This window comes from Molossus molossus, unplaced genomic scaffold (assembly GCF_014108415.1).
Source record: "Molossus molossus isolate mMolMol1 unplaced genomic scaffold, mMolMol1.p scaffold_m16_p_5, whole genome shotgun sequence".
In the NCBI taxonomy this organism is placed as follows: Eukaryota; Metazoa; Chordata; class Mammalia; order Chiroptera; family Molossidae; genus Molossus; species Molossus molossus.
Window position 1 is genome coordinate 20665978 of NW_023425388.1, and position 72089 is coordinate 20738066.

General features: G+C 39.1%; 1 protein-coding gene across 2 annotated transcripts; it reads right to left on the minus strand.

The window, feature by feature from the left end:
• Nucleotides 1-270: 270 nt before the first annotated feature.
• On the minus strand, nt 271-18835 carry CHODL (chondrolectin). Of its 2 annotated transcripts, XM_036243277.1 has the most exons (7): nt 18747-18825; nt 10202-10511; nt 9814-9971; nt 6129-6215; nt 3700-3802; nt 2303-2381; nt 726-784 (listed from the first exon to the last, which is right to left on the minus strand). In XM_036243277.1, exons 1-7 carry the CDS (start codon nt 18823-18825, stop codon nt 782-784), a joined length of 819 nt encoding a protein of 272 aa, XP_036099170.1. In that variant the 3' UTR covers nt 726-781. The 2 variants fall into 2 exon arrangements, with proteins under 2 accessions (XP_036099169.1, XP_036099170.1); XM_036243276.1 differs by lacking the exon at nt 2303-2381 and having other exon boundaries at nt 271-784; nt 18747-18835.
• Between the last annotated feature and the right edge of the window lie 53254 nt (nt 18836-72089).

Sequence of the window (72089 nt, forward strand, 5' to 3'; positions counted from 1 at the left end):
TCTTGCACAATTGAAATTAGACAATTCTTGCCTCTAAGTAAAATATTTGAGTGGATTTATACCACAGTGAATGAAATAGCTTCTTACTTCCGAAGACATTTCCTACGCATTGTCTGATCCAAAGCAGAGAAACTGGAAGATGCATCATTTCTAGAAAGGAAACTTCTTTCTATGACAATATATTGATGTGTTTGTGAATTCAGTTGACCACAGTGATACATTTCTTTAATCAAAACAGCATGTGTTGAATGAAAACACCATAAAAATAAATATTAGAACCGGCCATTTTTATCAAACACCGACATAAAGGGAAAATATTTTTGCACACCATAAACTTCAATACAATTTACATTACGTTAACTAGATTACAACCTATGAAAGGTAAAAGAAGCGAAAACAGCTGCCCCCGACACACATACTTCCGACGTGTTGCTAGCAAGTCTGTCCGCACGGTCCGTTCCATTTACTTGAAGTTCGGGTGCATCCTTTAGCACAATAAGCATGTCTCACTCCATTGTTAGCACAGCATATTTTGTAAATGAAATAAACATAGAAAACTCATTTCAATATTTGCCTCAAGAGGGAGCTTACAGTTCATCCTACAGATCCTCTGAGATTTCAAGCCATTCCAAGCTAAGCTTCTGCTGCCATTCTTTATACAAAACCCTGTTTTCTTTTCTGGAGCCGGTCGATGAGTTTTTATACTTCCATGCCACTTTCTTTTCGCGTGCTTTTGGAAATCCACAGTGTGGACTGGTTCGGGCTAGTTTTTGTTCTTCCTTTACTGAAAAACATAAGAAGAAAAGAGCTCAATGTATGAGACTTCCTGTCCCACCGGGCATGTCTTGGTCCAAGCGGAGGGACGTAACTCAGAGCCTTATTACAAAAGGGTCCTTCTCTCACCAGCCTATTTTTTCATTCCTACGAAGAACTCTAGGTTATTCCAGTATGTGAATATGGTAAGCAGTTCATATGAAATAATGAAAAAATAAAATAAAATAGATGGTTCTCTGTTGGATCCTTCATAGTTCGGAATTCAGATACACACACACGCACAGATGTGTCTGACACAATGCCAACATTTTCATTGTTATCACCAGTAAGACTTCAGTCTATGCTTTTTGAAATATTGCTTTTTGAATACTCCTCCACTAGCATATGCTGTATGGAATACTAAATAATCAAAATAGAGCTTTTCTCCTAAGTATAAGGACCTTCCTATTCCCCTCCTCCCATCGGTTTTTCAGTCCTACAATTAAGTCACCTAATCCCTGGAAGTCTTGCTTCAGTCTCTGAAAACAGTGGAGATTCAGGTGCTGTGATTTATGGGTGTCTGAGTTTCCCCAGATCTGAGACTGAACGTCACTCTGCTCAGATGGAGAGTCCGGGTCCACATTTCCAGCCTGCACCTGGGGCAGTGCTGTCTTCAACTCTCCATAAATCGACCACTTCTGGGGCTCCGGGAAAAGGGTCTGTTCCTGAGTGTACCCGTCCTCCTCCACCAGACTACTGATGGAGCTCGATTCCTTTGGTGTAGTTTCCTGATCACGAACCCTCACCTGCATCACTAACCACTTCCTGTCCTGTGCATGTGTTGTGCACGCCCTTCCTCCCATAGATTCCCCGCCGATAGCACCTCTGCAGTCCCCGCACCTTTCACTCTGTCTACCCGACCTTGCGGAACCCCTTCAAAGAATAAAAGAAAAGCCCCGGCCGGGTGTGGCTCAGTGGGTTGAGTGTAGTCCACGGACTGAGAGGTCCTAGTTGGGTTCCCAGTTGGTACACCTGCTCAGGTTTCAGGCTCGATCCCTAGTAGGGGGCATGATGTAGGAGGCAGCAGATCAATATTTCTTTCATGGATATTTCTCTCTCTCTCTCTCTCTCTCTCTCTCTCTCTCTCTCTCTCTCTCTCTCAAAAATCAATAAAAACAAAGAATAAAATAAAAAAAACCTCCTCCTAAACAAACTTCAGCAATATACTTTTATACTACTACTTAATTGACTTCCATTTAACTGTGAATGTGTTACTAATAAGATAATATGTTCCCTTTATATGTTTCGGAGATTTGCATCCAAGTAAAATCAACACATCTTTAGCTATGAAGTCATCTAACATGAAAGGAAAATAAATCAAGCAAAGTTTATGAAAAACATGAAAATGTTTAATGATGAAAAAGGTGATTAAGTTATTAATGTAGTTTTTGCGTAGCATTAGTATTGCATTGAAGAGTTACTAGCAGTTAAGGAAACAAGAGTTATTATTTTGAACATGACATGGAATGATAGAAACCATCATGTGTACCAGATTGGAATTTAAACTTTCTGCAAGGCACTCAGCTGATAATGGAGTTGAGTCTTTGATGAAGTTTCTCCTTGCTTTCCTGGAAGAAAGGAAAAGGGGAGGATCTAAGAACGAATAAATTATGCACTAAAGCTAATTCCGGCATCTAGAGGTACTCTATTTTGGTTTATTTTCTCACTCTGAGAATTTCAAACAATGAAAACGCCACAGATCTTCAAGATGGCGAAACCTGCAAGACTTTTGAGTGAACAGAATCCCTGCAATAACGCACAGTATTTGGAAGAAGGAAAACTCAAGTATTGACACTTAGAAATATTTCCCTTAGGAATTAGAATGTCTACATAATATTTTTCAGGCAATTTTTTAAAGATGACTTGTTATTTACAGTTCCTCTTTAAGAGTTTGGCTGGGTTATGGGGGATATGTATCAAACCCTCCCTCTATGTCATTGCTTTCTTAGGAATTAAAGGAACTAAATATTTACTATGGCCTTTATTCTGTACAAAATATTAGAAAGCAATTCCAACCGTGTTTCACATATACATTGGAAAGCCAAGAGGACACAAAATGTGGTAGTATTTTCCAAGTTTTATTTATTGTTATTATTCAAAATGTCTTACTTAAATAACCAGCAAATCACAGGTTGGATGCTTTTTAAATTTTATATGAACTTGAACATTTACATCTATTTTACTTTTTTCTTTGGGACATTTGTTACTTAGTGGATTCTTTATGGTTTATTTCAGGAAAAGAAGCAGAAGAATTAACATCAAAAGAGAAAAATAAAGTATTTGCAGGTCATTTATGGGGGCATTTGATGGGGGCATTCTCCTGATCAATTTTTATTGGAAACATTCTGACAAAGATGTCTAGTCCGGCGATTTTCACCCTTTTTTATCTCATGGCATCCATAGACTAATGACTGAGCACCAAAGCACAAGGGTATGACTTGAAAATTTGAAAAGATACTACAAAGTACACCTACAAGAATCAAGTGTTGCATTCAACTTGAGGTCCAGATTGAAAGACTTAGCATTGATGCTTATACTTAGTAAACGAGGAACAGTATAGTTGCATACGTTGTAAGCTTACAAGCATTCAGATTTCAGATTTAGCACATATGCTAGTTATGAGACCCAGGGCAAATCATGTAACCCTTCCAAGCCACCATCTTCTCGACTGAAAAATAGAAACTGAAGTGTACCTACTTCATATGGCTTGTAAGGACTGAATGCGATAATGCACGAATCCTGTGAAAAGGTGTATCTTATTAGATTGTGTATAGTGAATTGGTACAGACATACAAAAACCAGAACTTTCTTAAGGAAATTTAAAATACATCACTTTAGGCTAATTTAAAACATTTCAAGGTGTCTCTACATGTATGAATTATTTACCTTTTATGCAGCATCTGGAAACAGCAGGTCCCAAAAGCAACCAGAATCAATAAGAGCAGTGGAATTGTTGGTATAACAACATAAATTAGATTGGGAATTATGCCTACAAAAGTAAAACAGTCTTAGTGTACAAAAGATAGATGAGGCAGAATTCCCACATCAAAGGTATATAAACATTTTCCAATAGTTTAAGGTAAAATAAAATTATTATCAATAAATAGAGTCTAAGCAAAGTTCTTCTCTAAAAACGAAATAATCTGATGACATGATATATTCATGTTTACTAAAATTCAAAAACAAAATCACATTGCACTGCTTGACATGCTCCTGTTCAATGTCCATGTTTCCAAAAGTACCAGATACGGGCTAGTGTGCATATGTATTAATAACCTCAGCTACCTCACTTCCCTAATCCTTCTTAGTTCTGACTTGGAGAACCAAGCTCTGATAATTAAAGAATAATAATCATTATTAAAATAACTGTTGATTTATCGGACATGTAATCATCCTACCCAATAAACTCAGTGCCATGATGATATGCAGGACTCCCTTGGATTGATCCAAAATATGTAAATATGAACTGATCATACAGTTATAACCCAGAGACTCAAGACTCCAGAGGCATGAAGACTTGATCTTAATTAAATTCTAAAATGAATCATTTTTTAATCCTGTTCCATTACACTTGATCATGTTGGCTATTCTTGGTAAAATAAAACACTAAAGTCTCAGACAGCATAAAATGTCTTTATTAAATATTTTTTCAATGTCATAGGGGAAAAATATTCCTAATGAAATTATTTACTGATTATCTTTAATTAGGTTTGGATCTTCTGAATGGTTTAAAATCAAGCATCTAAAAAATAAAGAGCACTAAGTTTTAACATCACATCCATACAAGAAAAACAAATGAAAAACTATGCATTTAGTTCATCAAAAGCAGACTTTATTATTAAACTAAATAATTCTGGCCAAAATGGACCAAACTTAGAGCAAACTATCAATTTAACTGCATAGCACTTCCATTATTAACATGAAAAGATGTATTAGCTGAGGTCTAGTGATGGGGTAATTTGATGATAATTTGCTATGTTTTCATCAACTTCTGAGCCTCCAGCAGGTGACTTCAAGATGTTTAAAAATTCATGAAATATTTTCTTTCCTTTTTAAAATACCATCACGATCCCTCATATATATTAATAAAGAAAAAGAGACAGTATTCCTTACTATTTTATGGATTTTGGATTGCCTGTGGAAAGATTTTTGAGATCTGGGGTCTTTGTCTCAATTCTCACAAAGCAGCTAAGATAAATCAACATTTCTACCCAACTGGCACAGGGTCATGCTAAAAAGATTTCTGACTAACGTGCAATTTGCATTGGGATGTCACTATTTCTTTGCAGACAGTGGTGTGTTAGAGGCACCTGGGTGGAGAGCTCCTTGTATACATTCTTCCCACGCTGCTCTTCAGTGACATCACTTTGGTAACTTGAAATCAGCCAGGGAGTATTTGCAGCACAGAAAACTGTGAAGCCTACAAATCAGGCCTTTTATTTTATACCCACCTCACCCTAGCCAGTCCTTAAACATTTACCAGCACACCACTGTTTGCAGGCCCTGCATGTGCAAATTTACATAGGAACGCCTACACATTGCTGGGGAGGTTCCTTGTAGATTCAGATTTTAGCAGGGATTACTTAGTTTAATACTATATACAATGGATCAGGAAAAAAACAAAATAGTTTCATTTATTTATTTATTTATTTATTTATTTTTATTTATTTATTTTTATCCTCACCTGAGGACATCCTTTGATATTTTGTTCAGATAGAGTGGGAGGGAGAGAGAGAGAGAAACATCGACGTGAAAGGGACACATTGAGTAGTTGCCACCCACACGATCCAACCAGGGCCAGGGACAAACTGCAAACGAGGTAAGTGCCCTTAGCGGGAACTGAACCCGGGTCTCTCCAGACCGCAGGCCAACTCTCTGACCGCTGAGCCAAACCGGCCAGGGCCAAAATAGTTTCTTGTATTTAAAAACTAGCTTAGGCCCAGTCAGTGTGGGTCAGTGGTTCAGCATTGACCCATAGCACCAAGAGGTCACCGGTTTGATTCCCGATCAGGGCACCTGCCCAGGTTGTGGGGCATGCAGGAGACAGCCAATCAAACTCTCTCATCAATGTTTCCATCTCTCTTTCCCTCTTCCTTCCTGTCTCTCTAAAATCAATAAAGAAATAAGGAATAAATAAAAACCAGCTTAGCATCATTTGTTCTAACTTAGTTCAAAAGTAAATTTCCATAGGCCCATATACAGTGTACCGCTTCACCAAGCAACAAGAAAAGTTGGGGCCAACTAGAAACAGAATTTAAATGTACAGTGTCTGTTCTTGCCAGAGGAGTTAAGTTAAAGACATAGGAATGAATTACCTGCTTCAGTAACAACCACATTTTGATGGGTGTCTCCTGGTTGGTTTGTAAAATACGTCTTTTCTCCGGGAGCTGTTGGATTCACCTCTGTAGATAATAAGTACAGATATCATAGGTAATGATAAATAAGAGAAATCCAAACATACATGAAAATAAGTTTATTATAAAACTATACAAACATTAGAGTTTTGACTTCTGAACAACTTACAGCTAAGAATTTTATTTTGAATTTAAATTTACATGAAATTATCTAACTAGAAAGTCCACATTTAATTATCTTTAAATCAAGCATCTACTTGGTGAATCCTTGCCACCCGTAACTACATTAGCAATCAACAGCATGTCTGGGCTAACACAGCCAGCTACAGGCAATGATGCCAAAGCAGGCACAAGCCGGGCAAAGACCAACAGGAACCAGTGACCATAGAATGTGAGCCACTGCCTGCAACTCAACGGCAAGCGAAGATGGTTCGGGTACTAATATCAGTGTGATACTTAGGTTTCTCCTCACTATAATAATCAGCAGAAGATTATATATGAATTGCATTTGGAATTGATGATTCAAATAATGGAAGAGAGAAATCAAATAATTTATATGCATATATGCACAACCAATCGGCATGGACACTAGGCTGGGGAAGGCAGGAGCGGGGTAGGAGGGAGAGGGAAGAAGAGAGTCATTGAGGAAAAAAGGGGGACATCTGTAATACTTTCAACAACAACAACAATAATAATAACATTCCAATCACATTTCTGCCCTATACCAATAATGCCATCCTTATATTTGCTTTCCAACAGGGTCTACCTCTTCAAAATGTACTAATAAACTAAGGCTTGTGAGTTGTTTCTTTTCCTGGTTTTATAAGATGAGATCTTCTCAACTGTCATGCCCTTAAAATAAGTTGAAATATCTTCCCATAACCTGGTACTGCTCTGTCACTTGGTGGGTTTTTTTTTCCAGGTCCTATTAGTTACATTAATATTTCAGTGAATGTAAATTAAATTAGTAAGAAAATGCCCTGTAATTTTGTTTTCATTTGTTCCAAAAATGTAATTTCCTGCTTATTGTTGTCAAGTGATGGAAAATAAAGAACATATACAGCGTCTTAACTTAGTTTCACAATAGCAAATCATTTTAATGTAATGTTCACTTCTCTAATTTGGCCATATAGTCTCTATTCAGTGGAATTTTAATCATATGCCATCTTATAATAATATTTATTGTTCTTGTATACATATTTCACCCTGACACTTTAATAGCCCTCTCTAGGTACAGTCTTACCCTACACTTATTCTTCTGCAGAACCTGGGCACTCTATGCCTATGCTCAACTGGTACTTGCTGAAGAAATAATACAGATATTATGTAATTTATCAACCTAGAATTGGTTATTTTAAACATAATTTTAAGTTAATGCAGCTGCTGACTAAGTAACAATGTTTTAGAAACATAATCTCATACATGCTATTTTTAATGTCTAAGAACAAGAGTATATAATGAACTTTTAATAAATGCAAAAATTAGATTCTAACATATCCCCATAAAAATGTGTTCGGGTAACATTGGTGGAGCTAAAGAACAGATATGCAACTCGCAGGACAATCACAAAAACGATGGCAAAGACAGCGAGCAAATTCAGAAGTAAATTTTTCATTTTCTGCTTAGCTAGGTTAATATTTTACCACTTTGGATATGATTAGTCATGCTTAGATGGTGTGTCAGAGCAGAAAGAAGACTAAGTTCAAACCACACAGTAGCTTGGGTCTGGTTGAAGAATCAAGTTCACAATAATTAGTGTTATGATTTGTAAATTTCAAACCATCCCACTGCTTAATCCTCCAACACTCTCACCACTAAAAAGCTAACCATTCAATACTAAGAAAAAGCACTGACTATAGCCAAGGAATTTAGTGAAACCAACATCCTTTATAAATAAAATAGTAAGCTTGAGGAAGGTTAACTAAATAGAAAATAGCTAAAGATGAAAATATTTAAAGTAAGGTAAAGAATACAATTTCTAAGTACATTAATAAAACCAACTGTAAAACTAGACATGTGATTCAAAAACGATAAATACACAATAAAATATTGTTCATAACATACAGATATTTGACAATTTAGGTAGTATATAGAAGATAAAGGAAAAAAATAATTTTATGTCTACAATGCTCTTCCATGAGTAATATAAACCTAGATGATCTAAAATGAAAAAAGTCAAGAAGATTCTGTGGTTTAGTGTCCTAAATAATGTAACTATGAAGGTAAAAATTAATAAAATGAAATAAACAAATGTATTTAGGGTCAAATTGTTCATCCGAAAGCTCAGAGAAAAAGACAATATTGTATTTAAAAGATTCTATAATATACTCTGTTTCATTTAATAGTTTCAAGTAAATATAGCTGCAAATTTATCAGAGAATTTCAACTTTCTATGTTTTAAGGAAAAATAACAATAAAAACAGAGAACCTAAGAGCGTAGTTAATTTGGCTTTGTAAAGGCTTCTGAAGGGGTAATGATGGATTTAGCAACCTCGAGATTGCTAAAGAATAAATTCACCAGGGATAGAAAATTGGCTAATATACTCAAGAGCAGGATAAACATGAGTGAAGAGTAAATCTAATCCAAATAATCCCTTGTGATTTACGGTTTTATGAGAAAAAGGAATCATGTAATTTCAAGAGAACAATGGAAATGGCAGTACTTGATTATAATTGCCTTCCATGCACACATGAGGTCAAGCAGGCAGAAGAGTTAAAATGACACTTCCAAACACTGAGAGACAAATAGCCACAATAAAACAAAACAAACAAGAAACCTCAAAGCCTAAATATCTAATTTGACTTTCTTAAAGTATTTTTTTAAATGAGCTTGCACAGTTGTGATTAATCTCTCTTTTGGTCAAATATCAATTCAGTTGAGCTGTCGTATTCCAAGTAATTCAAATTACTCTTTCCATAGGAAACCACACTGGTATAGCTCAGGTCAATGCAATCTTCTCATACGGAGACTTCAAGCAAAGCTGAATAAGGAGGCATATGTCAAAGAATGAGGATCACAGCAAGAACATGGCACATGCCCCTAGTTTTTCTCACCATGGATAGTTCACTGAACAATGACCAGTTTGGCATTCACTGAGGAGCACGTGCCAAGTAGTATGCCATGAAATAATAGGCTAATGTTCCAGGAGAAGGTTCCTTTGATCTCTTAAATTCCCCAGATAATCACCCAAAGAACTGTTGCTCAGGTGTGTAAATCCATCAGTGCTCTGGTAGTATACCTCCTTCACACACACTATACTACATATTTAAACTATTTTAAAATAAGTGTTTATTTTTCATTAAATCTATTTATAAAACCACAGTTTGGCCTTAATATCAGAAAATGATTCTTTTCTCTTAAAGACACCACTCCAGATGTTTCTAGATACTCTCTAGTTCTACTTCTAGTGACTGTAGTTTCTATTTCTAGGTACTGTTGTTTCTATAGTGTCTAGTTACCTTGGTCCTATTTCATTCATTGGCAGTTTGTTCTACAGCACGCAGTGTGCTTCAGGGTGACAAGTTGCAGAGTATTTTCATGTTCATAGCAGAAAAACAAAAAGTCAAGGTAGCAAAGCTTAAAGATAAAACTCAACATAAGCAGATATTCACAAAACCTGCTATATCAACTTACAGTCCACCCTACCTGGTTCATACTTGCAGATGTAATTGTGTTTCATGTTGCACCTGTCGTCATTCCACTGGTAAAGGTAGGGGCCTCCAAGGCCAGGATTGGCCGTAGGTTGATGATACATCACGACGCACTTTTCACTTCCACAGGAAGGTTCATCAGTGTACCAGTTTCTGCAAACACAGGGTGAGGAAAGAGCAGGCCCACAGTTGTTCACATGAAAAATAATACAATACTTAATGAACACTAGTACAAGAATAAACTGTGCTTCGCTTATTCACAGCGGGAAATCTACTCTTGCCCCACTCTGTATAGAGCAGCGAGAACACTCCTAAGAGGTTTCGCTTGCTCTGTTCTGCCATCCTCTTCCGGTAACAGAAATCCCCCTCAGGACCCCACTCACCGGTACTGGGAAGTGCTTCCATCGGACCACCGGTAGAGATCTGGGCAGGTACCGGATGCTTGCCCCTCTCCATTTCTCCAAAGGCCTATCCAGAAATCACCATCAGAAATCCCTGTGCCTGGTTTCGTCAGGTTCTGCAACATGCTTTCTATCAACTTCTGCTCTGCTTCGTTCTCCAGGCTGAGGAGGGCGCCCTCCTCGCTCTCGCAAGCCAGGCGGGCCTCCTGGAAGCTCACGCGGCTGGACAGTTCGTGGAAATAGGCCATTTTGTAGCAGGGGTGCTTGTAGTCAGCAAAACACACTTTTTGGCCTGAAAAAACAAACAAACAAACAAACAAAAAAAACAGATGAAGACAAAACCAAAAGTTTGATTTTTAAAAACCGTCAAAGGTGAATTTCACATACGCCTACATATTCAGCAGAATGGACTTTCCCGAGGACCACTGCACACAGGCAGGATCCTCTCGGGGCATAACGAGGCCGGAGCGCATAGGATTTGGCTACATCTACCAGCAATGGAATTTTTGGTTCACACCCTCCTCTTTTTACCAACAAACATGTGGGCCAAGATTGTAGAGATTCTCCCCAGTGGCCATGCTGTTTTGTTTTGTTTTTCATTATCTCTTTGGTACACCGCTGATCTCTGGTTGTCAACTTCAAATCTGCCACAAATCCCTGGTCATGCTCCTTATCCCCAAGCCGCTGTCCACGCCCTACACCACTTTCTTAGTCTTTGTCTGATTTCAGCTTAGCGTTAGCCTGGGAAAACAGACTATTTCACCATTTATGTAAAATTAAGTTAAATGACTTTATGAGAAAATGAAGGCACAGCTTCACTGCTTTCTTAGGATTCATCTGCATGAACATTATTCTTATTGCGATTGAAGGCTTTTTTTCACTATGTATTTGATGTTTTAGGCAATTCAGAAAAGTTGTCAGTGGTGGAGGGCTGGGGGTGGGGGATTGTGGTTAAACACTGGCTAAAAAATAAAGCATCCAAGCTTTGCTCTCTTAATTACAGGATATCAAACTGCAATGTTGGTATCATATCCACTCTCCGAGTCAGCAATTAATGACCCGCGATGACACCCAGAGGCAGGAAGGAGCAGGCATGGCGGAAGGCCATTAACCTCACAACAGTGCTTGAGTGACAAGCATTCAATAACTTGACACAAGCAGAGAACGGTCAACTAATAAAATGGCAGCCAGTTGTCCTCTGTCTCATTAACCATGATCTGGACCCAGAAGCAACACACTGAATAATATGAACAAATTAACAGACTGCCCCAGCTAATTGTTAATGAAAAATAACAGAGTAGTATGAGCATCCACAGGAAACTGGAATTAAAGAGACTTCAAATGGACAAATCAGTCTGAAACTTTCCTTGAGAGATGATGATGAAAGTCCCAATGATTGAGTCTAATATAATTATTATTTTTAAAAATTCTCCTAGTTTATTATTAGGTTTTGTGATGACTTCATTATTTTAAAATGCTGTTTCTGGTAATGTTCTAACAATGCTGTGAAGCCTAGTGATTTTTATGCCTATATTTTAAAATCAGGCTCTGTTTCCATTTTCATCTTCTACATCCTTTACATACTTCTAAGTTTCAAAATATCTATTAACTGCATTTCCTTGAGGTTTCAATTTGTTTGGTTTTTCTTTCTAAGAACTATGAGACTTGGATTTGATTCCAGCACTTTGAAAATATTAAACTTGTACAACTAGATTGTTTCACAAGATGTCAAAAAGCCAAATTAAAAAAAAAAAAGGGAGAGAGGTTATCCAGAAGTTTTAATAAATAAAATTATTTATGTAACAAATATGCATTCAGAAGATGCATAAGTATGATTGCTAAAAGTCTCTGCTCATTATCTTTTGTAAAATAAAAAAGTAAGTGCAACACAGATTTATTATTTATGGTGTGGATACAAAAGTGATGAGGCTAAACTTGTTATAAAATTAAGATAGAAATTCTAATTAAATGCATAAGAGCTTTTAGTGTCATGAGAAAATTTTAATACCACTATTAGGTATTAGCAAAGTAGATAAATGTTAGTCTCAGAGGAATAAAAAGAACAAGAGAAAATCCACAGACAGGGGTTATATCTAAAATAATTAACAACTAGTACTGCACAGGCAGGCCCTGGATGACAGCCAGCCTGACACTTGCTATGGCTGTGGATGATGGAGAGGTCCCGGGTCCTGGGCGAGGCGGTGGAGATTGTGGTGGCTGCATTCCCAGGGAACTCTCAGAGAATCAGGACAGTGGCCAACTACCAGCTACAGATAGACATTAACTCCAAAGTGTATTGATTGAATACCAGCTGTGTCCGCAGATTTTGAACTGAGAAGTCACTAGCAGTTCAGACCTGGCATGGCAGTTTTTAGGAAATTATGGAAACACTGCAGTTCTTTTAATGATACATGCATACATCATAGTCAGTTAAAGCTGACACTGGATTTCTTTACATCCAATTGCACTTCACTGATTTCCACCTTACTGGGCAAATTTAGTCCAAGTTGCAGCAAAAGAAAAAGCTATTGACCTGCTCACTGTCATTTCAGCTGATCACATTTGCTATAATCGAAGTGGAACTCCAGCAGCTGGGAAACAGATGCTGTCCTGATTCCCAGAAAAGCCCCATTAATACCGATCTGGAAGCAACTTTTCCCACTTCTGTGAGGGCTAATATTCCTAGAGAAGCATTATGATGAGCTCCCCTCTCATTCTGTGAGATCACAGGGAGCATTCCTGTTTAAATGTTATATTCAGATAAAATCTTCCATCCACCAATTTAAAACACAGGAATTCTAATCTTCCGTCTATGACATCTATTTCCATCCAACCCATCTACTCTCCCACCTACTATTCTACTACCCATAACATTCAGATAAATATTCAGGTCATTGTATACAGTTTCTGCTGCATGAAGGCTACCTTGATACTATCTAACAATAATTTACTAAATGTTGCCTAGCACCTGTGCTGAGAAATACCCTTTGACTATTGGCTTATTTACAAGAGAGAAAAAAGACCTTCCACCTAGGAGTCTACACCTATTGGTTACACACACACACACACACACACAACTACCTATGTACTCATGAACTTTTATTTAGAGATAATTCTCAGCATTGCCTATTAAAATAAACATTCCTATCACTATCAGAGCTAAGACTGCTCTATTTCCATGAACATATGACTTCGTCTTTTTTCTTAGTCATTAACATTCCTTTAGCGCTAAATATTGGCAGAGTTTTAAGTGCTTTTGGCAACAACGTAAAAGTGGGGCCAGACTCATAAGTGCATTGCAATTTCCTTATTTCTTCCTGAATAGAAAGGATCTAGGGTTTGGTTTTATTTTGTTTATATGTATTAACTTTCTGAAAGATGAGTCCTCAGTTTTTCAGGAAAATATAAAAATTTTCCTTAGACCTCACACTATAATCATATATTATCAATATTAAATAAGTACTGCACTTATAGCACATTACTCAATAAAATGTAGAAGACATTTTATGAATTTCCATTGTTCAATTATGACCTACCTGAGGCTGCAGAGAAAAAAGTTGTATGAAAGAGGATCTACATGATAAACCCAAAGCAGACTGCCTGGCCTGGAAACACTTTATGAATTTGTTTTTCATAATTCTTTCTTGCTCCCCTCAACATCACCCTGAAGAGCATGCTGGTGCTCCCCCAGACAGGCCTCTGAGGGATGCCAACACTTCTGAGCCAGAAAGGAAGGGAAAGATTTTGATCCTGTGTTCTGTCTGCTTCCAGTGTTCAATATTACGCCAACTTCTTAAGAATTTTCCTTTACAAAAAATAAGTTTTGTTACAGTAAACTTTATTTTTGCTACAGAGATTTTATAATGCAATGAACTGCATGGTGCACTATGAAGATGATGCTGTAATCCAGTTTCCCACATTGGTAAACGAAACCAAAACTGGAGGCTGGGTCACTCTACATGGTGGTGGCAGCCGCACCCACCTCCCCCGCTAGGAAATGCCACACGCTTCCTGACAAGGAGATGAGACTCACATTTGTTATAAATTCTAACCTTTAAAATCAAAATAACAAAGTAACCCAAGTAACTGGGTGATTTAAGATTTCAAGCATTCAATCCATCAGAAGTGGCTTGGAATCCCAGAGTTGGACTTGAACTGTGGGGACATACCTTAAACTTTCCTGGTCTCGGCTTTCTTACCTAAAACATGAGTGGTTATGAGTTTTGAAGAAATAATAGTAATAAAATAATAGTAGCCTGACATTTATCATCAATAGTTTAGTATGCAGGGCCTCAGTGTTAGCACAATCCATGCCTTTGAGTAAATGAGGAAACAATCTCTCCTGGTGATATACGCTGTTCGGCTAGAGAAAACATATAAAAAGTGTTTTCCTCCAGGTGGCCTTAGCTCCAGGCTCAGGGCTGGCCACGCCGAGTCCCCTCTCAGCTTCTTGGCAGGCACTCCTGGGCACAATATGACCTGTAGACTTGTGTCAAACCCTTGTAGCCCTCAACAACCCTGTGCTCCAGGTGCTCTCGTCCTATGTTTAAAACAGAAGAGAACAAAGAAAAGTCAAGTTGTTTTCCCAAATTCACACAGCTCCTAAGTGGTAGAATCAGGGTTCAGAACCGAACCGCCAGGCTCTCCAGTTCGTGCATCTACCCAGATTCCCGTGCAGCACCCTGATCTGTCTCAAATACAACACTTTTTCTAAGCTGAAAGATTCAATAAATAAAGGGGTTGATGAATAAATACATTATTCATGTTTTCTGTTATAATTATGAACATTGATTGATTATTGATTACTGGGTGACTAATAAATGCAAGGGGTTGGAACTTCAGAGTTTGTTTCTAAGTAGATTGTGGGTTCCCTATTACTGAACATTTAGCCACAGGATTGATATTGGAACATCAATCTCATATCTTCAGATGATATATGTCCTTCATGATTGTTTTATGGAGCCATTTGATTTTCCAGATAAAACAAACAAGGCCCAAATTGAGGACTTCTTCCTCAATTACAAGGCGGATAACTTGAATCAAGTTGTCAGGCCATGTTATATCACCAGTAATGTGTTAAAACAGTGAAACAGTCTCTCCTGCCTGTGTGTACATCTGGCTACCAAACACGAGGTGCCCAGCACAGAGTCGTTGGTGAGAACATCCTCGGGATTCCCACTTGCACCCCTTTATCGAACAATACTGACTCTCTTCTTTTGTTAATGGCACAGATGTTGCCATCTTCAGGAAAAAGAGTTATAGAAACAAAGCCATAAAATGCTGAAAAACAGCAGTTAGGGATTAATGGTTATGATAAATGTGTAGTTTATGAAATGTCTAGTAATAAGATTAATTTGTTCCTTTCTTGCCCAAGAGATACTTAAAGTAATTGCATCTTTGAAAACTGCACCGTCATCACTTTATGTTTTTTGATGATGTCATGGAATACTACCAGAGGCTGGGATATCAGTTTTTTGCATCTCCTTTGCTGTTCTGTTAATCTATAGGCTACTGAACACCACCACGATTTTGCAGTATTCTGTGGCATCTGTATGATAAAAAGAGAGGTCTCTAAATCATCCAGTCTCCTAAATGAAATTTTTGCCAATTTTAATAAGTTCAAATTAATACATATTAAAATGTTCTGCAGAAACTTGGAGCTACCATGAAACACAGTCAATGCCATTTTGCAGGAGAAACAGGTTGGGAATCACTGCTGGGTGCACTAAAAAAAGAGGGAGAGGTTAAAATAATACACATCTACGTGCTCTTCAAACACATCTTCCCATCTTAGGAACCTGAATTTTGAACTCTTCTTTTTCATATGTATCCATATGAAAAATCCATGGGCAAAATCCTCTTACCTTTGTCCGAAAGATTTCATTATCTGCCAGTCACTTGACAAAATTAAATGACTGCAGTCCCATAGGTAATCTCTACACATCTGTACTCAGCAACAAATCAGTACAGGTCTAAGACCCTAAAAGTAGTTTCCATCTTAGAATCATGAACTCACTAAACACGCTCTGATTGTTATCCTCATGGTTATATATTTGCATTGCATATTCATGCATCAAAATAAGCATGGCAACTAACCTATAAAAGACTTTGCTACTATTGCTAGCTAGTAATAAATCTTATAGGAAAGATGATGATGAAGTTGTTTGAAATGCTATTTCTTCCAAAAATATTTTCACTTCATTTATCTCAATTTTTATAATACTGGAAACTATCTCATAAGTGAATATTTTAAAGTACTAACATGACAATTTCTATAAAGGATTGTTTTATACATTCTTGCCATTTTTCTGGGGTGATTATTTTGGTATACTACATAGAAATTATAAATAATTTCTGATATTTAATTAATAGAAAATGTATTTTATACATTGTAAGTATGTTCCTTATAATGGTCCCAAGAAACCTGTTGCAGTCAACAGATACTTGGGAATTTTGGTAAATGGTCCCTAGTGGCATGAAAAAGTTGGTGCATCACTCGAAACTTAACATTGATCAGGCAGATTAGACCTACTACTTCCAAAATGTCCAGGTTTAAACTTCTCTGTGTTCATGCCATTATGGCTGAAATATATATATTTTAAAAAGATAATCTTCAAAGCATAAGATCTCAAATCAATTTATAATGCTTAAATGTCCATGTGAACTTGTATGGCCAAAGACAATTAAATCATTCATAAGAAAAATTTAATTGTTTTAATATCAAGTAAACATCATCATTTATGCTAAATCAAATAGATCATGTTCAGTTAATTAGAAATTTTCCAGATGTCACCTACAAGATGCCTATAAATAACAGGAGAACACAGCAAAAGGTTTGCAACAATTTGTGCAATAACAGAATGCAGAATAAACGTTCACCAACAATTTGTAAGTTCTATTTTTGCATTATATATCTCTTTTCCTCCCTTGCAAAGTTTAAGTCATAAAAATAAGAATATACTAAAAGGATACTATTCAATTCAAAGAAATGTTTCTACATGTTTAAAAAACACCTTGTGCTCAAAGCCTGATCTTTGATGTTTATTCATCTGCAAAAAAAAAATAATAATCTGATAAACACAAAAGCAGTCAGATATGTGATTCAGATGAGCCCAAATAGTAAACTTTTCCCTTCAAGTTAAATTAGGGGGTAAAGGAGCTAATGGTATGGCTTCTATAATAGCCTTATTTGACACAGTAAAGTTTTCATTTTATAAATATTAACAGTCTGATTCTCTTCCAAAATAAAAGAAAAAAAGTAAGCAGCATGCATTTCTAAATGACATTTCACAATGTAGTTCATTCCAGTGTCTCTAGAGTGCCAAAAAGTTAGTAGGGAGTGAAAGATAACTACACATTTAAGAATTGTATTCTGAAGATGTAGACCATCACATATTGCTGAGGGGGAGATCAGTAACAAGCTTAATATGCCAGTTTCTAAAAAGGTCTGGCTTCACTGCTGATTAAGCTGCTGTCATCTGTCATCTATCTCTACCTCTAGTGACACCTGTTATTAGATGCACATAATGTGAAAAGGAATTTGTGCTTTTTACATTAAAAACCGTCCTGCGCTTAAAACACATGTCCATATACATTAAAAAATATTCATTGCAACACTTTAATTAGCATCACAAGAGATTTCAATAAAAGAAGATACCTATGCTCAATTTTCAGCAAGGCCCTATTCATGCACCCCAGGCTTTTGAGAACCTTGTTTTCAAGAGACCTTCCCCAAAAGTAAGAAAGAGTGAATCAAATATAAATTGCTCAACAATAGGAGAGTGAACGGCGAAGGAAAAGAAAAATCAGAGCGAACTCTGGGAAGCTTGCCAATTCTGATCCATTTCCCTTGCACTGACTCCACCGACCAATTGGACACCTCCTGGGAGCACGAACCTGCAGTCGTCACGGAGAACACCTCAGCCCAACTCAAGAGGACTTCATTGGCAGAGAAGTCCCCAACTTGCAATGACGGGTGCCAAGGAAAGGCATTAGGCACCATGACCAGTGCCCTGGTCTTCGTCAGCCCTCCCAAGAACAAAGGAAGTGTGCCCAGGGGTCGGTGAGCGTCTCCGAAATCCCCCCAGTGAACACGCGTGGGGATTTATGTGGAGCCAGGCCAACAGGGGGTGGCATTCTGCAGTGGCCCTTCTGCCCCTGGGCTCCCTCTGTGCCCGCGGTACCCCACCCCTCTCGCAGGTGCCCAGCTTGCCCTGTGACCAACTCTCTTACAAAGAAAGTGGAAATAGGTTACTCCTGGAAAACGTATGCTGCTCAAGATAAAGCAGAGCTCGTCCCGCAGCTATTGAACCAGGCACTTCCGAACATTTTTAACTTTCTGCGTGTATTTTGAGGGGCATAGGAGAACGCAGAGCAGAACCCGTTTCCCACGCCTCCTCCCGGCCCCTATCCCGCACAGGTTTCCAACCCAGGGCGAGCCTCCAGCCCAGGACGGGCTGCCCGCACCGCCCCCGCCCGCGCCCCGCGATCCCCGGCCTCGCGTCCTCGCGGGCGGGCGCCCACTCACCACTGACCACGCGGCGGCAGAAGGCGCGGTGTCCGCACAGCAGAGCGGCGCCCAGCAGCAGCCAGACCACGCGGCTCATCGCGGCGCGGCGGCAGGGACTGTGCGCGCTGAAGGCGGCCTCTGCCGGCCACGCAGCCGGGCTCCAACCCCCGATCCTCTCTGCCTCCCCGCGGGCTCTACTCGCGTCGCCCGAGCCCAGCCGCCGGGTCCCCTGCAAGCATCGCCTGTGGCCGGACCTGCGCCGGGCGCGGGCGGGTGTCGCGCGGGTGTACTGGGCTAGAGCGCGCCAGCCGGGGGTGCGCGTTGACGGAGAGGGACCAGAAGTTAGGGGGTCCCTTGTCGGTTTCAGGTCTGTAACAGGAGCCTGGTTAGATCCCACGGGCCGCTTGGATCCTCTCCCGGGCTTCTCGCGAGTGAGGGACGGAGTCCGTGCGCCCTGGCGGCGGGTCTCAGGGCGGTGGCGGCGGCGGCAGCAGCAGCAGCAGCAGCTCTGCGCCGGAGATGCCGTCTTATATACCCACGTCCCGAGGCTCCCGCTCCTCGCTAGTCACAATCTTTAACTACTTCGTCTCTCCTGCCCTGTGGAGCATCCCGGCCCCTCCCCTAAAGACTGGAGCCACTTTGAAAACAGTCCACTCAGCAGCTCCACCTCCTCCGCTCCGCTCCTCCTGGTCTTTCTTTCCTTCGCTAACAGAGCCGAGGCTCATTTGTGTAAAATGTGACAGCTTTGCCATTAAACTCTGGCAAAAGTTGGACCCATTTGGTTTTCTCAAAGATTAATGTCCATGGGGATGCCAAGTCGTGGGGCCTTTCTTTTTTTTTTCCTTCCTTTTTTTTTTTTTTTTTTGTGCTAAATTGCTTGATCATATGTATTGCTAGATGCAGGGCACGAGCCACTATTTAAGATGGATTGGCGGAGTGGGAGCCAAAACCTGCGTAGTGAATTATATAATATGGCAGGTTTTCCCCCATCTAGGTTTTGCAAATAGATGACTTCCAAGCAGGTTGTTTGACTAAATTGCCACAGGAGTAAATTGTAAATTGAAAGATTTGAAGCACCGTTTTCCTGACTGGTTTTAATCTTAGTCTTTGCAGCCCCAGAGAAAACATCGAGGCAAAATAGATATTCTGAATACTTGGGAATTTCATGGATATAAATGTCTGTATTTCTTTGCAATAGTATATCAGTGACCTAGGGTTTGCTAGAAGCAAGACTCCTTCTGAAACCTACAAAGGCATTTTTCTGTAACCTTACGAGTCTTTACTAAAACAGTCCACCCAAGGGTGCCAGGGTTTCCTGGAGCGCCGGAAAGAAGTTCATGAGTCTCATCTATAGCACATGATAGGAACCTTGAGGACCCTTTCACAATGAACTTCCGGAAGTAGGATTGGTATTTGCCATTACGTTGCTGTAAGTGCCCCAGGGTTTGTTAAAATCTGTTGTTTTTAATGGGTAGTAAAGTTTCCTGTGACACCTCCCTGTCTATTTTTCATAAGCCACAGAACACCATAAACATGTGTTGGACTATTTTCTTGCAAAAGGTTAATCGTGCTACATTAAGGACAAGCTTTGCAGAATAAGAAAGTTTAGCATTTGTGAAGACCTTAGATATAACTAAGCCCACCCTACTCAAAAATGTAGAATTCCAAAAGAATTATAATGATGTCTATCCCTTCACCTCTGCTTGTATAACTACAAAAATACTAATCTGATATCAGGCGGCGGGCAGTTAACACATCTTGTAGAGGGCATGGATGTTTTCATTTCACTACTAGCTCAATATCCAAAAGAAACAAGCACTGCTGGGATTTTGCATGGACAATGGATAACTGATAAATCCTCAAGGCAGTGGAGAATTGCTCAGTCCTATGAATCTTTACAGAGTGTCACTGGTGTGTCTGTGGTCAGAGTTGCTCCAGGGGCTCACAGTCCAGGGGGAGAAAGAAACCGAATAATGACACGGTGTATAAACACTACAGTAAAAGGGTGAACGGGGTGGCATGGTTAGCTCAGAGGAACGAGGAATTCGGTATTTTTGCAGGACTTTCCTAGCTGCAGTCCAGGCTGAGGGTGATGATCCTCATTGGCCGGTGACCTGGGTTCCTTCTCCAAAGGCCTGCACAGCTAGGACTCTGAATGGGAGCTTCTTTCTCCTTCCCTGCTGTCCTACTCCTGGACATCGGTGTAGCCCAGAGCTATGGTGGACAGGTCCTTGTTTGGGAAGGAGTATCTGTGCATTACAACATAAGCACTGGGGGTAATTTCCTACATGGCCACAGATCCCCAAATGCCCCAAATGTCTCTAACACCTAAAAAGCCAGCAACTCCTTGAAGCCATTACTGAGCAGGGGAGCACCGTGGTTTTTGTCCTGCAGAAAATCCAAATTATAACTGTATATTCAATAAGACTGTACATATGTCCTAAAACATAGTTTCTTTAGGTTAGGATTCTGTCAGTTCAGGGTAGCCATACTGGTTTACTAGGGCTGCTCAGCAGTTATACAGAGAGCTGTTTGACTTACTAGGAAAACACATTTTTAAAGGCTCTTTTTAGAGATGATGTTTTTAAGGGGACTGCCTGATAAGACCAGGCTTTTTCTTTGTTTCTCCTTTACTAGAGAACATCTGGATAGATCATCACTAAATTCAGAGAGCACATTTTGGGTAATATTAAACACAGAATAGGAGTGGTACTAGATATCGTTTTGCAGAGCATGCTGAGAGTATCTCTCAAGTAATTTTTTAAATATAGTGTAGTAGGAGATATACAACAAAAAATTTCAACAAAGTTGCATTTAAAAGATGAAGTCATGGGGGGGGAGGGGTAAAAAGCAAATATTCATTTTTTTTTTTTATCAGATAACTTTTATTGTTTTTCCCCTGTGGATAAAGTATAATGTATCACAGAGACAAATGACTTTCTCATAGCAAACATAATTCAGTTCCACATTAATGGAACCAAAAGAGAAGTTTAACAACTGCTTTCAGATCAATCAGGAGTACGGGCTCCCTCAAGAGCAACCTCAGGGTACTGTGAGGAAAGCTTGCCCATGCATGGAGCGGGACTTACAGACCCCGAAACCAAGTGTGAACGAACCACGTGACTGGCCATCAGGAACGAGGTCCATAACAAGATTCTGTGCCCAGTTAAAACAAAGAATCCAAATAAGAACTTCCCACTGATTAGGATAAAGCGCTCAAGATTGGTTCAACAACGTAAAATGCATCCCGTCAGTTCCCCAAAGGGACCGGCGATCTCAGTAAGAATGATCCCAAGGAACTCTCTGGCACGAATCCATTGCAGAGTCTCCAGAGGCTCTGAAACATCAACTGAGCAACCTTTGGCATCCAAAGTTTTGAAAAGTGACATTACTGTGGAATCTGTATTTCCCAAATATTCCAATCACTCCCTCCGTCTCCCCATTCCCTTTCGAATGCCTGCAATTCCCAGGGAGCATCTGTTTCACAAGAGCAGCGATACGTCTCCAGGACAGACAGTCGGAATGCCAGGCATTGGTTTGCAACCAGTGGCGTCTCACTTGCGCCACTAGACAGTGGCTTAGCCTCGGTCACAGCAGCGTTCGCTCATGGGTTCCAGGGCAAGGAGTAGCAGATGTGGTTGTCTTAGTCAGCTAGGCTGCTGTGACAAAGTTCTAGAAACTGGGTGCCTTATAAACAACAGACATTGATTTCTCAGAGTTCTGGAGGCTGGAAGTCTGAGATCAAGGTGGCAGAATAGCTCAGGTATAGTGAGGGCACTCTTCTGCGTTGCAACTGCTGACTTCGGGTTATATTCTCACATGATGGAAAGAGGGTGAGTGAGCTCTCTGGGATCCCTTTTATGAGGGCAACAGTCTCATTCATGAGGGCTCCAATCTCATGACCTAATTACCTCCCCAAGGCCCCACCTCCTAAAACCATCACGTTAGGGATAGGATGCCAACATATGAATTTGAGGGCATACGAACATTAAGCCCATGGCAATGGTCTGCAAAGAGGATTTGTTACAGTGTTTGAAATTATTACAACTTTATATTAATATGTGAAATGTTCATGGGATCCAATATTAATGAATTTATTTATTCATTTATACTTTATTTAATGATGGTTAATGATTCTCCAAAGCACTATCAATAATATTGCCAGGTAATAATACAATAATTTGAAAGTGAAAAAAGAAAACCATGACTGTAGAACCACTTTGGTGGTAGACAAAAACTGTTTGTTTTGTTTCTTCTGGAAAAGGTTGCCTGTCCCTTCCCGGAGGACAGCACTGAATTCAAGGGTTTTCTTCCAGTTCTCCAGAACCCCTGGGCACCTGTGCAAGCGTGTACTTGAGCAGTGGGCCAAATTTCCCCAAGATTCGCCTAGTCTTTTCAAAGCATGTCTGTGTTAGAGAACACATGATACCTCATTCAATAGCCAGTTCTGCCCTGGTGTGGCTCCGCTGATTCAAGGGTCTAAGGGGTGGTGCCTGCAAGAGGCAACCAATCGGTGTCCCTCTCTCACATTGATGCTCCTCCCCCCCAAGTCATTAAACATCATCCTCCTGTGAGAATTAAAAAAAAAAAAAAAAACCTTCTGCTCTTCTTCAAATTCCCAGAAGTCTGTCATTATAGGAGAGCCAAGGGATTGCACCGTTCATAATGCCCTGGGAAATTTGACGAAGAACCATACACACTACAAAAACATACTTTCCTGTCGTTTAAATTTTACATTTAGAAACACTTGAGTCTGTTACATGCTCTGAACATTCAGGGGATAAGTTAAAAATACTTAAGGAACTCAATTACCAGAGATATATCTTAGATCTGAAGAGTCACATGAATTTGTGTGAATGTCTAACTCAGGAAATTAAAATTTCCTTTTAGTGCTTACTTATTAATTTAAAGCAATGTAATCAGGTACTTTTGTAATTTTAGCATAATCTGTTACTTTTTAATCTAATGTTGCTTAGTTACTACATCTGGTCTTAATATACATTAATATAACAAAACAAAAGTGAGATAATTAAACCAAAAAAGGCATCAGCTGAAGTTCTACTTGCTTGAAGTGTCCGGCCTGAATTCTGTAGGTACGGAACTGACGCACTCCTCACTGAGTGCTAGGAGAAAAAGAATATAACTTGGCCAGGAGAAACACAAATCTAAATGTTCGGTTAATATAATCTTGGGAAATTTTCTACACTTTTTCGGTTTTCACTTTTAGAATAGAAAAAGATGTGTTGTATTTGTAAATTAACAATATTAAGTCTGTGTCATACACCTCATAACCATTTTCTCCGTTTCTCTTTAATCTTGTGGATGGTGTCTTTTGATATGAAGAAGTTTAAGTGTTTTATACAATAAAAAATTCAATCTTCAAAAGAAAGTATGAGTTGCCAAAGTTCTGTGATTGCTAACTGGATGGCATTCTTCCCCAGGAAAAGTTAGTTACTTCATGAGTTTTTCAATCCTAATCTTTGTGTACATTAAGAATTATCCCCAGCCTGCTCAGCTGGTGTGGCTCAGTGGCTGAGCATCGACCCATGCACCAAGAGGTCGCCGGTTTGATTCTCAGTCAGGGCACATGCCCAGGTTGTGGGCCTGATCTCCAGTGGGGGCATGCAGGAGGCGGCCAGTCAATGTTCTCTCTCATTGATGTTTCCATCTCTCTCTCTCTCCCTTCCTCTGTTTCTAAAAAAAATCAATAATAATAAAAAAATATATCCCCAGCCAGAATACGTGATACGTTATCTGCACATATGTAATAATTTTCCAAATGTACAGAAATGCCAAGTTTAACTTTTAAATGTCACTAATAAAATGGTTTTTTCCCATATGTTATTGATCAATAGTTACTGAAGGAACAACTGTTATTATGTGGTGTCCTGGAAACATATTTATATTAAAAATAAGGCTTCGTACTCAAGTAAGTTGGAAATCACTAGTTTAGATTATTTCTTTTGTTAGTTTGTTTTTTTGTTTTGTTTTGTTTTTTAATCCTCAGCTGAGGATATTTTTCCATTTATCCTCAGATAGAGTGGAGGAGAGAGAGAGAAAGAGAGGGAAAGAGAGAGAGAAACATCTATGTGAGAGGGACACATCCACTGGTTGCCTCCCACATGACCATGACCAGGGCTGGGGATCAAACCGCAACCGAGATACGTGCCCTTGAGCGGAATGGAACCCATGACTCTCTGGTCCTCAGGCTGATGCTCTAACCGCTGAGCCACACCAGCCAGGGCTAGTCTAGATTATTTCTGAAGTTCTTTTTAGCTTTATAATTCTATTCTTCCGAGGTTAGGAAAATCTAACACTATTTTCCTTCCTTTCTTCCTCCATCCCTCTTCCCCTCCTTTTCTCCTTCCCTCACTCCTTCCCTTTCCTTCGCTCTCTCTCTCTTTCCATAAAAAAGAGGTTGATTGATCACGAATGAGTATACTCTATTATTTGATTTAAACATTAATCTGAAAATAGGAGTCCTGGAAAAACTTCTACAGTTCTTTGCATAACAGATGGACATTCTGCAGATGCTACATAAACAGAAAATTCAAACAAAGCAAAATAAAACTGGGTGCCAAGGTGAGAGAAAGAAAGTTCAATTAAGAGACCACGAAGCTATACATGAATATTTGATGAACCCAGACTTTTCTCTATCAAAGTGCCCCACTTTACTAAAAAGGAAATTGTACCACGAAGAGCAATAGCTAAAGACCTACAAAAAATAACACAGGCCTTTATGATTTTCACAAATACTCAGTGTTTCTCCAAGTATATCAAGTGGCTAGAAAACAGTACTGCCAAAGCAGCCAAAGAGCAATAAACTGGGTGAGGCGGGATGACATACAAAGTTAGAGGGAATTTGGGGGGAAACACAGTATTGAGACCAAAATGAATCAGTTGAAATACCCTTCTGCAGGTGTGTCGTTGCTTCCTAACCTGTCCGTGCTGTTTCTTGGGGCAAAGGGCTCATGTGTGCAATGCAGTGCAGTGGAATGGACATTGTGGGAATGATATCCCACCTGTCAGATAACTCACAGATGTCAGCATCCATAAAAGTCTCTTTGTCCTGTAGGCTGCGTTTTTAAAAAAATAAAAGTTAACCTTTACCTATAATATTCTGGTTTCCAAAAATACTCCTACAAAATAAACCTGAACAGAAAGAGAGAAATACCAAAAGTAAGTACATTTCTTCTTCTTCTTCTTTTTTTTTTTATCTTCACTTGTGGACATTTTTTGTTCAGATAGAGTGGGAGAAAGAGAGAGAGAGAGAAATATCAACGTGAAAGGTACACATCGAGTGGCTGCCACTCACACGACCCAACCAGGGCTGGGGACAAACTGCAACCAAGATAAGTGCCCTTAGCAGAAACTGAACCCAGGTGTCTCTGGACCACAGGCCGACATCCTAACTGCTGAGCCAAATTGGCCAGGGTGTCTTTTTTTTTTTAATCCTCATCCGAGGACTTTTTTTTTTTTTTTTTTTTTTTGCATTTATCTTCAGACAGAGCAGGAGGGAAAGAGGAGGGGAAGAGAGAGAGAGAAACATTGATCGGGGCTGGGGACAAACTGCAACCGAGGTATGTGCCCTTATAGGAACCAAACCCAGGACTCTCTAGTCCATGGGCCGACATTCTAACTGCTGAGCCAAATGGGCCAGGATAAAAGTAAGTACATATCTATTATCAAATTCCTTATACCAATAATAAATAAACAAATTAAAAATCTTACATAAGGCATTGATGCCATTATTTCTCTCCAAAGAGTGGACACAAGGATTCATAAAGTAGATTTAATTTTCAAGAGCTTCCAAGACATTATTAAAGAGGCAAGAAATCATTGTGAATGTATTAGCTAATTACCTCCTATCTTCTAATGCATAGGGGTAATTTAATCTAAGACTAAAAAATCAAGAATAATGATTTATTATCAACGTTTAGATTTTTACAATATTTATGAAGTGAAATAACATAAAAAAATATAAAGTTCTTAATACAAAAATGGAATAATTATTGTGAATTCAGGTTCATCTCCACTGGGGCTCATTAGCATGTAACTCTAATGATTCGGAAAAAAAATGATTTAGAATAAAATGGAGGTGAGCCTCAATATTTTAATCCCCTAATCATTCCCCCACCCATCTGCATCAACCCACCCTATTCACCTTACTCCATATAGCTTATTCTAACATGTTGAGGGCCACTAGGACCTTGGGATCTTCACCCAGACTCTACATTGTTTTCTCTAAACCAAGCTGATAGTTCAGGGTACTAAGATGCTTGTTATGAAGATCAGAAAAGAAGAAGAGACACTGATTATCCTAGATCTACAGAAAGACCTTCCCTAACCACATAATTCAAATCAATCCTTGCTTATTACTCCCCCATTTTGTTTCTGTGACTGCATCTGTTATTCATTCAACTAACATTTTCTGAGCACTTATTCTGCTAAAAATGTGTCCTTGTTTACTTGTTTAATGTTTGTCTCTCCTCGCTAGATTGTAAATTCTGAGTTGGCTTTATTCCCCACAATAATATATTTATCAAATAAATACATAAAAGAATGAAGGAATCTGTGAATTAAGTCGTTTACTTCCACCAGCAGCTAACTTTTGAAACTTCTCCCTTGTCCTTTTCTGTTCTCAAGAATGGGGGTGGGGGGTGGAGAGGGACCTCGCATAACTGCATCAGCACAGGAAGAACAGTCCCCTCTCCTTCACACTTCCTCACTCCCATGGCAGAGAAGTGAGCCTCGGCAATTCTAAACACCCCTCCAAAACCTCACCTCTCTGTTGCCAAAGGGTATCAGGCTGGCAAAGGAGGAGGTTTTCCAGTGCGACCCACGTCACCCCACTTATATTTTGCAAAAATTATGGAGTCACCCTCACATTATAGCTGTAGATATTTGTGTGTGTGTGTGTGTGTGTGTGTGTGTGTGTGTGAACATGAATCTAAAATTCAGACTTACATCCCTAAATAATAAATGATAGAGTCTAAATTCTGTTTTCCTACCTCCACACACCTATGTCCCCCATAAGAAACATCTCCCATGAATGTAGTGAGAACGCATTTCTATTGTCTGGCAAAGTCCTAATTTGCCCAGAATGGGCATACCTGTTCACACCTTGATATGTTCCATGTGATCAACTATCACCTCCTTCATGAAGTTTATTTCTTCTTATTATTTATTTATTTTTTTAAATCCTCACCTGAGGATATTTTTTCATTTATCTTCAGATAGAGTGGGAGGGAGAGAGAGGGGAGATAGGGAGAGAGAGAAACATCAACGTGAGAGGGACACATTGACTGGTTGCCTCCCACATGACCCCAACCAGGATCAGGGATGAACCGTAACCGAGGTACCTACCATTGGCTGGAATTGAACCCGAGACTCGTTGGTCTACGGGCTGATGCTCTAACTGCTGAGCCAAATCGGCCAGGCTGAAGTTTATTTTTTAATTGCCAGAAAAAATATTTCCTCCTCTTATTTATTTTTTAATATCACATTATAGTTCTTCTTCAGTAGTTATAAATTATCCTGCGTACCAATGCCTCACGTTAGGAATTCAATTAAATGCTGACTTCAAAGAAAGTAAGTGGTTGTTGGTAACCATTTATGTAACATCTGAGATAAAGATAATATAATTTAAAGGAGACAAGAAACGATATATCCTCATCTTTAATCCCCCAAAATGTTCATCTTTCCATTCTCACAAAGACTACAAATATTGTACCTTTCTGAATTCTAATGTAACTACATTTTTATTGAAGATATCTGAAAAATAAGTAAAAATGTGCCATTTATGTTCATATGGTTATATGACACTCATGTGAAAAGTTATTCAGATTTAAAATATTTTTCTAATTTGTTATCAAATTGCTCCAAACTTTCTGAGTTTCACAATTGCAATTTCTAGTGAGGTGTTGAGGTGAAACCTACAATAAATAGAAAACACCTCAGTCAAGTGGCCATGATGATCATACCTCCTTCCATAGAAACCATAGAGATGTTCTGTGGCATCCTTAGGATTCATAAAACTCACTGAAAAACATAACTTCAACCAACAAATAGCCAAAATAGCCTGAGCTAAGTACCAAAATGTTCAGAATCTACCAAAAGCAATCAAATCTCAAATAGATGAAAAAGGCTTTTGAAATTCAGATAAAATGGAGGAAAGGTAATTCATTTTATTTAATAAGCAACAAAGGATGCAAATGTAACAGCAATTCTAAATGTATATGATTGGGGGGTGGAGGATCATTTTTTAACATAATGAAAAATTTAAATTCCTTCCTGAATTTATAAAAATTAAAAAGGACTACCACCTAGCTAAATATGAACTATTTGTCTTTTCTGTCTCACCTTTAATGTTCTAGTTTCCAATTGCTGTTTGAGGTTGTCATAGCAACAAAATGCTATTTTCAATAAGTTTTGGTAGGAAACCTGTTTAGGAAACCTAATTTATTATAAGTGGAATATATTCAGTTGGTTACATGTATGACAGATTTTTCAATTTTTTAAAAAAAGTGTTTGATCATATTATTCCTACTGACTACTACTCCATAACTGTTTTATGGCATAAAGTAACTCTTAGAGTTCATAGACAATAACAGGAATAACTTCAAGACAGATATGACTAAAGGCAATTCAAACACTTACCTGCTCCAATACATCCAATTATCCTATACACCATTAACACATTGCTTTACCTGAAACATAGATTTCTCGTATGTTCATTATTTTAATTTCTTAATTTGCTTCCAGTGTTGATATAAATATACTTGTAGGAAAAAACAATACAAAAATTAGCAGAAAAATGTCCACATTATTGCCACCACAAAACCTCCTATTAAAAAAAAAGCACAGGCTGTTACACATTCTACTACTCAAAAATTTTCCATTTATTCTTTCTGGCTGATAGAATAAATTTAGAATTCTTTTGTCCTGCAGTCAGAGCCCTCCAAAATTTCACCCGCTATGACTTTTCAGATTCATTTGTACCTCCTAGTCTCACAAATCAGCCAGCTCACCCAGCCAGGTGACCTGCAGTCTTTCTTCATGTTTTCCGACTTCTGTGCATGTCTAAAAATTCCTTTACCTTTCCTTTCTGGTCTCTTTTGCTCTCCCCGTCCTACACATTGGCTCTTCTGTCCTCAGAAAAAGCTATCTCAGACCTCTCTCTTCTCTTCCCCAAATGGATCAAACTTACTCATTTAGTCCTTGAATAAAATCTACCTCGTAGAATCTTTCATACTATCAATTCTCACAAATTGCCGCTTGACATGCACATATTTTACCAACTCAACTAGAAGGTAAGCTTATTCACAATCAGAACCATGTCTGGTATGTGTTTTTCCAACCCAACACCAATACTGTCTATGTTCTTTAATAAAAGAGACTCAAGAGTGGAAGTCATGATCCAGACCCATCCAGCCTTCCAGAGACACACACTGATGACTCCCTTTGAACCCATACGTTATCAAACACATGGGAACATCTGGGGGCATTAAAGATGAAGCGATGTACTTACTGTTCCCTGTCACCTCCTTAAATTGTATGATCTTTATCCCAGACGTTGCATAAATGGTTACAAACAACCACTTACTTCATAAGTTACCCATCGAAAGAAACCTTAGTATACACCCAAACTGCACATATGAAAGCTGGGAAAAGGAGTCAAGAGGACAGGAATCAATGCCAGGAACAGGGGTTGCTTTTCTGCTTAACCACCAGCCATGCCATCTGGAGGTGTCATGACAAGACAAGGAATAAACTCTTCGATACTTGTGGTTCCATTTCCTACACGCCTAAGCAAGTCACCGTCTACAGGTAGAGTCTCCAGGCATCTGGCAAAGCCCACTTCCCACCACAGGGCAACTCTGACGATAATTACAGAGGACACATTTGTTTTCACACAAAATAGCTATTTATTGTCTTTAAAGTTTAAAAAGTCAGGTGTGATCTGCTTTCTTGCACTTACATGAATGCACACAATTAACCAAGAGCCACGGGCATGGCAAATTTCTTTCTTTTTTAATCCTCACCTGAGGACATTTTTCCATTTATCTGCAGATAGAGTGGGAGGGAGAGAGGGAGAAACATCAATGTGAGAGGGACACAGAGACTGGTTGCCTCCCACATGAACCGACCAGGCCTGGGACAAACTGCAACCGAGGTACGTGCCCTTGGCCGGAATCAAACCCGCGACTCTTTGGTCCTCAGGCTGACGCTCTACTGCTGAGCCAAACCGGCCAGGGGGCAAATGTCTTTATTCCATCATTTTAAAAAGTTCAGCTCTATTGATTCTTTGTGTGAATAATACAATTTGGAATATCATTCCTCAATATACTGCCGAAGAGCTAAAATATCGTGCATTCTGCATTATGTGTTTTTTGAAAGTTGTGGTCGGAATATAGACAGACTTTTATTGGCTTAAACTTTTAAACCTTGATAGATTTATTGCTTTAAGTCACAGTGTGAAGTAATAAATAATACAATTTTGAATACAAAATCTTTTCATTGGCACCTCAGAGGAGCAGAAAAGAGAATGCATAAAACCTTACCAGAAGTAGTCCAACCATTATGAATTCAGGCCAAATTATCTAATGAAAAAACGATCCGAAGTTTTTGACTTGGTGTTTTAGTAAAATATTAGCAGGGCTGTTAAAGCTAAACTCAGGTCTTCACGCTGCATAATCTCACTGAGACTCTGAGATTGATTTGGTGCTCGCTGCCTCAGGACAATAATAACGATGTCAGCTTCTAGTTACTGGGTGCCAGGCACTGTTCTGTAAGGTTTCTGTATGTTAACTCATTTCAGCTTCACAAAAGTCCTATGACAGTTTTATCTCCATTTTTTATTTTTTAATATTTTTAGATGGTGAATATTGGTTTCATTTTCAGTTGAATTGTTTTTAATTAAATTCATTGGGCTGACATTGGTTAATAAAATTATGTAGATTTCAAGTGTACAATCCTAGAATACATCATCTGTATATTGTATTGTGTATTCAACACCCAAAGTCAAATCTTCCTCCATCACAATATATTTGACCCCCTTTACCCTTTACTATTCCCCCACTCCCCTGACTCCCTGGTAACCACCATACTGATAATCTGTGTCTGTAAGGCTTTTTTGATCTTGTTTGTTCCTTTTGTTGCTCCCTGTTTTATAGTCCACCTACGAGTGAAATCATATGGCTCTTGACTTTTTCATTTTATTTCATTTTTATTATTTATTTATTTATTTCTTATCCTCACCCGAGGACATTTTTCAATTTATCTTCAGATAGAGCAGGAGGGAGAGAGGGAGAGAGGGAGGGAGAGAGAAACATCGATGTGAGAGAGACATATAGAGTGGCTGCCACCCACACAACCCCAACTGGGACCGGGGACAAACTGCAACCAAGGTACGTGCCCTTAGCGGGAACTGAACCCGGGACTCTTTGGTCTGTGGGTTGACACTCTAAGCGCTAAGCCAAACCGGCCAGGGCTGCTCTTGAGTTTTTCTGTCTTATTTCACTTAACATGATATTCTCAAGATCCATCCATGTTGTCGCAAATGGCAGGATTTCACATTTTCTTACGACAGCATAGTATTCCATTGTATTATGTGATATTTCTTTATCCAATCACCCATCAAAGGGCAGTCGGTTGTTTTCACGTCTTGACCACTGTGAATAATGCTGCAACAAATACAGGGGCACATATATCTTTACAGATACATATTTTTTAATTTTCAATTATCCGTACTTTAAAGATCAGGAAACTGAGGCACAAGGATGCTAAGTAACTTGTCCAAGGTCACACATGGTTACAGAGGACAGCTGTTATTGTAACCCAGGCCATCAGGCCCTAGAATCTGTGCTCCTAACACTTCACACCACCTCTCAAGCAAACAGCCTCCTGCACGACAGAAGTGGACAGACTGCAGCCTCCACTCACCGGTTTCCCTTGACATTGTTCTCCCCACTCCACACACTAATCTTCCGCCGATCACGCAGCCATTCACCAACTCTAACCAACGCTACGTCAGTGTTTCCCAAAGGTTACTGAAACAGTTTTAGATGAAATACAGATCTTAAATATATATTTTTTAATCCTCACCCGAGTACATTTTTGCATTTATCTTCAGATAGAGTGGGAGGAAGAGAGGGAAGACGAGAGAGAGAAAGAAACATCGACGTGAGAGAGACACATTGAGTGGCTGCCACCCACATGACCCCACTAGGGCCAAGGACAAACTGCAACTATGTACGTACCCTTAGCAGGAACCGAACCCGGGACTCTCTGGTCTGTGGGCTGAAGCTCTAACCACTGAGCAAAACTGGCCAGGGCAGATCTTAAAAATTTTAATAGTTATATATTTACTTTGATGTGCATGAAGAAATGAACTAAATAAGCACATCAAAAATGTGATCTTATCGATATTACTACTAGAACAAGGCTGACTAAAATAGGAAATAGTTTAGGTAAGTTTAAATAAAAACTTAAGTGTATGTGTAACAGGACTGGTGGTAAACAAAAACTGGGGAAGAAGATTTGAAGTTTGCTAAACATTAACCTCAGCAGTGCTTTTCTCTGAGTTAAATTTCCTGGTAGACCACCCCTGGAATGTCTCAGCTCGGACAGAGTGATTCTAGCCATGAAACAGCGTAGGTAGACTTCCCTGCCATTTTCTCGTATGAAACTACCAGCTGTCTGCTGTCACAATAACACCGGGTCACCAGGGCAAGCCATAGCCATTATGCAGCTGAGCTTTTCCAATCAGAAGTCCATGTAGAGCTCTGTGGAGCTCCTGTCTTCCGAACCCCTAGTCAGGACTTCCGTCATGGCCCGAGGGGCAACCAGGTAAACGTGAGTAATCGATGGAAAGGAACAGGCAGTCACTGCTGACCAGTGCACTCTTCTGAGTAACGCTGAGATGAAGCATCATTGTCCCTCCTTTGCAGATAAGGAAACCACAGCCCCCAAAGTGAGCAGGGTGTGAGGCCAGGGTCTATGATTCTGGAGTTGAAGGACTTCTCCTATACTTTGCAGCAGAGACTTAAGAAGAGAAGCTATACATAGAGGATGAAGTGGAGCAGAAAAGGACCTTGAAAAGATATTATTTAAAATGCTCCGTTTAATAGATTAAAAACTAAAGTAAGACTGGGCCACATGGTCATGTCCCCAGAGCTACCACCTGGATGTTCAAATGGCCAGTTCAGTGCTCTTTCTAGCACCTTTTTTAGAGAAGTTTGGGCATTCACTAGAAGGGATAGCCAGGAAAGACCTTTAAATTAAGTCAAATGGAAGGAAGCATGGCTGTGCCAAGTCATAAAATCAGCACACGCCCAAAGGCCATGGAAATAATTTCTGCTGAATAGGTTATAAAATAAATAGGCTACTGCAAGCCACTGTCCAAACACTGTCATGTCGTGATGTGGGAACCAAAACTAGAGTGCGTTAGTGGGCTGGCAGGCACGGAGGCTGACAATTACCTTGTCAGATCTTTACTAGAAGCACTACTACTTGATTGTAATACTGATTAGAACTTTTTTTTTTTTTTTTAATTTAAAAGCTGAGTCAAGTTGTTTCTTCAAAGACAAAGTACAACAGAGATATTCTCCCCAGCAAATTACAATATCGCTAATCAAAGGGCCATTTTTGTCTTTGTATTCCCCAAGGTGTCTTGTTCACAGTTGGGGCTATATAAATGTTTGTTGAATTGAATCAAAGTCATTATAAAGGCTGAAAACACCTGTGCAGGAATAAATGAAGATCCTCTAAGGTAAGTGAAAGAAAAATCATAAAATAAAAAGGCATTTGTATTTCTAGCAGTTTGTTTTTATGTTCTTTTATAGCCATCTTTGGGGAAAATCATTATCATAAAAATAAGTTTTATCAATAATGACACAATTTATGCCAAAATTATTATAACTCTGCTTATTCAATAAATCAGAGACACGCATTTTACACTCTTGATTGGTATTTTAATGCATAATGCTGTTTTTAAGAAGCTTGTTAACCCACCTTACAAGTTCAGACAATCTTCTTTAAACAAGCTTTTTATTTTAAAAATCATACCAGAGATAAGTTTTCTGTTATGTTAACATCTTTGCATTTACAAGTATTTTTACCCACTTTGTCTTTAAATATTTTATAATAAATTATAAAGTCATATTACATGGAATCAATGAACATTACAGATAATGAGATCCAAGTAATCATAAGCCTAAATACGTGCAATTCTGGTTAGTTGTTATTTCCTCTTCCTTTTTCTAGTAATCACAGAAATGTAAAGCCATTTAATTGAAAAGGTCACAACGTCACAAGAAACTAATAATGATAATTTTGTAATCCTGAAATGCATGATTGCCTCATTGAAAATAATCTTTTCAACATAATAAAAGAATAATGATCTGCGCCCTACATTTTGAGTGGTTTATACTGTATGGTTCCAATTCTTCATAGTGCTTTTCTCTATAAGGAATTTTCTAGGAAAGGAAATTTTGTGTGGAACTAGAATGGTGAGGACTCTGAATAGCTTCAAGAAAACTATCCACGGGAACAAAGAAGGATATTTTAATGGTAATGGTTTCCTCTTCAGGTAACTTCAGACACTTTTCCACCCTGAATTCCACAAGAACATTTTATTTTTTATTTTTTTCATCCTCACCTGAGGACATTTTTCCATATTTTGTTCAGATAGAGTGGGAGGGGAGAGAGAGCGAGAGAAACATCGACGTGAAAGGGACACATCGAGTAGTTGCCACCCGCACAACCCAACCAGGGCCGGGGACAAACTGCAACCGAGGTACATGCGCTTAGCGGGAACCGAACCCGGGTCTCTCTGGACCGCAGGCCGACGCTCTAGCCGCTGAGCCAAACCGGCCAGGGCCACAAGAACATTTTATTTGTCTACAACCACTTAATCATTCGAGGTTGATTGTATTGTGTTCACAAAGATTTACTCTCCCCTCAAAACTTTTATGGGAGAAGTAAAATTTCCCACTTCACTGATTATGATTTTGGCCACATGACTTACTTTTGCCAACAGAATATGAGAAAAGGTGACATAGGTCTCATCCAAGCAAAAACGTAAAATGATCATGGGTGCTTTGTCTTGTCCTCTTGCACTTTTGATCTCTCCACAAAGAAAGAGAGTTACCCAGGTGGCAATTGCTTCTTTAGCCTGGGTTGCAGGACAACAGATATGTGGCACCAACCCAATCCCCAGTGACAGGCTAGAGAAGAACCCCCACCGCTGACCACAGGACCATTTGCGGGCATCAATTGTGTGTTGTTGTGAGCTACAGACATGCTTCGATCTACCGTTATGGAACACTGGTACAGCAAAAGCAAAATAATACAGAAATAGATACCAAGAGTGGGTAGTTGCCTAAAGGAACACGTAAAATGTATGGCATCGGCTTTGGGGCCAGATGTGAGTAACCAGGAAACTCTGCATATTTGGAGATTATCCTGTCCCACTCCACCACTGAATGTTGGTTGGGGAAGAGGGACAGATATGACATAGAGGCTATTACAAGATTTTGAACTTCAAGACTGACACCCTAAAAGCATAAAACTTTGAGGGGAGGAAGGAGTCTTCATTGGCATAGGGTAAATATATGTTGTGGGTATAAGAAAGGAAAAATAATGTTTGCTATCTAAAGAACAAATTATTGAGTGGATTGTATACCACAAATATTCTCCCCAACCCCACCAGTGAAGAAGTATATGTTTCCACCCTATTGATGTTTGGGTTGATTATGTGGTTTGCCTGACCAAAGGAATATGATGGGATATGACATATATCCTATTCTGAAAGAGGCTTTAAACATGTTTATGTGTTGTGGTTTGGCTTCTTTTCTATTCCTTTCTGCCATGACAAGAATATGCCCTGGTTCTCTTGTGTTCATTCAGCTTGTATCTCAGAGTGACAGATATATTGAACACACCTGAATGCACCCAAATCCCATAGAAGAGATGCCTCAGCCATCTTGCAGACCTGTAAGTAAAGAATAAATGCTTCTTGATGTAAGCTATTGAAGTATTGAGGTTGTTTTCTATGCAATCCTATCATAGAAAAAAATCCCACTAATATGCAAATCCACAATAAGATGTGTCAAATCATCAATCTATACTCATGAGAAAGCAAACGTTACGTATCACCTGATTTCACTTGATCTTGACTTCTCCCTACGTTCTCCCATTGTCATATATTTATATTTGTAATGTATATAGTTTTACTTGTAGTTCAGCTCTATCATATTACAAAGACATTTTTTCTTGGTGTCTGTTGTTTTAACTATACTTCCCTTGGAAACCCAAGGGGTTTCAGGAGATTCACAGAGAAATTGTTGAGCTCCACAAGGTCAACCTTGCTATTCCCCCAAATATATTTTATAGACATTTAATCTGAAAGGATTTGTCTTTGTAAGGTAAATTGGGAAGGTGTTGCTAAAACCTGTGCTTTCACCTCTACTTTATTGGGTGAGCTAAAACACAAAACAAAACCTTTGTGATTGCATCTAGACGTGTCCTCGTTTTTTAATTACCCTATATATGTTTTACCTCATTATATCAATATATTTAATTGAAATAAAGCATCTTCTATTTGACAATAATCCTAAATCTCATTGACAAAGCTAAAGAAAAAAAAAATTTCAACTCCACTAATTTAAACAAAAGAAAGAAGTCAGGGTAGATATTAGGGATTTAGGATTTAAGAGTCCTACCTGCTCACAGAATTAACAAGAGGATGAGATTGGCTCATAAGCACCTTTCCATGCCAGAGTAGACACCAGGGAACTGCAGACTCAGCTGGGATGCTTGGATTATGTGTGTGACAACCCCCCAAGGAACTGCCAGCCAGATGCCCACAGTGCAGCCAGCGTTCCTTGTGCAGCACAGGCACGAAACTAATGATGCATCCACGATGCAGCCACAGAGATAAACCATCTGTTGGTTTATTTGTCCACCATGTTGTCACTGTAGATGTGCATTAAGGAAAAAACGTGGCATGGAAAGCAATGTCCACGGGGAGGTTTGGGGTATGTAGGCACACACCAATGACTATATACATGCGTACATTTGAAACTCACGGTGCTATCTTGTATGTATGTGACCTCAACTGCTTGAAAAATTAAACTATTTTCAGTTAGGAAGTCATCAAATTAGCTTACTACTGTGAAATGTTGATATGGGATAGAAGACTTGGGGAAAGTCAACCGGATTAATAACAACAGTTTTTTTAAAAAAATAGTGAACAAAAGTCACTACCATACTGAATACCTAAGTTTGTTTCTTTCAAATGAAAAAATGCAACACAAAAATTAATGTGCTCCAACAAGAGTCAACTTATTATTCTGAGTGGTTAAATAATAGCAACAACCAAAATAGTGACTTCAACACAAAGTCTTGGTGTTCTAGAAGCCCTGGTGGTCTAGGAAGTTGGAACTTGGAAATATATTATCTGCATTTACAACAACGATATTTTCATTCAGATGTTATCATTCACTGATTCATGCTTTGCAGACATATCTACCCAGCAAAGTATGATGGAGACTTGTAAATTCTCCAGTTAGTCCATACCATAGGCAAGTAATAATAACATTTGATGGGTCATTAAAATTTAGAAAATGCTTTTATACAATTTCATATTTGATTCTACTAACCATCCAGTGTTTTAGATACTACCATCTGTGTTTAACCATAAGATATGTAAAAACAGCTAACCTAAGAGTATTTTAGAAGCTTGTAATATAAAAGGGTTGAATTTTTCTGGGACGGTAACCATAATTTATTTTTATATCTTTATCTATCTATATATCTGTCTCTGTCTCTTTAAAAAATAATAATAAAAAAGTTTTGCTGCTTTAAAATAAACTTTACACAACTACTTTAAATGTCTGAATTTAGGTAGTTGTTTTATTATAAATGACAGGAAACCTGAGACACTCCAGAGGACTATAATAAAAAATCGATTCATATAAAAAATAAAAGGTATTATAGCAACGCTACCATGGTTATTGCTAAGAAACAAGAAGACTATGTCTTATTTAGTATATAAAATGCAAAACATTTCCTGTCATTCCCAATACATTTCATATAACTTAAAATATTGAGTCCACCCCTTGTAACTCTGGGAAAAATATGCAGTTCATCCTCCCAAGCATGAAGGGGAGACTGTGAAAATGATGTACCTTAGTTTTCCCCAAAGTTGGCAGCCCTGACAGTCATTAGAAAGATGTACCTTATTTTTAAATTAAAAATTTTGGGGTGACATTGGTTAATCAAACTATATAGGTTTCAAGTGTACAATGCTATGATGCATCATTTGTATGTTGCATCATGTGTTCACCACCCAAAGTCAGATCTTCCTCTGTCACCATATACTTGACCTCCTGTACCCTTTAGGCAGCAAGTTTACCTGTGGCTGCCATCCCTTATCTCTTTAGGATCCTCCTACCTCTCCTCTCTTCCTGCCTTCTCTCCTGAATGTGTTGGATTCCCTTGCTAACCCCTCCAGGTAGAATGTATTGTCTGAGTTTTATTTGAGTCTTGAGGATAAGTGTCCCCAAAATCTAAAGAATTAATATCTTAGGAGAATTATTATGCTTGTATCTCATTTACTTAATTTTGAGGAGCAATCTCTATCTTTCATTAATTTGAAATCATAAAGGTAATTACTATGAAGTCTTCTTGTTCCAATTTTGTTCCCAATTTTCCTGGTTCCCACCCATCCTACTGAAAATGTTACTTGTATTAGTCTCTGGTATTCGTTCTGATACATTTTAAACATATATAAGAAAATTAAGTACAGGTTTCCTCACTCTGCAAACATAGAGCATTCCTATGAAACCTTTTCTAAACTGAAATGGCCTGAAGCAACTACCAATCATTTAAAAGCAAAAGTGCTCTTCAGATTTCTTTTGGTTAGCAAAACAGGTATTGATGTAGGTCTTTTGTAAAAGTCAAATGGCATAATGAGCACTCTCCAAAGTGAGGGATATTTGTATATAGTCTCCTTGCTTTCTCACCACTTTCCATTCAAATAATGGAATAACATACACGGTGTTTTTTATCAAAATATATTTGGAAGATTTTGCATTAACCTAATGAAATTCTTCTTTTAAATTGCTAAAATATAATTTGAAGTCAGAGAATGCAATGCCTCCGGCTTTGTTCTTTTTTCTCAGTATTGCTTTGGCTATTTGGCATCTTTTGTGGTTCCATACAAATCTGATTTGTTTGTTGTTGTTCTATTTCTTTTAAAAATGCCATTGGGCCCTGGCCGGTTTGGCTCAGCGGTTGGAGCGTCGGCCTGCGGTCCTGAGAGACCCGGGTTCGGTTCCCGCTAAGGGCGCGTACCTAGGTTGCGGTTTGTCCCCGGCCCTGGTCAGTCGTGCGGGTGGCGGCCACTCGATGTGTTCCTTTCACGTCGATGTTTCTCTCTCTCTCTCTGTTCCTCTCTCTCCCTCCCACTCTACCTGAACAAAAAAAATGGGAAAATGTCCTTGGGTGAGGATAAAAAAAAAAAAAAAAAAATGCCATTGGGATTTTGACCGGGACTGCATTAAATCTGTATATTGCTTTGGGTAATATGGCCATTTTAACTATTGATTCTTCCAATCCATGAACATGAAACATTTTTCCATTTCTTTATGTCTTCTTTGATTTCTTTTAATGTCTTATAGTTTTCAGTGTACGGGTCCTTCACATCCTTTGTTAAGTATATTACTAGATATTTTATGCTTCTGTTGCAATAGCAAAAAGAATTGATTCTTTTTCCATTTCTTCTTCTGAAATTTCATTGTTAGAGTATAGGATCACAATGGATTTCTGTACATTAATTTTGTATCCTGTATTGCTTATTGTTTATAATAGTTTTTGGTGGAGTGTTTTCTATATAAAAATAATGTCTACAAGAAAGTGACAATTTCACCTCTTCATTCCCAATTTGGATGTCTTTTATTTCTTTCTCTTGCCTGATTGTTCTGGCTGGACTCCAGCACTGTATTAAGTAACAGTGGCGAGAGTGGGCATTCTTGCCTTGTTCCTGATCTTAGAGGAAAAGCTATCAGTCTTTCACCATTGATTATGATATTAGCTGAGTGTTTGCAGAAAAACAGACACACAGACCAATGGAATAGAATTGAGAGCCCAGAAATAGACCCTTGTGTATTTGGGCAAATACTTTCTAATGAAGGAGCCAAAAACGTGCAATGAAGAAAAGAGTCTTCAATAAATGGTGCTGGGAATACTGGAAGGCCACATGGAAAGAATGAAACTAGACTGCTGTTTGTCACAAAGCACAAAAATTAACTCAAATTGGATCAATGGCCTAACTATAAAACCTGAAACAATAAATTACATAGAAGAAAACAGGTACTAAACTATGGACCTAGGTCTCAGAGAAAATGTTATGAATTTGACCTCAAAGGCAAAATAACCTCAAAATGGATAAAAGACTTAAATGTGACCCGTGAATCCATAAAAATTCTAGAAGAAAATGTAGGCAACAAAATTTCGGACATCATACGGAGCAGAATTTTCACTGATACATCACCTAAGGCAACAGAAATAAAGGAGAAAATGAACACATGGGACTACATCAAACTAAAAAGCTTCTGCACAGCAAAAGAAACAATCATCAAAATGGAAAGGCAACCCACTGTATGGGAGAACATCATTGCCAATGATGTATCAGATAAGGGGTTAATTTCCAATATATACAGAGTGCTCATACAACTCCACAAAAGGAAGACAAAGAACCCAATTAAAAAATGGGCAGAGGAGCTGAATAGACACCTCTGCAAACAGGACATACAAATGGCCAAGAGACATATGAAGAAATGCTCAACATCACTAATCATCAGAGAGATGCAAATTAAAACAACAATGAGGTATCACCTCACACCTGTCAGAATGGCCGCCATCAACAAATCATCAAACAACAAGTGTTGGCGAGGGTGTGGAGAAAAGGGGACTCTAATACACTGCTGGTGGGAATGCAGACTGGTGCAGCTGCTATGGAAAACAATATGGTGCTACCTCAAAAAATTAAAAATTGAACTTCCATTTGACCCAGTGATCCCACTGCTGGGAATATACGCTAAGAAGCCTGAAACACCAATCAGGAAGAATATATGTACCCCCATGTTCATAGCAGCACTATTTACAATAGCTAAGATCTGGAAACAGCCCAAGTGTCCACCAGTAGACGAATGGATAAAAAAGCAGTGGTACATATACACAATGGAGTACTATGCAGCAGTAAGAAAGAAAGATCTCTTATCCTTTGAGACGACATGGAGGGACCTGGAAAGTATTATCCTAAGTGAAAGAAGCCAAGCAGAAAAAGACAGATACCACATGATCTCACTTATATACGGAATATAATGAACATAACAGTCTGAGGAATACAGTAGACCCAGACACATGGAGGCAAGAGATGTAAAAGCAAAAATAAATAAATGGGACTAGATCAAACTAAAAGGTTTCTGCACAGCAAATGAAACCATCAACAAAACAAAACGGCAACCAACTGAATGGGAGAAGATATTTGCAAACATACCTCTAGTAAGGGGTTAATATCAAATTACATAAAGTATTCATACAACTCAACACCAAAAAAGCAAACAAACAAAAAATCCAACTAAAAAATGGGCAGAAGTCCTAAGTAGACACTTCTCACAAGGAGACATACAAATGGCCAGCAGCTACATTAAAAGAGTCTCAACTTCATTAGTTATTAGGAAATTGCAAATCAAATCTACAGTGAGATACCAGGTCACACCTGTTAGAAGCGCTATTACGAACAGGACAAGTGTTGGAAAGGATGGGGAGAAAAAGGAATCCTCATTCACTGCTGGTGGGAATGTAAACTGGTACCGTGATTATGAAAAACTCAGCAGTACTCAACCTTCCTAATGCCGCGACCCTTTAATACACTTCCTCATGTTGTGGTGAACCCCAACCATAAAATTATTTTCATTGCTACTTCAAAACTGTAACTTTGCTACTGTTATGTTTTAGATGACCCCTGTGAAAGGGCCATTCGACCCCCAAAGGGGTCGCAACCCACAGGTTGAGAACCGCTGGTATAAAGGTTTCTCAAAAAATTAGGAATAAAGTTTCCATGTGACCCAGTGACCCCTCTTCTGGGTATCTGCCCAAATAGTTTGAACAGATTTATTTGTAAAGATATATGCACCCTTATGTTCAATGCAACATTACTCACAGTGCCAAGATATGGAAACAACCAAAGTGCCCTTCAGTAGATAGAAGATTGGATAAAGAAGATGTGGTACATGTATACAATGGAATACTACTCAGCCATAAGAAAAGATAAAGTATTTCCTTTGCAATATCATGAATACATCTTATGAACATCATGCTAAAATAAGTTACATGGGAAAAATCAAGAACCATGTGATTTTACTCCTGTGTGGGATATAAAAATGAAAGCAGCAAATGAACAAGGCAAATACAAAAATCCATAGACACAGTCAACAGTATGGTTGTTTCCAGAGGGAAAGGGGTGTGGTGGGGAGTAGTAAAGGGTAAAGGGGGTCAAATGCATCTGATGATGGGGGGTGGGCACACAATGCAATACACAGATAAGGTATTATAGGACTGTACAATTGAAACCTATCTAATTTTATTGACCAGTGTCACCCCAATAAATTAATTTTTAAAATGTAATTGCTAAAATATATTTCATTTATACTAACAATATAAGAAGGCCCACATGTCTCTAAAAGTACTTTAAATATTAAATAGGATAATAATCCCTAATCAAATTGCGTAATCAGTTTACCAGATTTTTTTCCGCTGGTGGGCAATTAAGAATGATTACATTTTAAGTGAACATATATGTGTCTCATTCAAATTAAATATATCACCTCTTAATAACTGCATACTCAGGATTATTACATGACTAACAACTATTTTATGTGATATACAAGTCATAAAAATGAGTATTGGTGTGGGTGTGCACAATTTTCCATTCTAGCAGAAAAGCAGACTATAATGTAAAGAACACCAGACTGCACTTCTAGCCAAGCCTTTTTCAATGCAAAATTTATGAAGTATAACATACATATAGGAAAATGCACAAATCATAAATTTCCAGTCTGTTCATTTTCACAAAGTGACCACACCTGTAAAACATGGTAAAGAACAGAGTATTTGCCAGCACCCCTGAGGTAGCCCTAATGAAAAACACAGGCAGAGGTATTCTAGTAACTGAAAACAGAAGAATTAGCACTTTTCTGAGAAGGTGAAGAAAAGGAAAACTTTCAGATTTCTGAAAAATTTAACTCCGATGCTTCGTTCTATCTGTACCCTCCAGCTTTCTCAGCCATCACACCAAGTGCTATAGAAACCGTTCAAGTTTGAAATGACAGGATCATGCAGGTTTGAAGAGAGGAGCACATTCAAGACAGGCACAAAAGTCCAAGTTCTCAGACCCAGGAGAATGTAATAAACTCTATATTCATTTGTGTCCAGAATTTGAATCTCAGAGATTAGATCCAAAAAGGAGGGCCAGAAGGTGGCCGGGCTTCTAGTGCCCATGAACCCTCAACAGCTTTCGAACACCCAGGCCATAGCAACAGAGAGGAGAACTGACCATTACTGAACGTTGTGCTGTTATAGAAACCGTTCTGAGCATTTCACACAATGATCTCATTTAACCTTCACATCAACTCTGTGAGGGAAGTATAATTGTCATCCTCATCTTAAGGACAAGCATAGTAAGGCCGAGAGGGCTAGTGTGACCAAGACCATTTGGGAAGGGTCATCTAGCTTAGCGGAGTGGCAGGCAGGATGTAAGGCCAGTCTGAGTCCAGCAGAGCAATGCCTCGGAATGAGTCTCTGAAAGAAGCCTGAGGAATCCATGACTCGGTCAGCTTGGCAGGAAGCAGTGGAGCATAGGAGACACCTCATTCAAGTTGGCACAATTCATAATAACGCTCCAGACGCAGGAGCTCAGGGAACTGGAGCCCGACCCAGGATCCAGAGCTTCATGAAGATTTAGCACAGTCTTGGGCTCCTCCTCGGCTATTGCACTGTGATCCCCTCCATGTAGTAGGGCTGATAGTTTAGACAGTCTCCAAAATTGAGGTGATTTTCCTCCAGCAACTGGCATTCTCTCAATCAATCTCCAACACTGGCTTCTTGCTAACAATAGGCTTTTTTTATTTTTGTGGCCTTTGCCATTGAGGAATTATTCTAACAGGGCTCAGAGATATATTCTTTCCCACCTTCTTGAATTATTATATGAATAATCATATACATACATAAACATAAACATGTATGTCATATTTCAATATTTTTAGACAACAAGAGTTTGTTTTATGATTACAGAATCTGATATGAGTAGCGTAGACTTTATTTTCCTGTTATGCCACGTGGCATTGGTGGTTCCCTTGGGAAACTGACAGAGAAGGAAGAGGGAGACGCACACCTACGGAGAACTACCCCAGCCCATGAGTCCTACCTGCGGAGGAAGCGAAGAAACACAGGGGCTCTGGTGTATTTGGTGAACCCTATCTGCCCAACCCAAGCAGGTTACTCTTTAGAAGTCAGAGACATTCCTGTTACTGTTGCCAGTCCTGGAGAAATCATCTTAGCATCCTGGTTGTTTAATTGTGAGTCTCAAATTCCATTGGCCATTTCTCTGGGACACCTCCAAGTACTTATATAAATCATATGTCTGATGGGGAATGCCGTGATACTCCAGTGTGGACATGACCCTCTTTTATGTTTTCTTCCTCTGCATAAATCACTTTCTCCCTCATTATTTTTACCTTCTCTCATCTCAGTAAATTCCAGTATCACTTAAATATATAGTAATATGCTCAGTAATATCATATGTTTCTCACATTGCTGTTATTGTCAAACTGAACATGACCCTCTTTTTAAAAAACATGTTTTAATTTAATTTTGTAGTGCAAGAAAAAAAAATCCTTATGGTATTCTCCTGGTGCCAATGACAGCACTTTATATGTTGCAGCTAGAACAGACTGAAAACGGACTGACTGAGCTATTCCAACCTACAGCTTTGGTTTTAAATTTACACGACTTTTCCTGGTTACCACTGTGCAATTTCTAAGCACTTTCTTCACTTAGGTGATTATATACCTTCTAATTGTTGGTTCTTTTTATTTTTATTTTTTTAACACTTTGGTATTTAATTCCTCTTCAAATAAAGTGTCAATTTCATATCACCAATACAGAATTTTAATGGCAGTGAGTCTCTTCACATCCCCATATTTAAAGTGCTCTTAGAAGTTTTATCTTGCTTAATTATATTTAAATGCATTATTTGACTCCATTTCCAAAGCTCAATAACATTTAAAATATCTTTTTAATTGCTTAAATGGAGTTTAATAATAATTTCACCCAGATGAAAATACTTTGTCCTCCCCATGCAGAAAGACCAATCTAGGTGAGACTTCAAGTGATGCTTGAGAGCAGATGTAGACTAGAAACAGTGAGTTTGTCAGATGCGTGTTGCTTCAGAATTTTTCTCTTTCAGATGGTTCCCAGGGAGCCTTATGGAGCTCTGTTTCCTCTTGGTACAGTGGATTCCTGGTAAACTAGTCTTGGGTCCCAGGATTCCAGGACCAATCAAATCCTTGAGTATAACCTATAGGATAAAATCTAAACCATGTGGCAAATTCAAGAATTAAACTGGCCTTTGAATCATAGATGACTTGGGGCCTCATGAACTGAATATGCTAAAACACTTATACACTACACACACACACACACACACACACACACACACACAGTTATATTCATCAACTCACACTAGCTTAAGGCAAAAGAGACTATAGTAGCCCAATGAACTCAATTTGAGCTTGGCTAGATGAAGGTATTCAAAAGATCTCAAGCCCTGGCCGGTTTGGCTCAGCGGTAAGAGCGTTGGCCTGCGGTCCGGAGAGACCCGGGTTCGGTTCCCGCTAAGGGCATGTCCTTCGGTTGCAGTTTGTCCCCGGCCCTGGTTGGTCGTGCGGGTGGCAGCCACTCGATGTGTCCCTTCACGTCGATGTTTCTCTCTCTCTCCCTTCCTCTCTCTCCCTCCTGCTCTATCTGTACAAAAAATGGAAAAATATCCTCAGGTGAGGATAAAAAAAAATAAATAAATAAAAGATCTCAAGACCGTGCTACTGTATATATCTCTCTGCTCTGCTTGGTCTCACATTTAGACATTTCTCTCTACAGGCACCAAATGCTTGCAGTCCTGACTGTTCCTGAAATCATACTGATGAAGATCAAGTGCATTATCTCCTAAGGTGGGAGTTGGTGGGTAGAAGGATTAGCCCCACCGACACTGAGCAAGATTATTATGGAATGATAGGAGTTTCCCAATGAAGGTAACTCAAAGAAAAAATAATTTTTCCCATATGGGTGGAAATTAAATGATATGAGCCTGAACTTCCTCTTCCCTACATGAATTACCTAGAGTGAGCCTAAGTCTAGCGAGAATAATGAGGCAAGATGCCTCCTGGTCATGGACAGCAACCTCAGAACACAGCACTCTCCTTGCCAAAATCACATTTAATTTTCTTAGGCTTATTGTGGTTGTTTTATCATGACTATCTTTGCTTTCATTATCTTGTTTATTATCATTTTAACTTGCCACCTTTTTCCTTTTGAATTCTACTTTTTTCCTCTTACCGTACATATGTTTCTAATTTTACATTCTTGTTATTTTCATACTATTTTTTGAAGTACCATTCAAACAATGCAGTTATAGCAGAGCAGATGTGAGGTTGGTCTATGCAGTAAATCAGAGATATTAGGTGGCTGTCTCATGTGTGGTACTGGCCAGAGTTCAAATGCTGTCTGTGCTCAGCTGGCCCTGCAGAGATTTCTCTAGCAACTAATGACGCCTGGAAGAGTACTTGGCAAACTACATAGTCAATAAATATGTATTGAGTCCGTGACTGTCATTCCTGTTTTTTTCCTTTTATGACTTACTTAATTATAAAATTAATCTACAAAATCATTGATATTAGATATCTCCCCAATTTACAAATGAAGAACTGGGGGCAAAGGCAGGCTAAGTAACCTATCTGAGAACAATATGGGATTCAGTGGGTCAGACTTAGAATTTGTGTAAATAATCATGTAACTTGATTGCACAGACATTAATTGATGCTTACTATATGCAAACCACTTTGTGGGGTGCTAGGGAGATGGATTATTAAAATGTCATTTATTTCTGCCCTGGCTGATTTGGCTCAACAGTTGGAGCATCGGCCTGAGAACCAAAGGGTTGTGGGTTGGATTCCAGGTCAAGGGCACATACCTGAGTTTTAGGTTCGATCCCCAGCCCCAGTCAGGGTCGTGCGGGAGACAACCAGTTGATGTGTCTCTATCACATAAATCTTTCTCTCCCTCCCTTCCTCTCTTCCACTCTCTCTTAAAAAAGAAATCAATGGTAAAATATCTTCTGGTTAGGATTAACAACAACAACGAAAAGACATCACTTATTTCTATTCATCCTAAGAATACAATTTAATTGGAAAACTACCCAAACAAACTGAACGATAGCATGAAAGAAGTACTGCTAAGAGATAAAGAAACAGAAATTTCAGAGGCAGGAGTGCTTCGTTCTCACCGACAGACCTGGTAAAGCTTTAAAATGAGGTGACTTTTAACATTCCCTCAGTGGATAAATAAGACTTTATGAGGCAAAGAAGGGAAAATCCTGGGCTAATGTATCAATACAAGTAATAATTAAAACCAGTGGATGTGTAAGGAAATTGGATATGCAGAGATAACAAGTGATGTTAAAGTTGGCATTGTAAATTTATTAGATTCCATAGATTGAAAGAAATAACAATTTCAGTGGTCATAGACTCACTGACGTTTTTGAGGAGAGATCTGCCATCACTCCCCATATATCTTAGAATTCTTAGCTTGAATCGTCCGCAGTGGAGAAGAAACACTAGCTGATTCAGTTACCAAGAGTCTGTCTCTTCTCTCAACTTTCTCCATCCAGTTCACTGTTCACAGTGGTGAGACTACTGCCCTGCCTAAAACCTGACAGTTGATGAATAAATTCATTTTGACTTGACCCATTTCCCATTGGCTGGGCTCAGCCCTTGTTCCAGTGCCTTGGTTTTATACACAAAAATCCCTGTACTGGCACAGTGCTCATTGAAATCTTAATGGTTTATGCTGGGTGGCTTTTAAGATACACACCTACAATTAGGTCCGATGCCCCTGGGCTCTTAGAATCCGGTCTTGTTTACCCCACTTCTGTTAAAGTTTATACTTAATCTCAGCTGGGCTCCATTCACACCCAAGCCTAGCCTGGCATTTTCCTTCCTTCTATCTTCCTACTAATTTCCTCTACCTCTAGGTTCAGCCCACCAAATGACCAGAACCATGATAAGATACCCAAATCCTGTTGGCTACAGTAACAGAGAAGTGTTCTTTGTGTTCCAACACAGACAAAAGGGAGCACTGGAAATTAACAATATTCTGTTGTTTGGTTGGTAAATACTAAATAAGACAAAATGATCAGTCACTTGGGGAGATGTTGTTTGGATCTGAGGTCAGAAGAGATTGTCTTCCAACTTCTTTGAAACCACAGGCATTTTGATTGTGCTAATGGCCATTTCATAAACATGTAGACTGAACCGGTACAAGGCTTACAGATATTAATGGTTGAAAATATCCAAATAGCCTTCCATGCAGCAAGGCTGGCTAAATATGAGAGTGTCTCAAAAGATGACTTTCAGTCAGCTCCTGATTCACAAGTCCAGTAACACATGCCAAAAGGAGAAGTTTTCATGTATTAGAGATTGGACCCAGATAAATTGCTTGACATCTAACAACTTGGAAAACAAACAAACCATTGCATCTCCGTTAGTGTTTCCTGAATGCTGAATGCAATCAATATGTGTGATTGCCTTTCAAATTATAACACCGACACTTCCTCCCAATAACATGTCAGTCTTTGGCTTTTTGCTCCCATCTTACGTGAGCTAAAATAAGCATGGTATTTACACATCTCACCGCACGATCATTAGCAATTTCCCTGCGGAGACAGTATTTTTAAGTGTAATACTGTCACAGGAATTGCAACACATAAGTTATATACAAAGAAAGAAAGAACAAAAGGGGGGGGTGGAAACTATTTTCATTTCAAGAGAATACTTACAGAAATGTTTTTATAAATTTGTTTCGTGGTCATATATCTTATTAAGTCCAAAATATTTATCTCAGTACATTTTAAAAAATGAATGTGTTAACTATGGTTTATTTATATTTTAAATTTATTTAGAACACTGTGTTTAGCTGCGGCATTATTTTTGAATTTGTATATTTTTTTTTGAAATATACATGTAGTATAATACATGTGAATTTCCAGTGAAAACATGCAAAAGTTCATCAAATTTAAATAATATATAACAAAACTATAAATCTATGTTTGTACTGTTTTAAGTCTAAATTTATAGACTTTAATAAGAAGAATTTTCTTATTTCTGTTTAGTTTGCAAACTTTTCTGTGTTGTCATGATCAAAAGCAATCTTTTCAAAATGCAATATATGGGTCAATACTTGTTTTTAAAACCAAAGAGTCTTTTATTGATCTATTGACTTGAGGGCAATTATGGTGGTTTCGGACATTAAAATTGCCATTAACCACAACAGTGTTGGGGCACTGGCAAAGCCATGCTATTAGTTAACATTCAGACTGATATTTATTGACTCTTTTCAACAATAAATATAAACTTACTGGACACCCATGTTCAACTATTTCTTTTCTGACAGTTATAGCACTAGCAAAAGTGAGATCCAAAATGTGTGTTGCATGAACAACCCTATACCTGAGGCAGAATTAATTACTGTTATTTATGTCCCTGTATATGACTCTAATGGAACACTTATTGCCTAATGTTATGGTTTCTTTTTGTACATAAAGTCTTAGTTCCTGAAATTCTAGTGGCACACATAACAAAGAGGTTTTTCGAATATTTGCCAGGAAATATATATTTTTAAATAAATAAACCTATGATGGACAAACAAGCTTCAAACTGCAACACCAAGTCTAGAGAAGCCTGTTCAATATAGGGACAATTGAGGTGTTCTAGGCTGTGCTGTCCAATACAAACCACCAACCACATGTAGCAACCACAGGCTTGATATATGGCTACTGCCAATGAATATTAAATTCTAATCAGTTTTAAAGAAGTTAAATCAAAATATAAAGAGACATCAAGTTAGTCTCGATTGTATTGGATAGTACATTTCTAGAGGTTCTTCAGGGAATAACCTTTGACAATCTTTTGGAAGTGTGTACAATTCTCTTTCTTGAATGTTGTCAGGAAATCAGAAGTCTGAATTAGGAATTCAACCAAAGATCTCCCTATAGCTATGAGATACATGTCATAGTCAAGTTTTATTGATAAAGACCAAAATAATAATAATAAACAAATAACCCAAACTGCTAAATCCAGTGTGAGACAAACAGATCTAAAGACCCCAAAATTGACCATTTTTGCTTTCGTGATTAGTTATTGAGCCTCAGAGAAAATATCAACTGAAGTAGAAGCAAAAATTAATTACTGAGCCTCAGAGCAAAAGAATCAGCTGAAATGAAGCAAAAATATGTGAACACTCTCTCTCTTAAAAAAGGGGGGAGGGGGGATTACATGCAAGAGTGTTGTGGCCAACACAGTTGGCCACTGAAAAGCAGTGACCTTTTTCAGTGCTTATTCATCTTGAAACCTGCAGGTCTCAGGTATGAATTTCCAGAAAGTAGTAACAGGCTAACTCCCAGTGCATCCAGGCCATGGGTCATGCCACCGAAACTCTCCCTGACCTGTTTACACTCTAATGCAGCTTTTCCCCTTTGGACACATTGCTTGGCCATTGATTGCTTTTAATTTAACTTACTTTACTCTAGGTTAAGTCATTTATTCATTCAATACATAGTTATTGAGTGTCACCTATATGCTGTGCAGTGTCCTAGGCACTGGGGTACAGATCTAAACAAAGAGGACCAAAGTCTTTGCCTCCTAGAATTTACAGTAGGAGAGACAGAAAATGAAAAAACAAAAAAACAAAAAACTACATAATTAAAATACAACACATGCTAGTGAACAGCAAGTACTATGGAACAAAATAAAGCAAAAATAAGGGTAGGGTGTGTATATGTGTTTATGTTTAGGATTCAAGAGAGCAAGCCATGTGAGTATCTGGAGAAAAAGCATACCAGGCAGGGGTAAGAACAGGGTGGGGTGGAGAATGGGAGTCTGAGACAGAAGCCAGCCTGGGTGTTCGGAGGCAAGCAAGAGAGCTGTGTAGCTGGAACAGAATGCAAAGGTAAAAAAACAACAGGAGGCAGATCAGAGAGGTCATAAGGTCCAGGTAGTGTGTATGCAGACTTTTAAGGCTATTTTAAAGACTTCAGCTTTTACTTGGAATGAGATGGGAAAAGCTTGGAGGAGTGACATGACCTCTGATCCCATTACTCTGCAGCCCTGATTACTGTGTTGAGCTAAGGCTGCAAAGGATCAAGGGCAAAACAAGGAGGTCTGATTTAGGGGCTCAGGATTAGGAGACCACAGTAGCCCAGGTAAGAAATGATGGTAGCTGGAACCAAGGTGGTAGCTACAGAGGTGGTGAAAAGTGATTGATTTTTAGGTACAGTTTAAAGTGATACCTCGGTTCTCGAACATAATTCGTTCCAGGAGGACGGTCGAGAACCAAATTGTTCGAGAACCGAAGCAATGAAACCCAATAGGAAATAATGGAAACTGGATTAATTCGTTCCAAGCCCCAGAAAATGCCTATTTACTGGCCTAATTTGTATATAATATGTAGAAAAACATAAGTCTCAACAAGAAATAAAAGTGCACTTGCATTTGCACAAAACAAAAGAGTAAGCCTATCTTTCATAGGCTTGTGCCCTGGTAGCGCTTTCTCCTCTTTGGTTATGTAGGTGTTGGCTGGCATTTTTTTCCAGAATAATCCGGTCTCATCGCAGTTGAACACCTGCTCAGGAACAAACCCTTCTGCCTTGACATAGTCACTAAATTCTTTAATGAAGTTATTAGCAGCCTCCTGGTTTGCACTAGCTGCTTCCCCATGCCTAGTGACGCAATGTATGCCACTTCTATGTCTGAAATTCTCAAACCAACCTCTACTGGCTTTAACCGTGAAAGCACCTTCACCACTTGTACCAGGTGTTTCTTTGTTCAGATCACTGAATATTTGTAGTGCTTTCTCACAAATAACGACCTCATTGATGCTGTCACCTGCTAACTCTTTTTCTTTAATGAAAATAAGGAGCAGCTTCTCCATTTCCTCCATTATCTGAGGCCTTTGCTTAGTTATCAGCGTTACACCTTTGGCAACATTGGCAGCCTTTATAACAGCTTTATTCTTAAGGAAAGTAGAGATGGTTGATTTTGGCACGCCATACTCAGCAGACAGATCCGAAACACGTGTGCCCTGTTCATATTTGGCAATGATTTCTTTCTTCAGCTCAATAGTTGTTCTCACAGCTTTCCGCTTACCTTTGTCTGCATTACCACTTCTGGCTTTCTTTGGACCCATGTCTAAGGGTTAAATTCAGTGTAAAGCGTGACTCTCTCCACAAAGCGTGACTCTCTCTCTGCACTCACACTGATGACACAAGCAAGGCGCGCTGGGCCGAATGAACGCCATTCGGCTCAACTCGGCTCATCTCGGAAGTTCGAGTTCCAAATATTTGTTCGGATTCCGAGACAAAAGTTTCTCGAATCTCCTGGTCGAATACCGATTTGGTCGAAAACCGAGGCGTTCGAGAACTGAGGTATCACTGTATAGCTAAGGGATTGGAAAGACTGGATGGATCTACTGTAGAAAGAGGAGTCGAGATTTTTATTCTGAACAACTGAACAAATGAAGTGGTATTTACTGAGTTGGGGCGACTGGAAAGTAGTCATTTAGGGAGGAAAAAATCAGGAACTAAATTTCGAATTTGTTAGGTTTGAGATATTTCTTAGAATCTGTGTGCAGTTATTGGTTGTAGAAATTCGAAAATTCAAAGAAAAAATTGGAACTACAGGTATAAATTCGAGAGTCATCAACATCTAAGTTCTGCATGGACTTATAGGTGTCAGGGAAGACATCAAAGATAGAGAGCGAGGGTTACAAATGGCTGAAGGTTGTGCTTGGAAAAGCCACGAATCCTAAGGACGGAAGAAAAAGAGAAACTATTGTTGCTTATTAGCATCTGAGACCATCACAGTGCAACAGGTAAGAATCATAACAATGACCCTGAATTCCTCAAAGAAGAAAAGCGTTGCATCATGTTAAAACTATTTGTTCATTAAACAGAAAGATCTGTATTTCATTTTCCAAAATGTTCTGCTATCAAGGTTAGCATACAAACATTGCATTAATAAAAACTTAACTTTCAGCAACTTGGAACAGCTGTTGTCCTGGGACATATCCAGTTACCATTCCAAACACGGGGGTGTTACTATCATCACCACCTGAGACATGAGGGGCAGTTAAGAAACTCTTAGGACAGAAACTTGTCCCTTGTCCTCCATTCTATTCCTCTCCTCATGTGCTTACTGAGCTTCTGGAAAGGTCAGAATTACACCTACTAATCGACTCTACATCCATTATTTGGTCCTATCATCTGTAGCCTGAAGAAATTATTCTTTTGAAAGTATATGAATAAAAAAATTGAAGTGACACCTACGAAGTAAACTAAACCCTGTATAGAAAATGTAAGTCTCACTGGAACTAAGCAGTGAGTTTTTTCAGTGGAGACCCTACACAGGGGTATTTCTTGACGGTGTAAACAGGGGGACCAGGCTGTGTTCCGTCCAGAAGTTACGGTCTCATGATGATCACGGAACAATCGTTTCCAAGAGTTGCTTTGTTTGCATCCATCGGTTAAGGTGGGAAGGAAAATACTTTAAAAGTCACATACATTTTGTGAGAAGAAAATGTAATATGTGTTATTACATAAAGCAATCCAAATTTTAATGTTTCGTGTTTTGAAATTTGCTCAGGGGTGTTGAGTGTTTTTACAGATATAGTGTCTCAGACAGAAATAAGAAACTGCAGTAGGGAAAATGCCTTATGCTTTGTATTAAAAATACATCAAGTCTCACAGAATGACAGAGCCTGACATTTAACATAGTTGCAATATGTTTGTAGAAGTACGAGTATTGTTACTATCCTTCTTACCTATTGCCCAGCTAATGGGAGTACTCATTTGAAAACAAGCTTATAGGACTATGGTATGATTTAGAGTCAAGCACCCATATGATGTCTTAATAGTTTCTGGTAATGCCAGTCCCTATGAGCTTTTGTACCATTTTAATAGTTACAATATTAGTTAAAGTACACAGATCCTTAATTGGTAAACTGTAGAGATGCCTTGAGATTATTTCCTAAAGTAAAGCATTAAAATTTGATAGAACACACAAAACACAATGCAGCATTTTTACATTTTTTTCAGTGAGCTGATATATATATTTTTTATTTTTTTCAGTCATTAATTTCGCTCCTAATTTTCACTTTTAAGAGTTTAAAATGTATAATGGTAGACTTTATTCATTTGTTACTTTAACTGAAATATTTTTGTTGAGTCCATTTCCCAAATACTATAGAAGCTTCTGAGTAAAAATGAGATGCTAAATACAGGGGACACTATGATAGGTTATTTTGGTATATATTCTAAGATTTATGTCAGTTGTCTGCAAAAGGGTATTTTCCATAAGGAAATCTACAGAGATAAGAATGGAATCCAGAAATTAATATTTCATTAAGATCAGTCAGTCATACCTTTGTGAACCAAGCTATTTAGGTTGAGTTAGATTGCTTTCCTTTTAACTGAAATTATATCAACTTAGCGGCTAAACTGAGTATCTCATGCTGAGCAGAGAAAAGTATTATATACCTACATTCATATAAAATTACTCATGCAGTAGTTTCTAAATACTATTTATTTGGTGATCAAAACCTTTTAAAATATGTGTTAGATGAGAGGAAGTAATTTAAAAAGTCCCCTGAATAAAAAGTTTGAGAATAACAGAGTTTCAAGGAGCCATAATTAAAGACCCCAAATTAATATAATTTAAAATCCCTTTAGAATTTCCCTTACAAAAAAAAAAAGAAATGTGTATCCACAATTAAAACTTGAAATTATAATTCCACAGTGATGTTTTCCATGACAATTAAATGTAACTTAGGAGGAAGAATGCTGAAAATTTTAAAGCAAACTGTATGCTTAATTTTTATATATACATACATTTTTACTTACAAATTTTTTGGTAATCAATAATATTGTGGAACCTCATTCAAAATTTGGTTGAAAAAAGGGATATATCAATCAGCCCCTTAACTGACTTTTCCCTTCATATGTCAAAAGCCCCTAAATACTGAAACTAGTATAATATTTTATGTAAGTTATAATTTTAAAATTAAAATAAAATATAAATAAATAATTTTTTAAATAAATATAGATACTCAAATGGCTCTTTTCTAAAAAATATATTGTTATTGATTTTTTAGATAGAAAGGAAAGGAGAAGGGGAGAGAGATAGATATATTGATTGGCCGCCTCCTGCACACCCCACACTGGGGATCGAGCCCACAACCTGGGCACGTGTCCTGAATGGGAATTGAACCAGCGACCTCTTGGTGCCTGGGATGACGCTCAACCACTGAGCCACACCAGCTGGGCTCAAATGGCTCCTAAACAACTTTGCTTCTATCTCAGCTCTTTCCCAAGCAATCACAAAAATATATATCTGAGCCAGGATCCTTGTGAATCCAAGATCACTAAATAACTAAATAATTTTGATAGTTTTAAAATGTATTTGAATTGCAAATCCAAACCCCACTGAATTTAAAACTCGGAGTTGCATTTAATAAGTGGATTAATCTTTACCATCTAAAATATAATTTTTGATTTATATCAAATGACATTCTCTAACAATGATTTTACAAATGAACTTTCCTTTTAAATTATTCAAGCTAATCACTGACATTGAATGATAAGCTAGCTTTCACAGATGTAGACACATGCAGAATATTTACTGCTTTTGTTAAATAGTACAGGATATTATACCTTTAAGAGCCAAGATGGACAAAGACGAAAATCTGGCTTCACTGTATTGAAAACCAACAGACTTTTCTCTACGCATCAGTCCATTCCGTTAAAAGTGAAAAGATTTAAATATAATTACTAAGAAACATGAAGTAGTCCATTAGGGACTAATTCTACAGTTGCATACTTTCCGTTTTTCAACTCTAGCATTATCAGTGAATCATTTTAACTTAAAATGCTTGAAACAAGCAAGTTCAAAATCTAACTTAGTGTCCATTTTTCCAGAAATTATTAGAATATAAAAGTAAGTTGTAAACAATTAACATAAACAGTCACAGCAGCTTTATGAACTTTCACAAAAATTATTTACAAAATATAAACTTCATCAAAATGTGCTTGTGCCTTTCTCTGGTATACAACAGGGGAGTCACAACATACATTTCAAACCTTTTCAGGACCCGGTCTCTAAAATCAAATGATTCCTTCCTTGAAAGAACAGAGCTTTTAGATATGGATTAAGTCAAAAAACGTATGATGTCAGTTGTTCGCTGTTGAATTAGAAGTGGTTCCTGCCCCATTTAATATGTCAGGAAGGAAAACAGTTTTCAAAATAAGTGTCTGTGATGTGTGTGGCTGTTCACTTCCTGAAGCCAAGAAAGTTATTTTCTGGGCCTTCAAACTAGAAGCCTTTTCTGTTATTAAATTAGCACCAAATTCATAAGCAAATTACTCTTCTGGGAACTAAGTTCAAATGTCAAAAGGCTAAATTTTGATTACCTTTTTTAAATCAAGTAAATGATTTGGTACCATAAGAGTTTATTGAAATGAAAATTTATTCATTGCTAACACTTTAGCGGTCCCCTATTCATTGAAACCAAGCATCGCAATTTTTAGGCATTGACATGCTTACAGTAGTAAAATAAAAAGAGACTGGCAATAATAAAAAGATCAGTGACCTTATTTATAGTTAAGGTCAAAATTCAGCTTCATTAAACTGACAGCCATGTTCTTTATATCCTTGTGTCACTGAGAATGAGATATTAATCAGAAATTATTCAGATATTAAAAATGTTCTGTATTTGTTTACTAGGGATGCCACATACTAGGTGACCTAAAACAACAGAAATGCATTCTCACAGTTCTGGAGACTGAGGCTCAGATCAGAGTGCAGATGGGACCATGTCCCCGCTCAAGGCTCTGAGGAAGAATTCTTTCTTGCTTCTTCTTATTCCTGGTGGCTCCCAGGCATCTTTGGCAGTCTGTGGCTTGTCGCTGCATTATTCCAATCTTTGCCTCTGTCTTCACATGGCCTTCTTCCGTGTGTATCCTCCCTGTTCTTATAAGAACACCATCATTGGATTTAGGGACCACCTAGAGATACTTTCTAATTAAGTTTACAAAGACCCTATTTTGAAATAAGATCACTTTTGTAGGTACTGGCAACTAGGATTGAACATATCTTTTAGGGATACACAATTCAACCCACTACAGGCTCTGACTAAGTAATCAGAATAAAAGAAAATTGAACTGATTCAATTTATTTTCTATTCTAAGAATTCTTAAAATTTTGATAAAAGTATAAAATATCCAAGATATGTAAGTAATGAGATGAAGGGTAAATAAAGAGGAAAACTAGTTATCTTTGTAACTACTTCTTATATTCACCTTACTCTCTCTCTGAAATTTATTGCATTTCTAATAGATAAAGAAAGAAGTATCTGACCCCCACTGATAAAAGCACTTTCCTTATGAAAGAAACAAAAAGAACAGATGAAAATATTCTGCTTTAAGGTTATTACCTTGAGGTAAATAGCTTACTTAGAAGTTCAATTTGATTATTGAATTCATTTATATTTTGAATTTTATGCATTTTGTCAGTAGAATTTATTAGGTTACTATGTCTACCATTTATCTTTTTGTTATTTAAGTCAAAAGACTTTATTATGACTATGTAAATTAAAACAATTTCTTTGGTCCGGCTGGTGTGGCTCGGTGGTTGAGCATCAACCTATGCACCAAGAGGTCGCTGGTTCAATTCCCGGTCAGGGCACATGCCCAGGTTGTAGGCCTGGTCCCCAGTGGGGGGCATGCAGGAGGCAGCCAATTGATGTTCTCTCTCATTGATGTTTTCTCTCTCTCTCCCTCCCACTTCCTCTCTCTCTCTAAAATACAATAAAGGGAAAAAATTAGAAAAAAACTTGAAACAATTTCTCTGAAATATCCTGAATAAAACAGTAAGCCAAAATTTCTAACAGTAAAATCCAAAAATATTGGCAATACTAAATGCTGGCAAGGATGTGGAGCAATAGGAGCTCTTGTTCAGTGCTGGTGGGAATGAAAGACCGTAAAGCCACTTTGTAAGACATTTCGGCCATTTCTTGCAAACATTTCTTATCCTAAGATTCAGGCAGGAGGGGATGGATGAACAGGTGGGGCACAGGGGATTTTTCAGGCAATGAAACTACCCTGCATGACACAGTGATGATGAACATGCAACATTACACATTTGTCAAAAAGCACAGAACTTCCCAAGACAGACGGAACCCTAATGTAAACACTGGGATTTAGATCGTAATAATGTATCAATATTGGTTCAACAATTATAACCAATGTTCCACACGAATCAAGATGTTAATAAATGGGATACTGTGGGGAGAGGGTGTATATGAGAAACAAACTCTCTGTTCCCAATTTTCTGCAAATCTAAAACTGTTCTGAAAATTAAAGTCTATTAATAATAAAAATAATAAAGTTGTGTTTCTTTTTATCCTAAACCAAGTTGGATTGAGACAAGACAGCCCTTGAGAGTTATGTAGGACCACCCTCCTGACCTGTGATGCTGGCTTCATGAGCAAGCATTCTACTCTCCTCTTTTCTGTATTTTCTGAAATTCTCTTACTATGCTATCTAAAAGCCAGCCAATAAATCAAATCTGTTCTTTGAGAACTATGTCTCTGAATGTAAACTTATTAACATTTTAGATTATCTGTCCAACAGGAAATTACTTAACTAATTTATTTTAATTCCTTGGCCTGTAGGATCTCTGTCAATCTCCTTAAAATGGTATTAGACAGGGGCTTAAAATTTCATTCAAAAAATACCACTTCCTATTAATTTTGTAATAGTTTCTAGCCAAGAAAAATTACATATGTTCAATGACAGTACCAATACTTGAATATATGTTTAATTTTTCATTTCCTCTGTTTTCTTTGGGCATGGATTAGCACAGAGCTGCCCAATGCTACAGACGGGCCTTTCCATCTGGTAATGTTATCACTGCCTTTTTCTTTTTGAAGGCTTCTGTGTTTGTATAGAATTCATGACATTACTACAAAGAACAAGCCTTGAATTCACTGAATACAAACACAGAAAAACAATTTACTCCCAAGAATCTGTTTTTTCACCCTTCTATAATACTAATACAAACACCACCATTTTAAAAATGCAATATACTGAGAAAAACATGCTCTAGGAGTTCGGAGATTTTGTTTTTATTTGTATGGGGATAAAACAGGCCACAGAACAATGTCAGATCATGTGAACTAAATTTATTATGGTTTCTTATGAAGTTATAATACTTTTTGTTTTAAGTAGTTATAATGCAGCCTTATGCTGTTTTTAAACATCTTCATTTTATCATTATAAAACTTTATAAATTATAGGGTAACATTTGAGTTTCAAAGGGGAAAATAGTACAAATAGTTGATTAAAATACAGTCTATATTAACCTTGCTGCAACATTCAAATGATCTTCTGTGGAATGAGGTATATGATCTTCCGATTGATTTCCTATTACCCTGAGATACACAAAATGTAAAGCCTCCATAAACAAAGACATCTACCTAGGGAGTGTGGGAGTTCTTTGTATAATGTGCTGCATGGCATCTGACTGAGAAATCTAATTAAGTACAACTGCAGATGCTAAAAGAACCTATGTGCTTTCAAATGCCTGTTATTTGCTGACCTGTAGATAACTTTTCAACTGTCTATGTTATTTGCTGATCTGTAGATAACTCTGCAATTGTTTATGCGATTTGCTGACCTGTATGTAACTTTCAGCTTGCCATTTTCAAATAAATACTAAAGTCTACTACTAATAATGGCTTTTTATTAACTAAATGCCCTGTGATTGTCAACTCAATTGTGTGTCTCTTTCCTTAATGGTGAGCCAAAATGCTTAGGCAAGTTTGAACTTCCATGAAACATTTATTTGGTCGCATTTGCAAATTACATACTCAGGTGAATAACAGCGAGGTAGACAAAGCTTCCCTTTCAGCTTTTATCATTGTTTTCTCTTTCTCATACTCTATGGTCCTTTGCCCAGGTGCCTTTGCCTCCATCACCTATTTATTGGCTTCCTTGGGACCCCAGTGTACCATTCTATATGGCATCCAGTGTGCTAGAAAATTGTGTATTTTCCCCAAGACTCTTGGGCAAGGACATGTGCTTTCGGCAAGTGCGGGTCGCCCCAGGTCCGGGCGACTGCACCATCCAACACAAGATCCCATTGTGCTCAGCAGGCCCGGCTGAGGCAGAGATTATAGGAAAAAGAGACAGTGGTTATAAGAAATCAATAGTGCAGGTTTAAATAGGCAGTATAAATACGCTTCCCCAATTAAGTTACTCCTTTATGTTGTCTTGAACTATCTATCTTCAGGGCCAAGGAGTAAACTTTGGAGGAGATGAATTCCCATTCCCATTTCCATTCCTTGTCTACAGGCTCAAAGGTTCCTCTACTATGTGGTCTCACTTTATTTCTAAGTAGTTCTAGTACACATGAAAAAGAAACTTCCCAAGGTTGCAGCTTAGTCAGCATTAAGTATTCCTCAGAATCAGGTAGTAGAAACAGCCAGAGGGTCACAGGACTAAAAGTGTCTGCTCGTGAGAGAGGCCCAAAGCTTTATTAGATACAACCCACATTCAGTTCAGCACTGGGTGCCAGAAACAAGGGGTTTAAACAAAAATTTAAATTAGGGATTTTTTTTTACCTTTTTTTTTTTTTTTTATCCTCACCCGAGGATATTTTTCCATTTTTTGTACAGATAGAGAGGGAGGGAGAGAGAGAAACATCGAAGTGAAGGGACACATCGAGCGGCTGCCACCCGCACGACCAACCAGGGCCGGGGACAAACTGCAACCGAAGTACATGCCCTTAGCGGGAACCGAACCCGGGTCTCTCCAGACCACAGGCCGACGCTCTAACCGCTGAGCCAAACCGGCCAGGGCAGGGATTTTTTTTTTAAATATGCTGAATGGGAAACAAAATCTCCAAGTAAGACCTGTGATGGTGGTCCCAACACCGCACACTGTAAACTTTGCAAAAGACATCTTTCCAAGGGCCCTTCTCTGCGGGGGGAGGGAGTAAGCACAGGTGGGCGAGAATCCAACCCACAGTCCCAAGATCGACTTTTCCCAGCAGAGACCCAATTTATTTTTAAGCTGTATATTACAGACAATTGGCACCCCGTCAGAAACGACTCTGAAAAGCTATCCTCGGACACCACTGAGTCCCTGTTATGATCCTTGGCAGAAGGTACCAGGGTCTGGAAGCATAAATTGGCCTCAAGCACGATTCTCTGGAAGCATAAGGCTCAAGAAAATGGAAATGGACTTGTTTTCTCAACGTAGTGTGAGTGAGGCACGTGCTGTGATAATCTTTTGTCCCATTAACTCTTTGGTCTCTTTAGAAAGGCACGCACGTCTGAAAGTTGGCTTTGCAAATGTGGAAAGTCCTGTGTAACTGAACCCCCTGCAGGGGGACAGAGCCCCCACTGTGGCCGCTGAGGAAGCCCGGCTCTCTCCCAGCTCTGAGAACATCTCCGGCTGAGACTCGACACAGAAAGACAGTGGAGACGTCTCTGGGTTTTTCACTCACAAAACTAAGAGAACTCAAATTTGGATTTCAATCCTCTGGCCACTGGACTTCCACTTGCAAAGGGAATTCATATTTGGATATTCATTTTTCCCGTGAAACTGACGAGTGGATGTATATTCAACTTTGTGCTAGTCCTGTGTTGTTAGCCTTTTATCACTGGACTATCAACATTTTTCTTGAAACATCTTTATGGTACATTTTAGTAAAGAACTTCTGATGCAACTAGACAAAATATTAGATGAGAAATAAAAAAATAAATGTTCAGTGTTGGTTGATCATGGAGTTACTTTCATTATTATCTTGTTCTGTTTCAGAGCCTTTTGGTCCCAGAAAGTTACCCCAAGGAGCAGCGGCTGGGCTCAGGAAGTGGCTTCCTGAAGGAGGCAGCCAGAGGGCCTCTGGGATTCGGCGGACCTCCTCCACACAGGGTGGACTAGTCAATTACAGCGCTATGATCTGCCCTCTCTGGACAGGAACCCACCTGTGCATACTATTTCCTCTCTTAGAGAAAAGCATTTGAAGAAAGAAAATCTTCTTGCAAATATTAACAGAGAATAAAACCTTGGGGAACACTAAGACAGAAAGACTGTGTTTCCTTCCATATGGAAGTTGAGTGTAATATTCCTGGCCCCTCTCACACCCTTCGCTCTCTCTGCCTTTGCCTGTAGGATCAAGACCTCTTCTGCGCCCTGGCCGGTTTGGCTCAGCGGTTAGAGCGTCGGCCTGTGGTCTGGAGAGACCCGGGTTTGGTTCCCGCTAAGGGCATGTACCTCGGTTGCAGTTTGTCCCCGGCCCTGGTTGGGTCGTGCAGGTTGCAGCCACTCGATGTGTCCCTTTCACGTCGATGTCTCTCTCTCTCTCTCCCTCTTACTCTATCTGAACAAAATGTCAAAAAATGTCCTCGGGTGAGGATAAAAAAAAAAGACCTCTTCTGCTTCTACAGCAGCAGGATTTGGCTCCGAGGTCCGAGCCTTCTTCTGGTCCCGTTTTGCCAGAACCGAGAGGGACATAATTCTCGGTCTCACTTCGGCATCTTAACCTTTGGTAGCAATAAAGTTGACACTTCTGCTTTACATTCCCCTTATTCTTTTTCTTTTTTTTTAATCATTCTGTTTAGATCCCAGTGCGGGAGAAAGAAGATATAATTTGTTTGGTACCCTCAACGAACACATGTTCAGTCTAACATCTTAAAACATATCCCCTAATAGTTGTATTCAATTAGAGTAGTTTTAAATGTATTCCCTCAAGTGTATGACTAATGCTGACCACCACAAATTAGCATAGGAATGATGCATACATACCTCACAGATCATCTGCTTGGGTAATGTACCCTAATTGCCTCATTTCTTGCTGACATGAAATATGCTATTCACATCGCATGGGGAATTCGTCTACAAAATAAATCTAGTCATGCCAATACCCTGAAAATTCTTCAATAGTAAATAAAAGTCCAATTCCTTAAAAGCCTTCCAGGCACACCTTCTCCCACACGCCCCCTGCTATTCTGCGGAACCACACTGACAGTTTCGTACATTCGCACGCGTTCCTCTCGTCTGAACCTTTGCACAAGATTACACGGGCTGACATACTACTCCAACACATGCACCCGTTCCTTCGCCTGACGCCGCTCACCTTCGCAGCTCCACTTCATCTCTCTTCAGGACCTCTACACCCCAGTCCGGGTGTTCTTCCCGGTGCCAGGAACCTCGCCTCGGCAGGGAACTTGCTTGTATTCCCAAGGTTTAGCGCAGGTCTTAACACATAGGAAGCATTTCTATTTCCTAAAAGTATTCGTGAAGACGAGGAAGAGAGTAACATCACGACCAGGAACAGAGGATGACCATGGAAGCTGACTGGGTGATGGAGAATGATTACTTCGGCTTGGGGGTATGTGGATATGGAAATAAAGGAATACTTCATCATACATATTTAGCACATTAAGAGAGTATCTTTAAGATTCTAGACAATTTTATGAATTCCCTTTAAGGAATCCCTGCAGAAACTGATGTACTCACATGGAAATGAGAAAATTATTGAACAGGAGGAATATATTTGTGAAAAACATAAAATCGTGTTTTTATACGATTTAGTATTTCATATGCAGATGTTTAGAACATCGCTTTTTTAATTTTTAGTTTCACACTGTGTTTTCAGTAAAGGGCCAAAAACTGAGTGAAGATATTTATATTTCCCTAAATAACTCTACTTTCCCAACGGATTGATATTGATTTTGTAAATGCTTCTCCCTCCCCCAGAATAATGTGTTGCTGTCAGTTACACTCGCCACCACCACTTACAGCTAATTGTAACATAGCAATGCTGTAGGAAATGGAAATAAACACTCCCAATAACAGATAGAAAATACATTTTTGAAAATCTTTCACATCAATTAAAGGAAGAAAATGTTCTAAGATTTAAAACGCTATTATCTTTTTCATTTCATCTTAATAAAAGCTTCATGTTGAAAATTTTATAGCAATAGCAAGAGTCATTTGAGACACAGTTTGTAATTAACCATGTTATAAGGGAGTGTGAATAGAGCTTATCAGAAAATCTCAGACACCAAGGAGCAGTACTGATAACAGGCACGGCACGCTCGCTGTTGCTGTTAGTTTTCTTTCTCAAGCTTAAAGTTGAGATTGACACAGATATTTAGTCATTAAGCTACCGGTGGCCTAAAATACAGTTGACCTTAGGGCATTACGGAAAGGACGTCTGTGGAGCCGGAAAGGGCCCTGAACGTCGTTCTGAGCCTACAGCCTCACGGGTACGAGGAAGCCAGGTGACCACGATATACACAGAGTTGGGTCCGTCACACCATCTTCACCACCTGGGAAGAACCTCACATGCTTCTGACTCCTCTGCAGAACCCAGTCAGAGGACAGATGATATGCCAGTCCCTGCCCATCCGCATTTTTTTAGGGTGGCCATTATAGTTGATTTCTTTATTCATTACCTAACATTTTGGGCCAGGGACTACTATTGGCGGGGGCTACCGTGGTGAAAAACACACAGAATACATAATATCCCAGAGACTTCGGTCAGGATGGCGGCACAGGTAACTGCGGTCTCGCCTCCTCCCACACCCACATCAAAATTACAGCTAAACTAGAGAACAACCATCCTTCAGACCCCCTGACACCAGCTGAATGGCAGTCCCACAGCTACGGGATTACAGCAGCAGCCACACCGAGACTGGGAGGAGGGCGGAGGGGACGGGCTGGGCCCACACCCATGTGTGGCGGATAAAAATCAGGGGGACACCTCGGCTGGGAAGGTCCTCCCTGAGGACTGAGGGGTCCCCATCCCACACCAAGGTCCCAGCTCAGGGTCCCAGTGGCAGGAAGAGAATCCCCATCACTTCTGGCTGGAAAACCAGCAGGAACTGAGGCTCAGGGAGGCTGCAGCTGCGGGAGCCCCAGGCATCTCCTCTTAAAGGGCCCACACACGTACCTACTTGGACTTGCTCTTTCTGGGCTCCACTGTTGGGGAGGCAGCATGAAAGGCACCAGAGACATACAGGGAAGAACTGAGCTGTTTGGCATTGGGGCGAGGGCTGGAGAGGCAGCTTTCTCCTGGACAGATGTGCTGGCGGAGGCCATTGTTCCTTTGGTGAGCCCTTCCCTGGGGCGGCAGACAGTCGCCATATCTGGGTCTCCAGCAACCTGGCTCACACTGGTAGCCCCGCCCTGCTGACTCCCTGAGGCCCCGCCCCACCCAACTTTCAGGCCCACCCAAGCTGTTTCCACTGGCTTTACCATAGGAATGGCCTGTTTTAGCTCCTGCTTCAGATTTTCCTGAATTCTCTCAAACAAGCAGCATCTGGTTTCAGCGAGCCCCAAGCCTCTCCTTAAGTGGCCCTAGGCCTGGCACTAGAAGCAGCCAGCCTTGGTTCACAGCTTGGCTTCACCTGGGCACCTCCAAGCCCAGCACAAGAAGCAGCTCTTGGCAGATCACTTTGTAAGCTTATGCCTGGTGGCCCTGGGTAGAACACAGGCAGTGGCTGACCTTGCCCCAGAGCCAGCACACCCAGTGGAAGCTTCAGACCACGTCAAAGCACCACCACCCCACCACCTCCACAAGAGACACACTCAAGGAATGGACTTGGGGTACCAGAGCCCTGCTAAAGTAAGACTTGCTCTGTCTGGTGGGCCCCTGCACAGCTGATCATCCAAGTTAGTCAGAGATCTGTGGTTAGAGATCTGTGGACAGCCAGTCCTTGCATCTGACCAGCATGAATAAACCCTCCCACTGATGTGCCAATAGCAATCAAGACTCAATTACAACAGAAGGGTATAAAGTCCACACGAGGGGTGCACCTCAAGGGCCCAGCTAGGTGATCAGGGAGGCTGTGCCACTGGACCCTATAGGACACCTACTATAATAGGCCACCCTAGGAAGCCTAGGAGACATAGCAATTCTACCTAATACATAGAAGCAAACACAGGGAGGCCGCCAAAATGAAGAGACAAAGAAACATGTCCCAAATGAAAGAACAGAACAAAACTCCAGGAAAAGAACTAAATTAAGTGAAGATAAGCAATCTAACAGATGAAGAGTTCAAAACATTGCTCATAAGGATGCTCAGTGAACTTAGTGAGGACCTCAAGAGCATAATAAAGAACCAGTCAGAATGAAGGATGCACTAACTGAAATGAAGAATAAATTACAGGGAATCAATAGTAAAGTAGGTGAAGCCAAGAAGCAAACTATCAATTTGGAATATAAGAAAGCAAAAAACACCCAATCAGAACAGCAAAAGAAAAAAAGAATCCAAAAAAATGAGGATAGTACAAGAAGCCTGTGGGACAACTTCAAGCATGCCAACATTCGCATTATAGGGGTGCCAGAAGGAGAAAAGAGAGGGCAAGAAATTGAAAACCTATTTGAAAAAATAATGACAGAAAACTTCACTAACTTGGTGAAGAAAACAGACATACAAGTCCAGGAAGCACAGAGAGTTCCAAAAAACATGAACCCAAAAAGGTCCACATCAAGACACATCATCATCAAAATGTCAAAGGTTAAAGACAAAGAGAGAATCTTAAAGCAGCAAGAGAAAAGCAGATAGTTACCTACAATGGAGCTCCCATAAGGCTGTCAGCTGATTTTACAAAAGAAAATTTGCAGGCCAGAAGGGAGTGGCAAGAAATATTCAAAGTGATGAAAAGCAAGGACCTACAACCAAGATTACTCTATCCTGCAAAGCTATCATTTAGAATCGATGGCCATATAGTTTCCCAGACAAGAAAAGGCTAAAGGAGTTCATCACCACCAAACCAGTATTATATGAAATGTTGATGGGTCTTCTTGAAGAAGAAGATAAAAAATATGAACAATAAAATGGCAACAAAGACATATCTATCAACAATTGAATCTACAAACAAAATGAGCAAACAGAACAGAAACAGACTCATAGATACAGAGAACTTTTTGTTGACTGCCAGAAAGGAAGAGAATTGGGTGAAAAAGACGAAGGGATTAGTAAGTACAAATTGGTTGTTAGACTGATGAACCTCAAAAGGAAGGGGGGAAGGGGTGGTGAGAAGAGAGAAACCAAAGAACTAATACGCATATATGCATAACCAATAGACACAGACAATAGTGTGGGGAAAGCAGGAAGGGGGTGAGACTGGGGAGGAGGGGGTCAAGGGGGGGGGGGAAAGAGGGACATCTGTAATACATTCAATAATAAAGATAAGTTTTAAAAAATAGACAATATCCTTCATTTTCATGAAGTTTGCCTTCATTAGGAAGAAACCAAAAGTAGATAAATAAGTAAAGTATATGTAGATCAGAATCATAGAATAAATAATATATGTAATTATATATTAGATATCATTCTATAACCTATAACATAATATAATAGCTAACATGAAAACCAGTGGCAAGCGAGAACTGGAATAGGGGGTACACAATGAAGAATGACTTGGTGGTTTCTTTAAACTGGGGCTCAGGGAAAGCCTCTCTGAAAGGTGACTTTAAGGTGTGACTTGAGAAACAAGGATGATCCAGCCATGAGGAGATCAGGAGGGAGATATTTCCAGGAAAAAAAAATGAGACAGGTAATGCAAAGATGCTAAGCCGGGCATGAACTTGGCTCTTATAGGAAACATAAGGAGGCCAAAGAGGCTGAAGCCTAAAGACCAGAGTCATGGAAATCATGTGAGATGAAGTCATACCTGTGGGTAGGAGATGGACCATACAGGGCTTAGGGATAAGAAATCTAGTTTATTTTAAATATCATGGAAAACCATTGAATAATCTTAATTTCAAAAGGAGAGTAGGGGAACCAAGAGGATAATCTGATTTGAGATTTTGACAATTTTCCCACAGTTTCTTTAGTGAGAAGAATGGATGGACAGAGAGCCATAGTGAAGGCGGGGACACTGAGGTGGCTACATGGATAACTGTGACAATAGATACTCATGGTTTGCACAGGGTGGTAGAGATGTTGCTAAAGAGAGTGTGTGTGGATTCAGGAAATCCTAGAGAGAGAGTTTGGTTGGATTTGCTCTACTGAATGACAGGCAGCTAGAGATTTCTACTTGGAAAGTGTGTGGATGATGATGGTGTCATTTACCAGGGGAGGAAAATCTAAGATGCTGCTTTCTAGGGCAAGAAAGAAAAGCTTTATCCGTTGGTCTGAGTATCAAATTCCCTTCTTAGAAAACTGAGAAAGTTAGTAGATTCTCACCAACAACACAACTTTTCTTTTTATAAGAAATACGTTTTACTTCTGCTTCTAAATAACATGCTTCCTGAGCCTTTTTACTGAGACTTTTTTGAAATAAAAGCTTTACTCTATTTTGAGATTCTAATAACCGTTTAAAAGATCAGCACCTTCGCTTGTAGTGAAGTGTCCTCAATTTCACAGAAGCCATTGATACCCTTGTCCATGTTTGCCACAAAGCACAATGGAAGAAGATAATTTGGATGACCAGACAATAAAAAAAAATATTGATAAGTACTTTTCATCATAAAGGATTTGCACTGTGGCTCTTGTTGCAGTGAAATGATTCGTAAGATTATGTGTATACCTAGGCCTCAAACCCTCCTCCTACATCCTACACCTTGTCTTTATTTTTTTATTTTTTTTATTTTTTTTATCCTCACCCGAGGATATTTTTCCATTTTTTGTACAGATAGAGTGGGAGGGAGAGAGAGGAAGGGAGAGAGAGAGAAACATCGACATGAAGGGACACATCGAGTGGCTGCCACCCGCATGACCAACCAGGGCTGGGGACAAACTGCAACCAAAGTACGTGCCCTTAGCGGGAACCGAACCCGGGTCTCTCCAGACCGCAGGCCGACGCTCTAACCACTGAGCCAAATTGGCCAGGGCTACACCTCGTCTTTAAAAGTCACCACGCTGGACCACCAAACATGTTTGCAAAATACAGAAGCTAATAAAATATAAGACAGAAGCGCATACCAAATAAATGAGAAAATTGCCAAATATATAAAAATTTCACAACACAAAATTTTCTTAACTTGCATAATTCCCATTTTGCAATGTTTCTAGCAACAACAAAGTGGTGGGGGAAGCAAAAGCATGAAGGAAAAATACTTTCTTTAGTATGAAAATGTGCTTCCAATTTTCTATGACATTCAAAAGTTCACTCCTTGTAGTCATTCTGCTGAGCATAAAGGTATGCTGCATAAAGTGGTTTGTGAATGACAAGCTGACATCATCAGCTCACCCTCTCTACACAATTCAGCATTCACTAATTGTCTACGGCCTTCCCAATCTTGCGTCAAAGACTGAGAATAGACTGAATTAAACGAGACTGGTCCTACTGTCACTGCCATAAGGGACTGAAAGATCACGAATGAGCTTGCGGATGTCCATCACTGTGAGCACTGATATCACACGGCGTGCGCAACTCAGAAAGCAGTTTTTTGAATCTTACTGTCTTGTGGAATCTTAAGGTTCTGTGGAATCCTAAGGTTCTATTGAACCCTGGTTAAGAAACAAGGGTCTAAGTTGCTTTTGTTTGTTATTTTATTTTATTTTATTTTAATTTTTTGTTAATCCTCATCCGAGGATATTATTCCATTGATTTTTAGATACAGTGGGAGAGAGAGAGAGAGAGAGAAAGTGAGAGAGAGAGAGAAAGTTTGATGTGAGAGAGACACACTGATTGTTTGCCTCCCACATGAGGGCTGGGGATTGAACCTGCAACCCGGGTATGTGCCCTTGACCAGGAATCCAACCCACGACTCTTTAGTCTGTGGGCCAATGCTCTAACGACAATCAAACTGGCCGGGGCTTGTTTGTTATTTTAAGAAAACACTTTAAAAACCTGAAATTTCTGGACATATAGGATGCAGCCACACTGAGGATGAAGGTTAGTCATATCAGCAAGTACAAAAGCTGAGTAGCCATCACTCAATGGCTGTCTTGAATGGCTTGTCAACCACGCAGGGAGTGCTCATCAGTTGTTCCAAAACCAAAATATATTCTGGCTTGGAAGAGAGTATTGAGGAAGCTGCATGAGACATCACAGACAGCAATGTGGTAGCTGGTCCTGCTTCTTCCTTCTGTCCTTTCTTAATCATCAGTAAGGGTGGCCATGAATTAGATTTATATTTGGTTTGAATCAGATTAACAATTTGGCCATTTGTGATCATGCAAAAGGAAACACAATGTTTTATGTGGGTCTCGTTAAGTTTGAAAGCCTACTAAACAACCATGTAGGGCTATCAAATAGACATATGGATTTGCAAGCCTGGAGTTACAGTGTATGTCAGAGCTGAATGTATATACTGATGAGCATGAGAATGAATAAAATAACATAGGGTAAAGAAGTCTCAGAATTAAACCCATGGTATCACAATAATTTAAGGATGAAATGAGAACAAGGAACACAGTAGATTTAGATGGGGTGGCCAATGAAAATGATAGTTTAGGATATTATTGTGAAGTCCGAGAGAAAAATGTGTTCCAACAAAGGAGAAGGGGTTCAATTTTAACAATACTGCTAAACGTCAAGAAAGAGGGAAGGAGTTGCAACCCAGAAGCATAGGCAACCCTGGTAAGAGTAATCTCAGTACAGTGTTGGGTCACTCCACTGACTTGACCCTGCATGTTAAGGAAGTGGAGAAAATGAGACTGTCAGTCAAGGAGGTATCTGTATTTATGAGAAAGGATATCAAAGAGCATTTTAGGCTGGTAGAAATGGAACAAAATAGTAAGAAGGTGTAAGGACAGCGGGGATGATTTCATAATCAGATCACTTCGTAAGTCATGGAGGAATGAGACTCACAGCAGAACAGAGATCACTTCCCTTCAGGTAACTGAAGGAACGGGAAAGAATGCAGATGGTTATTTTGTGGTGGAAACACCAGGGAACTCACGTCAGCTTCTAGATTCTCACTGAACATTGAGAAGGATTCCTGCAGG

Coding starts and splice junctions, on each gene's coding strand:
- CHODL (XM_036243276.1), bottom strand. CDS start 18,825: ATGAGCCGCGTGGTCTGGCTGCTGCTGGGCGCCGCTCTGCTGTGCGGA. Junction 10,512..18,746: donor CTGCCGCCGCGTGGTCAGTG/GTGAGTGGGCGC, acceptor TTGTTTTTTCAG/GCCAAAAAGTGTGTTTTGCT. Junction 9,972..10,201: donor GGAAGCACTTCCCAGTACCG/GTGAGTGGGGTC, acceptor CTGTGTTTGCAG/AAACTGGTACACTGATGAAC.